This window comes from Xyrauchen texanus, chromosome 33 (genome assembly GCF_025860055.1).
Source record: "Xyrauchen texanus isolate HMW12.3.18 chromosome 33, RBS_HiC_50CHRs, whole genome shotgun sequence".
NCBI lineage: Eukaryota > Metazoa > Chordata > Actinopteri > Cypriniformes > Catostomidae > Xyrauchen > Xyrauchen texanus.
This window is the reverse complement of record NC_068308.1, coordinates 17,481,551-17,553,639: the sequence shown is the minus strand read 5'-3', so window position 1 is coordinate 17,553,639 and position 72,089 is coordinate 17,481,551. Positions and strand designations below refer to the sequence as shown.

At 35.4% G+C, this 72,089-nt stretch overlaps 4 protein-coding genes across 4 annotated transcripts in view; 2 read left to right on the top strand and 2 right to left on the bottom strand.

The window, feature by feature from the left end:
• Nucleotides 1-14,155: 14,155 nt before the first annotated feature.
• Nucleotides 14,156-35,114, bottom strand: kif20bb (kinesin family member 20Bb). Its single transcript, XM_052103230.1, has 31 exons — nucleotides 35,050-35,114; nucleotides 34,708-34,816; nucleotides 34,517-34,606; nucleotides 34,238-34,357; nucleotides 34,001-34,139; nucleotides 32,846-33,030; nucleotides 32,689-32,746; nucleotides 32,382-32,579; nucleotides 32,123-32,234; nucleotides 31,952-32,023; nucleotides 31,722-31,871; nucleotides 31,083-31,245; nucleotides 30,697-30,963; nucleotides 27,202-27,338; nucleotides 26,982-27,111; nucleotides 25,745-25,946; nucleotides 24,980-25,041; nucleotides 24,742-24,861; nucleotides 22,859-23,913; nucleotides 22,570-22,708; nucleotides 21,730-21,843; nucleotides 21,580-21,640; nucleotides 21,350-21,472; nucleotides 20,248-20,351; nucleotides 20,010-20,153; nucleotides 16,286-16,459; nucleotides 15,995-16,186; nucleotides 15,395-15,469; nucleotides 15,134-15,272; nucleotides 14,896-15,032; nucleotides 14,156-14,462 (listed from the first exon to the last, which is right to left on the bottom strand). The coding sequence occupies exons 2-31, from the start codon at nucleotides 34,813-34,815 to the stop codon at nucleotides 14,379-14,381; spliced, it is 4,854 nt and encodes a 1,617-aa protein (XP_051959190.1). The 5' UTR covers nucleotide 34,816; nucleotides 35,050-35,114; the 3' UTR covers nucleotides 14,156-14,378.
• A 193-nt stretch (nucleotides 35,115-35,307) lies between these two features.
• On the top strand, nucleotides 35,308-43,088 carry LOC127626963 (ribonuclease P protein subunit p30-like). Its single transcript, XM_052103130.1, has 11 exons — nucleotides 35,308-35,492; nucleotides 35,630-35,685; nucleotides 35,767-35,823; nucleotides 39,422-39,487; nucleotides 39,571-39,639; nucleotides 39,779-39,868; nucleotides 40,040-40,156; nucleotides 40,245-40,274; nucleotides 40,365-40,402; nucleotides 42,065-42,144; nucleotides 42,356-43,088. Exons 1-11 carry the CDS (start codon nucleotides 35,411-35,413, stop codon nucleotides 42,466-42,468), a joined length of 798 nt encoding a protein of 265 aa, XP_051959090.1. The 5' UTR covers nucleotides 35,308-35,410; the 3' UTR covers nucleotides 42,469-43,088.
• An 11-nt stretch (nucleotides 43,089-43,099) lies between these two features.
• LOC127626964 (ankyrin repeat domain-containing protein 1-like) lies at nucleotides 43,100-47,591 on the bottom strand. The gene is made up of 9 exons (XM_052103131.1): nucleotides 47,565-47,591; nucleotides 46,645-46,806; nucleotides 46,438-46,536; nucleotides 46,215-46,322; nucleotides 46,016-46,112; nucleotides 44,417-44,517; nucleotides 44,220-44,318; nucleotides 43,566-43,664; nucleotides 43,100-43,214 (listed from the first exon to the last, which is right to left on the bottom strand). The coding sequence occupies exons 1-9, from the start codon at nucleotides 47,589-47,591 to the stop codon at nucleotides 43,128-43,130; spliced, it is 879 nt and encodes a 292-aa protein (XP_051959091.1). The 3' UTR covers nucleotides 43,100-43,127.
• An 11,380-nt stretch (nucleotides 47,592-58,971) lies between these two features.
• The window catches only part of pcgf5b (polycomb group ring finger 5b), a 14,532-nt gene continuing 1,414 nt past the window's right edge, over nucleotides 58,972-72,089 (top strand). The window contains exons 1-9 of the mRNA XM_052103097.1: nucleotides 58,972-59,085; nucleotides 59,965-60,232; nucleotides 62,035-62,131; nucleotides 64,020-64,075; nucleotides 64,197-64,256; nucleotides 65,246-65,391; nucleotides 67,073-67,171; nucleotides 67,426-67,515; nucleotides 70,553-72,089. The exon at nucleotides 70,553-72,089 is cut by the window's right edge and continues 1,414 nt beyond it. Of these exons, the coding sequence (XP_051959057.1) occupies nucleotides 60,121-60,232; nucleotides 62,035-62,131; nucleotides 64,020-64,075; nucleotides 64,197-64,256; nucleotides 65,246-65,391; nucleotides 67,073-67,171; nucleotides 67,426-67,515; nucleotides 70,553-70,600 (708 nt within the window). The 5' untranslated portion in view covers nucleotides 58,972-59,085; nucleotides 59,965-60,120 and the 3' untranslated portion in view covers nucleotides 70,601-72,089. The remainder of the gene's footprint in view (nucleotides 59,086-59,964; nucleotides 60,233-62,034; nucleotides 62,132-64,019; nucleotides 64,076-64,196; nucleotides 64,257-65,245; nucleotides 65,392-67,072; nucleotides 67,172-67,425; nucleotides 67,516-70,552) is intronic.

Sequence of the window (72,089 nt, the reverse complement as noted above, 5' to 3'; positions counted from 1 at the left end):
CTGCGACCTTCATGGCCCGGGGACATCCATGCTTCAGGCTCAGACTGGATGAGCAGACCCGAAGGTGGCAGCCCAGTCGAGTCATCAGCATCAGACGCCGCTGTGACGCTCTCCAATGCAGCGGTGAAATCATCATCCAGCTTGCGGGGTCCGAGGGAGTAAACAGACTGGTCGTGAGGTGAGCCGCTCTCACCTTGAGCCCGGATGGAAGCAAATGAGCATGCTGGGGGCAGGTGATTCGTGGGGATTTAGCCAGCGAAACCGAGCCTGCTGCGCTCCCGAAATCGCCTTAATTTCAAGCTGCATAGGAAGGAGGCACGGCGCGGGGGTGGCTGAAGTGGCTTTCTCTCGGAGGAAAGAAAGCCGTGACCGCAACGTTGCCATGGATATTTTCCTGCACTGAGAACATGAACCATTCGTAAAACTCTGCCTGCGTGTGATCGCTGCCCAGGCACGCGAGGCAGCTCTTATGACCGTCAGAAGCAAAGAGACGTTCAACGGCAATGCGCCCAGTGGCAAAGCTGCACTGCCGTGCAGAGAAGGAGAAAGCCGCTGATATTCGCCGTAGATCCAACAGCAATGCTCTACAGAGGTGAGTGGAACAGTAGTGATCTCAGCTCGCTGATCACACAACCGCTCGACTCGAAGAAGAAATCTGAATGAACAGAGGCATGATTCCCTCCCTTTATACCCTTATGGATAGGGGAGGGACATGCAAATTCTGTCTGCCAAATTCTCATTGGACTTTTCTCAAGTTCAGATGTAACCGAGGCCTTCAAGAAAGTCCCCCTAGTGTCGCTTCACTCAACACAATATCGAAGTGAGCGACAGATGGGGAACGAAACTACTTTGCAAATGAATTTTCAAATAATGTTGCATTGTAAAACAGCCATACAGAAATATGTGTGTGGGATGATCTTTGTTCACTGAGGAGAGAAATTGGAAGAAGGAAGTTATCAGTTGCTACATTAATGTGATTAGATGGTGTTTGGAGATAAGACAATGCAACATAATGCATTCAGACAACCTCAGAGAAATCATAGCTGACTGCTCCAATTGCCATAAGATTCTGTACATGTATCAGATTGATGTGATGCAATTGGAAATTTGTCCCAAAACAGTGTAAAACAGAGTATACAATGACCTGTGAAAAATTCCTTCTAGATACAGAGGATAATGTTATGCATGCATATCATTAAACAGAATTACAGGCCTGGAGGAGAAGTGAAAATATGAGTGGTAAATGGAAATATGGCATTGGAAGTGAATCATTAAGATGCTGGGGGCACCAAAGAGGCACAGAGCAATGAAACCGTTCCAATCAACCAGCTGTCGTTTGGATTTATAGAAGATGCCAAATTATGCGAGAATGCCTGTATGTGAAATGTATGTGAAGCTCATTCACATTGGCATATGTAAGATGGCTATTGTAATAGAATTTAATAGAATCACTAACCTTAAGATTGCCCGTCAGTATTTTAAAATAATATTCTACATGAATTAACGTCCACATTCAACTTTTGTTACTGCCCTAATTTTCATTTTAAAAGGATTTGAGAGTAATGTTTTGTATGCATCCAATGGAGGTCATATATTGTCCTTTGTCAGAGAAACAGAAGGGAAAATAAGGTAAATGGGGATGTTATCAGCTGAATACGTCTAGCTTCCAAGAGCAATATGCTGAGGATGGGTCAGACTGCGTCACATTACAAAAAGCAAATAGAAAAGAAAGAAGAAAGCTTTGCATGGAGTCTCGACTGTTACATCTCAACTGAACATGAACAGCTGGACCATGAATTGTATCTCTTTTTGAATGCTGTGACACACTGCACCCTTAATGTGCTTTTTACATTTTATTTTCCTGATTTAGCCTTTATTGTGATGCAGAATACACATGTACTATTGTATATTAACAGAAAATAGCTGAAATATTTTATATTGTAAATTTTGAAGTTAAAGAGTTTAATCCTAATATAATGTAGATTAATTTTAGACATGTAGATGTAGACGGTGTGAAATTTAACATTTGACAGTGATCACATGAGAATGGACTTTGATTAACTTTATCCTTTTCTCCTGATACAGTTGTGTTTCAAATGCAAGTGCAGACTAAAGTAGCTTGACTAACTGTATAATTTCAATATGTAATCTGTTAATCTGTAGAAATGTATATATTGTTTTGCACAGTAAAGATGGTGTACTAAGTGTCATTTTGTGAGGAGATTGATAAATAATTTATCTTACTCCAGATTCACTCATGGTCACACATAGACAGGTATAGCAATTTTAAAAGTGGAGTATGTATTGTTTTCTCCATGTTCAAACACTTTATTCCAAGTAATATGCAAAACTAAAGTTTTCTGGTAACACAGTACAACAAGATTGTATATGTCAGCATTACTTAATGCTTTAGTTATATCATGTACTAACAATGAAAAATTGTTTGCGGCATTTATTCATTTTGATTCATTTTAGTTTATAAATATACTGCTGGTCATTGATAGTGCACATTAGTTCACACATTTTAAAGGAATATTCCAGGTTCAATACAAGTTAAGCTCAATTGATAGCATTTGTGGAGTAATGTTGATTACCACAAAAATTAATTTTGACTCCTCCCTCATTTTCTTAAATAAGAAAGAAAGAAAATCCGAGTTCCAGTGAGCTCCTTACAATGGAAATGAATGGAGGCCAATCCGTAAACGTTAAAATACTCACTGTTTCAAAAGTATAGCTACAAGTTGTAAACAATATTCATGTAAACATGATTTTAGTGTGATAATATCGATTACTAACCTTTTCCATGCAAAGTTACGGTCAATTTTACAATTTTGGTACTATGATGGCAGTAAAAACAATGTTTAAGCAACATTATGCCACAAATGTTGTTGATTGAGCTTAACTTGTATTGAATCTGGAATATCAAGGAGAATTTTTGTCATAATTAATGCACCCCTATGTTGGTGCAAAACCATATGACTTACTTTCTAGTATGCAACACAAAGGAGATGTTATGCAGAATGTTTTTAATTTTATGGAAAAACATATGCAGTGAAAGTGAATGGTGACTGAAACAAATATTCTGCTTCACATCTCTTTTAGTGTTCCATGGAAGAAATAAAGCATACAGGTTTGGAACAACATGAGTATGTGGCAATGATGACAGAATTTGCATTTTTTGGTTGAACTATGATGTATGAACTTTGATGTTAATAATATGTCTAAAAATGAACCAAGATTACTAAAAGGCTGTTTACGTATTGACAATTGTATGTTTAGGTTAATTAAAGCGTAAGTAATGTTATATATACAATCTTATTGTAAAGTGTCTTGATGAGACTTTACAATAAGGTTCTATTTGTTAACATAAGTTTACATCATTAGTTAACGTGAACAAGCAATGAACAATACTTTTACAGCATTTATTAATCTTGGTTAATGTTAATTTCAACATATAGTAATACGTTTTAAAAATACAAAGTTCTATATGTTAACATTAGTTATGCACTATGAACATGAACAAACAATGAACAATTGTTTTTTTTATCAACTGACATTAACAAAGATGAACAAATTCTGTAAAAATATATTGTTCATTGTTTGTTCGTCATACATAATGCATTAACTAATGTTAACGAAATGGACCTTATTGGAAAGTGTTACCAGTGTCTTATATAAAATACAACATCAGCAAAGCAGAATGTTCCATCAGACTGACGAAATGTCTTTTGAAGTTTAATGCCTCTAATTCCACTTGGCATCATTTTAATTGAAGCCTAAATTTACAAAGGAATGTTAAAATGACCCTGTCAGATGAGGACTAGAGTTTGAACCTCCCCTCAGTTGTTCTTTAGTACACTGAATTCTTAAATATGCCACTCCATGAGAACATGCTCTTCACCTTAGAAACAAAGAGGTCTCACGCCTAATAAATCATACAGTCCTGAAGGACAGTCCCTGAAAAAACACTGAAAGTGAGAGGAGAGGATATTATTAGCCTGACATCATCAGGGCTATGGCATACAACACTGGCTTGCAGGCTAACGAGGTATTCTCATTAAAGGGATAGTACACCAAAAAAAAAAAAATAATAAAAATAATTAACTCACCCTTATGCTGTTCTAAACAGTATGGAGAATGTCTTAGTCTCAGTCACTCTTCACAATCGTTGCAACTTTCTTTCCCACACTAATGAAAGTGAATGGTGACTGAGATAGAGTCACACAGGTTTTGAACCTCAGTTCTGTAAATGATGAGAAATGTTTAATTTTGGGATGAATTATCCCTTTAATAAACTATGCATCCTATTTAGGCCATTGTATTACATTTGGACATTACATTTAGCGCCTGACATAGGGGGGGCCTATTTCCAGGATCCTGAACTTTCTTGATGTGGAGCTGTAATTGGTTGGCTATTCTGGCCGTGGAAGTATTGTACTTTCATACAATCAGACTACATCAATATCTGAACCTCACAAGAGGACAAGAATAACACTTAAGATATTTCTCCACAGCAGGTTCCATTATTTATAAGAAGTCAGGCATTATTGGATGGCAGCAATTAGGAATAAGTGTGAAGGAGAGAGAGAACAACCTCTTCTTTTTTCAGTTAGACCAGACTTAGCTGTTGATGCTGATTGATTTGCTGAACGGTTTTACAGTTCATCATTAATACACTGGCCACTGTGAAATGCTTAAATGTCCCCAATGGTAATGAATTTGGAACTGGAATCCTTTGAACCAATCTAATGAGCTGTAATCTTTACAAAATGATGGTATATTGCATGTGGCTTTTATAGCTCTCCTCTGAGCAGGAGCAGAGGACCATCAATATTCTCTCATTCTTTGTTTTATAACAGCCCTTAGAAGGAGACTAAAAATATCATATTTTATAAAAAGACATTTCAGTTGTACAGTCTGACAAATTTGAATAAAACTGAATAAAGTAATCTTGAAATATTGTACACATTATGAATTCATGACGCATGTAATGTATTCATTTAAAAGGAGTAATGTATGTACTTAGTATGTACTTTAAAAACTTAGTAAACATGTTGTATAGGTTTTAAATTATACAGTCTGATAAATGGCAAACCAGCTACACTTTTTTGGCATTTCTTGAACTCGTTTGATATAGTTAAGTATATTTAAATAAATCAAATTTCTGCCAGGAATAATTTATTTTAGTGTATCAAATGTATAATAAATAAATAAAAAAACACAAAAACAAAACATAAACACATTTTTATAAGAATAAACAACCAAACAAATATCTTAATATGTTGAATAAATAATAATAATAATAATAATAATAAATGTTTTATATTGTATTCTAGTAAAATTTGTAAACATGTTTGAAACAAAATAATTCCACACTTGAGAAGAAAAATATATTCTGAATTAAATGTATTATTGTTTTATGCATAAACCAGTTAGACCGTAAACTGTTAATTTATGCTTATAACTAAAAATATATGCAGCAGTGTGCAAAAGTCTGAGGCACATGATAGTTATCTTCGGTTTCAGTGTGTTCCTGACTCCTCCACCACATGACCCGTGACCTTACCAACGAGCTTACGTCATCTCTCTCATGAGCGCACATCACAGAGATGTATGGAAGCGAAAATTTGTAGTTAAAAGGTGTATAAGTATTGCTTTGTTTCTAAAAAAAGAAAATCAAACGTTTAGGTTCAGTCAAACTTTATTTGTCGACTGGAGTCGACTGTATTATTTTGATGCACCCTAAATATGCATTTTGGACTGTCAAAAAATGGAGTACATTCACTTGCATTGTTTAAAGGAGGAGGCCTGAAATGAAATCCTAAATATCTTAAAATTCTGTTTTGATGAAGAAAGATACATCTTGGATGGCCTAAGATTGAGTAAATTATCAACTCATTTTCATTTTTGGGTGAACTATTGCTTTAACAAAGACATTTTAAGAAGTGGAAAATGTATATGATGTTGTATCTTAATGTTGCACTTGATAAGCTCGAGATGCTAACAGAGTTGAGATGTTTATTTAAAATATTGCTTTATCCTTGTGCCTCTTGGATAATCAGTCTTACGAATATTTTTTATATTATACAGATTAATCCGTTATTCATTTTGAAGATATTATTCGTGCCTTTACAAAGAAGGTATTCGACTTTGGGCACATCCCTAATTTATACCATGGTTTGGAACATCATTAGGGTGAGTATATGATGACCGAATGTTAATGTTTGGTGAACAATAATTTAAGAGGCATTTTGGAACTAGACGAGGAACCATATAACTCCTAGTTTATTCTTGCAGGTCTTCTGTGTGTGAGTGTGAGATTGATGATTGAAGTGAGAATGTGTGGGTTGGCTGCCAGAAACACAGTGTGCAAATTGCAATCAAATGTGACACATTTGACTTTCATGAAGTCTTTTCAAGGTAATGCCACATTCAGTAGCAGTTCTAGCTTGTTTGGCACCCTGAGCGAAACCCACTTCAACACGCCCCCAAAAACACGCCGCCTCCTCGTAAGTTTTTAGAATATTTATTAGAATAAAGTCATAGAATTTATAGATTATAGTAATAATATTTTGAGAATATAGTAGGGGGCGAGCCAGCAGCTTAATTAATGCAAGAGATGGATGTGGAGGATGTAGTTAAATCTTAGGCCTACTTTACTTTAAGATTTAACAATAAAGAAATCCTTTGGTCTTTTGGCTCATCAGCACTGAGTTATTAGTATCCGAACTCTGCAGTGGTGATGTAGGAAATTTTAATTTATTCAGGAGAAAGAAGAGCCAGACAGATTTGGGCAGTCCTGCTTGGCATTGTTGTTGGGTTTTCCTCTCTGAACAATTCTGTAACTGAGGGGGGATGTCACCACATACAATATCTTGAAATGGATAAGATGTAATTCACAGCAGTTCCAATTATTTTGCTTCACTTGAGTGTTAGCCTAAATCTCATGCCTCCCTTGACAGGTGCCCATATTGAAAACTGATGCACACCTTATTCATGAACAGAGAGCTTGAAAAAACTTCCCACAAATTCAGCTCAGTTGCATAGACATGTTATCTCCTTGGTTAGTGGTGTTGCATGTAAAGACCCAGATGCTCCACTTCACTGCTGTCCACCACATCACTTTCCTTTCGATTAGTTCTCAAAATATTCCGACTTCAATCTCATACTGCTTTGAATTTCTTCTTGTAATTTTTACTTTATTCTCAAAATATTATGATAAATGATAATTGCAAATTTAAATGGTTAAACTACTTTGATTTTGTTGTTAACGTTAGTTTCTGCACAATTAACAAATGCGCCGACAAGTTATAGTTTTCGCTTTGATCCGCAATTTAAATTAAAAGCATGTTTGATCTGTTTATTTTGTGCCTGACATTTGCTCATATAAACTTCAGAATAGGTGTCAGTGTTGTGCGCTTAATATAGGACCTAATTGCTATTTGACAGGTAGGGTGGACATTGGAAGGAAGTCATGGAAGGAAGGATTCTTCTTATTTTTATATTTTTATATGCCCTGTGGGATAAGCTCCGGGTATCACTGAAGTCTAGTAACGCCCCTGAAAGACACTCTCAAAATCACTCTCAGGATTTTCTTGTTAGCAATCTGCAAAATATTTCTTCTTGTTTCAAGCAGGACAGATGTACCCTTTGGACCAATTAAATGTCCTGACTGAGGCTTTGGGTCACAAAATCCTCTCTCGCTGTACATTACATTTTAATGGAATAGAAGAAGCACCGTCATGTACTGTGATGCTCAAAAATTATTCATAGATGCTTATGTAAGTCAGTCTTCATACTAGCAAAGGAAGACTCAAAGTTCTAGGAAATAAATTAAAAGTTCTAGGAAATAAATTAAGTGTTTCCAGATATAACATTTTTTTATATTCATACATTTTATTTGTGTTTATTTGTATATATTTGTGTCATGATTTGTAAAAAGCTCTGCTTTTTCTTAGGCTTTATTACAGGTTTTTAATTGAATAATTTCTATGAGTAACTAAAAGGAAGAAAATGGGTTAATATCAGTTCACTGACCTTGCAGAGACAGCAATGGAGATTAATGTAGAACTGAACCAAAATGGTTTCTATTCAAATCAACTAAATGTGCAGAGACCCCTTTTTACAAATGATCTGAATAGAATACATAATGAAACTGCTGAAACTTGGGGTGAATTTGGATAATCTGGGACATTGTGAGACATATAAACTCTGATTTGTTCATTTCTTGATATATCACAAGCAGGTCTATGTAAACATCAGCTTAGTTGCCATGTGATTAAGATGATGAGAGTTAATGTTTCCTTTCCTTTAAAAAGGAATTCAATGGTCAATGACAAAAGACTTTCAAAGGTAATAAAGACACAAATCTGTCAAAAAGAAAACGATGTTCCAAACTTTAATCAGACAATGTTTGTGATGTATTATGGTTTGGCTATTTGTCTGTCATCTCCTTTTGTGTGACATCATTTTCATTTACGGGTGAAGTATCCCTTTAGTAAGTGTCCCAGATTTCAAAGTGTACTGTCCCAAAATATGAAAAGCAAACAAATTGGTTTTGCACATTAAAAGTGGTGACAAAGTAGTGGCATGATGTTCCTACTTTTTATATTTTCCTTTCTAATTAGAAAGAAAAATATCTGACCTATTACCATCAGTAAGAAACTATCTTTATTCCCACAATATCTCATTTGATGGTTTGAAATGTTGGGTGACATCACTGTAAATAACAGAAGTTGAAAGTACAAAATACATCCCAGATTATCCTTATTTATCCTATTTCTTTGCAGAGAGCTTTGTGTGTTAGAATAATAAAAAGAAGCATCCCTGTGGCTTGCCGGCTTGTCTTTTTTTTAATTATGTGCTGACACTAACTCACAATTCACCATCTCAAAATGTACTTATGTTCATGCACAAGAAAAGTGTGGTATGCAGCCACAGACTAATTCAGTCTCCTCATCTAATGGAATCAGTTTGGCGCTGTTCCAAAGAATTAAAATACAAGTGAACAAATTAACAAGAACAAAGAATGCATTATCAGCATACAGCAAAGCCTGTTCTGTCTGTTTCTATTTTTATACTTAAAAAGTAATTATTTTTAAAGGCCGTCACTGAGAAAATCAACCAAGAACTTAATGTGACAGACATGTTATGAACCAAACGTACTTTCTCCTTGAGGTTTATAATGTACATGTGCAGTATGATTACAGAACCAAGCCATTGAAAGTTTCTTTTAAAGCAGAGGTCTACAACAGCCCCTCACAGATGACATTGACATTCATAAGACATTTCGAGCCCCCCTGTGCTCATCTATACCTTTGTAAATAACAGTAAAGTCAACCACGTCACAATATTTTCACCATGTTTTATTTGACTTTTCACAGCACTAAAACAGGTCAAATGTCTTTAAATTCTCTCCATTTTAAATGTTAAAGAACTAGAAAGAATTGTTATTGGTATTTTTTAATGTCTTGAAAAGATAAATAGATATCTGTTGTAGAAATAAAAGGTTCTGGATTGAGATTGCATTGTGAATACAACATCTGAAAATGTATATTCAATAAAACATTGAAAGTCTGGGATTTTCTTTTCATTTAAATTGACAATGTTTAAGAAATGTTAAGAAGCTAAATTAAGAAGAAATATTAAAGATTCTGCACTTTTTGTTGGTCATTGTTTAAATGTGTGCATATTTGCGACTTTGATATTTGTACAAAAGGTCAGATTTCCTTGCTTCCATTGAAGCACACAAGATGCTCTTTAGAAGATTGTCAAATAATGAGTCCATGCCAGCTCCAGTGCATGCTGTCACTGAAGCAAAAGTGGGACATAATATATAAGAAATCCAAAATTCATATACATTTTTCATTTCAACGTGACACTCAATTGTTTATGCTCATAGTATCATTTTTAATACTAAAAACATTTTTAAATAAGAAAAACACAAAACATATAAACAATTCACAAGTCTCACTAGCAACGATGCTCAACATGCAGTTGCATTAAAAAAGCTATTTCTAACAAGAGAGATGAGTTGCTTGTTTTGCAGAGGATTCCGCTGGTATAAGGTAATTGATGAGTGCAGCTGTTGGGCGGTGCAGTGACCCTTCTGATAAGGGAGCAATGAAGCTCAATATGACACTCCTGAAAAATGTCAGAAGGCGGCTGAGGAGGATTTTCACTCTAAAACAAATGAAGTAGAAAATGAAAACAGACATGCTTTCTCTGATTTCAATATTTAATGCCACTTTCACAAGTCATATTGCTCTCTGCAGTCTGTAAAACCAGCCATCTTGACAGTGTTTACATTAGGCCTCCATAGTGCTTTGTGAATGAAAGCGCTGTGAGCACACTTTGGTTTCACCCAAGTCATGCTTATATAGATGCAGAGGAGCTTTCCCAATAATCAAAAGCATTTCTCTTAATTAATAGCCATATGTTTTGTACCTAATCCTTGTCACCCACAGATAATCAAAGACATTAAAGGGATAGTTCACCCAAAAATGAAAATTCTCTCATTTACTCACCCTTATGCCATCCCACATGTGTATGACTTTCTTTCTTCTTCTGAATACAAATGAAGATTTTTAGAAGAATTCTTTTTCAGCTCTGTAGGTCCATACAATGCAAGTGAATGGTGACTAGACCTTTGAAGCTAAAAAAAATATCACATAAAGGCAGCATAAAAGTAATCCATAAACCCCCGTTCACACCACCAGCGACTTTGGGATTAGGTGTTGCTAGATTACCTGAATATTGTAATGGCTAATTGTTATGATATTATTGTAATTGTAATTAATCGACTGTTCATTAGTAGTTACTCAATAGTTATTTCTCCTGAAGCTGAATTAGTAGATAATTAAAAGTAGTTCATCAGGAGGCATGACTGAATTCAATAGTTATTGATTAGCTAATTGTTACTTAACACAACTATAAAATGCTATTACATACTGATTAGTTAACACATCTTCCTTAGTAGTTAATAGTAGTGACTTAAGTGTTAATGAAGAATTACCTATTAGTTCTGCAGTAATTCCTTATTAGTTAAGCATTAAGTAAGATACAGTATTCTAAAGTGTTACCCATCATTCTTTTATTAATCCATGCATGTGGTCAAAGACAAATGATATTGAACAGTAAAAATCCCTCACAACGCTGAAACTTCTCCTCTGTCTTGCCTGCACTTGTCTCCAGTCTGCCAGGAGACTGATGGAGTAAGCTACACTGTCTTCACTCTCGTTGGTAGTCGCTCATGAATGTCGCTTGTCATTTGCATAAAGTGGAGATTTTCTCAACTTGTCTTGTTGCTCTCCAGAGTGATCCACAATGTTGCCAATGGCCGCGACAGCTCGTGTTGCTGGAAGTTGCTGTGCTCTCATTAAAAATGAATGGGATCATGTTGCTGATGTCGCTGGCGGTGTGAACGGAGCTTAAGACTCCAGTGGTTTCCATGTCTTCTGAAGCAATGTGATAGGTGTGGGTGAGAAACAGATAAATATTTAAATCCTTTTTTACCACAAATCTCGACTTTCACTTTCATGAAAGTGCACCTTTAACTGTGTGGACCTACAGAGCTGAGATATTCTTCTAAAAATCTTTGTTTATGTTCTGCAGATAAAAGTCACACACATCTGGGACGGCATGTGGGTGAATAAATGATGAGAGAATTTTCCTTTTTGGGTGAACTATCCCTTTAAAATATAGCCACTGTTGCCTGAAATAATTATCTTTGGTTAATAGAAATGCATTCATTTAAAACAAGAAAAATACAATCTGCCAGTAGAGTAATATTAAATATTAATTCAAGATACATTCGATAATCTTGTTTTAAGGATATTTTTACTGTAAAACAAGACACGAAAATGTTTGCAGTGTACTGATTTGTCTGCAACTAAAATAAAACAAAATTAGGTCAGATTGCATCTAAATGAGCCAGCTGTCACCAAATGTATCCCTCAACCTTCAAACGACCATATTAGCAAACGGCTCCATGCAGCGTTGTCCATTCTCACTTCAGCAATCCGGACAAGCAGTGGTCAAAAATACAAGCACTTTCAGTTTTGGACCTCTTGCTGCCTAGAGACTGCGCTGATGAAAGGCCACGACAGAGAAGTTGTCAATCAGTTCATCACACTGTGGCGGATGGAGACCAAAGACAGCACTTTCCGCACTCCTCAGAATGGCCAATTATAAAGCACTTCCAGGTTATTTTAAGACTGTTAAAACTACGATGATATCATGGAGCACTATAATGCAATTTTAACACATTAAAGCTCACATCACACATTGATAACCAGATTTAATGGAACATTATAATCTAACTGTTATTGAATGTGAAAAGGACAGCACACTTTCAAAGACAGATCCCACATCTTCAACTCTGGGGCAGCAGGGATGCAAATGCAAACAATACACACATTTTTATAGTGCAACAGTATAGACATTTGCAAATAAACACAAAAAGGGGGTTTGTTTTCAATGCCACATTTATTTAACCGCATGTGTGACCTGTCTTAGTGTATAGAGATCAAGAGGTGTTGGTAAAATATATTACTTACTCTTCTCTGATGACCGGTACCCTCCATTTACTGAAAGTGGCCAAAAAACAAGTTGACCCCAAACTTTCATCTGGAACATTCTGACTTTGTTCTGAAAACACACAAAATGTACCATTTTCCATACATTTTGTTCCTGCATGGTCAAAAATGACCAGCCATTGGAAATTAATGGATTAAACTACAACATAAAGACATATTCAATCCCAATCCTTTAGATGAGCACATATGTGGATGTGTTGCACACACAAACACATACACATGTTGGTACTCTTATACGAGGACACTCCATAGGCATACTGAGTTTTCAATCTATACATTCTATCCCCCAACCTTACCCCTAAACATCACAGAAACATTTTATTACATTTTCAAAAAACATTGTTTAGGATCTTTTTTTAAGCAGTTTGAATTACAGGGACACTAGTGGTGTCCTCATAAACCACATTTATAGCATAATACCCTCGTTATTACAAAATGTCCTCAAACCACAAAAAACAACTCGCACACACGTTGTGTGCCCTTTTGTGCAATTTTTTCATGAACACTCTGAGGAATATTTCAAGATCTAATCATCATATTATGCTGTGTTTGGGCTCATTTGAATCAAGATAGTCTGCTGTAAGTTACAATATGTCATTGTCTATGTTATATGTTTCAGGAAGTAATAAGGAAAATATGTAAAAAAGACACTTCTGTTTATTATGTGTCAGTGGGAATTTCATACACTAACTAACTGCAGTTTGGCCTGAGTGAAACAAATTGGCTCATTTTACTAATTGAGACCTTTCCAAATATATATAAAACATAAAGCTATCTCATCTTTTTCTATGGTTTTACCAACTCTAAATATTATTGTTGTGATAACAAAACAGTTCTAATTAGTCAGCAAATTAAAAAGCATTCATTTAAGAATTGGTAGGATCAGCTGCATTGTATCGTCCAGATTCTAAGCTTTAAAATTTCACCAATTTTGTTTAGATAAAAAAAATGTAAAATAATAATTATGTAATAAATTAATAACCACTTGTGGTTATTAATTTATTACATAATTATATATATTTTTTTAATTCTGCAGGGAGAGCCCCCACTAGCCCAGTTCAATTAATAATTGTATCAATAAAAATATACAGTATATTAAAATACGTTTAAAAACGAGGTACAAAACTGGTCATAATTACTGAAAAAGAAGTTGACAAAAATATCTAATGCAATATCCTGGGATAATATATGCAATATATTTTTTTAACACTAATTGGGAGATTTATTAACACTAATCTTAGTTGACCGGTCATTTTTTACCAGGAACACAAAAGGTACAAACGAACACAGGACAAGTGTTAATAAACATTTATACAATTACAATCACTTACTGTTAGTTCATGTCAGTTCTTAATGCATAAGCTGTAACGTATACATGTTTTAATGCAAATAATCTACTTATATGGTAAAATTAACAAACAGAATGAATAAATGCTGTAAAAGTATTGTTTATTGTTAGTTCATGTTAACTAATTCCAAATAACCAATATATATATATATATTTTTTCAAGAAATGCAACCCAAATGAAATCTCTTTAAGTATTTTTAATGAGCAGCTTTTTGTCATATTTTGTTCAGTAATCACAGGAAATCAAAATCTGAATTTAAGTCAAAACAAAAATTACAAAACCTGCTGTAAATAACATTTAAATGATTTACAAACATGTTGCACTGTTATTACAAACAAAAATAAAATTCAACAAAAATAATTCCAAAGAATAAAAATAATAATAATAAAAAAAAAAAAAAAATTACTCTTGACCATCAAAATAAAGGGTTGCATCATCTCTTAACAGTTCTTGTTCTGAGTTTTCTCTTGATAATCAGATGATCACTCTCTTTATCATCTTCACTGCCTCCAATGATCTGTAAAACAATTTACTGAAATTAAAACAACCTCCTTAAAAAGTCATTTACTCACCCCCATGTTATGCCAAACCCATATGACTTTCTTAGATGATAGGCAGAATAATAAGTCTTAGTTACCATCCACTATTAATATTTTGGAACAAAGATACCATTGAACGATGACTGATGCTATTATTCCCTACCATTCTGCCAAAAATCTCCTATTGTGTTCAATGAAAGGCTGTAAGTCATACGGTTTTGGAACAACATCAAGGTGAGTAAATGATGTCAGAGTTTCATATTATGTGAACCTTCCCTTTAAAACAAATTGATTATGAACCTGATTTGTCAAGTTGTCATAATCTTCTAACATTCTTCTCATTCCTTCATACATGACTAATCCTTTTCTAACGCACTCTTTCATTATTAATGCACAGGAAACATTACTTACAGGATGAGAGGGGATGTCTAGAGGGGAGGAAATCTGGGTTTTGAAGAGCTTTCGTTTGGATCTCTTGGGTTTGTTGTTCTCACAAGGATTTTGTGGTTGGGGGGATTTAACATTCACCATGCTCATGATCTTCTTGGCTGAGGAGAGTTAAAATTTCAGTCATGCTGAAATACAGTATGAAACACTTTTGGCAGAGAGCTGCAATCAATCGAGTCTAAAATGAAGAGGCAGCACTGACCTTTGCTCCCAAAGAGGGTTGGAGAGCTCTGGATAAAGTCCCCAATCTTTTGCAGGGCTCCATCTTTTTTACCTTTCAGGCTGGCTGGAGAGTCTTGCTGTTTTAATTCACTCGTCTTTTTGCCTTTCACTGTGGGAGTCTGGTAAGGTGTAAAAAATATAGAACACAACTAACTCAGTGTATTATCGAATACACATTACCGAGAAAGGCTTTTAATGTCACAGGCACATTAATGGGCAGTAAAAGTCATACGCTTCGCACCTCATCAAACTGCATGTTCTCCCCGTTGTTCACCTTGAGCCGTCTGTTTTTTCGATTTTCTGACTCCACAGAGTTCTAAAACAATAAACACTCATGAAAGTACAAGTTCTATGTTTATGTAATATATTATGAGTATTGTAATGTAATGTACAGTTAAGAAATAATATGAGAACTTGTATCTCAAACATAGATATAACTTTAGTTTCTAACAATTTTCTTGTTTTCACTTGTTCAGGAAACCGGCCAATAAGGATTTTCTTAAGAGCGACAGAGGATTACAACATTGTTTTTAAACAATTAATTTCCAGGACTTTTCCCGTCATTTATGCTAAAATATTTTGCTAATAAGGATTTGCTAATGAATCATTTAGACAATTTTTTAACAGGTTTGACTGATTCATTGACAAGAACAGTTTGAGAGAAGAATTTGCTCACATATTAAACATCAAATAGCTTGGAGGCAAGTTTTACTCTACACAGGAGCAATATCTAGCCAGTAAAATTTTAAGATTAGAGCAAATCTATTCAATATAGACATTTTAAATTACATTTACGACTGTGGGAACCCTTAAACATTTCTGTATGAAGGTTTCTGTATACCTCTATCCCTGGGCCTTTTCTCTTTCTAGCTGTACGTCTGAGTTTGATTGTGACAGACTCTTCCTCTCCTGGTCTTCTGACATTCACTCGGTCAGGTTTAAGTGGTGTGAAACTGATTTCCAGCTCAGGTTTGGGGAAACGCACTTCTGTTAGACTCTTCGTGGAGAGGACAGATGAGTCTTGTACTGCCACCTGCTTACAGTAATCACCAACAAGTATAGAATGCACAGTAACTGATTACCACAGACATCTATTCATGCACTTTGCATTGATTAATATCACTCTACTGACCTCTTGTGTTGGACAAAAAGAGTCGCCTTCATTCTCTGTCTTCACATTTGTAGTCTGTTTAGGACTGTCGTTTTTCTGGCTTTCAGATTTAAGAATAGCAGCCAAATCATCTTTTTCCCTTTGTAATTTTAGAATGGATTCTTGCTTCTCAGCCAGCTGTTGCTTTAAGATTCCCTGCAATAAACATGTATAAGGAAGTGAGAAATATAGGAAGTATTAAATATAACACTTTAATATTATTCTACAGTATACAAACCGTTTCAAAAACATGTTAACCTGAATCATTCATCATTCCAAATGGCAGCTTGGGTAAATTTCATTTTAATATTTTAACTCTATTTTTTTGGGCTTCTTTAGTTAATCCTGCTGGATTTTTCAGATTCTCTCACCATGACTAGCCACTGGTAAACTACATTATTCTTGGCAATGGCCTAATAAAAAAGCTAATTTGTGCTAGACTGATACATACGTTACAGTGGATTTTGCAGATACCAATAACTAAGGTGGAGGAAAAGGCAGATCACCAATTAATCAGCCGATAGTTTTTATAGTTGATTTGTAGAATGTTAAAATAATTTTTTTTTTAGTCTTTCCTTACTACAATGGGCACAGACATAGATGCTACAAGAGTCCAAAATGAATAAAATTCCAGATGCAGTTTATTGTTCGACCAAAATCCCAATAATAAACAGAAAAGGATTTGATGCAAAACACGGGACTTATAACTATAAGCAAAACTGAAAATGAGGGCACCGTTACAAGGCTCTATAGTTAAGTAGGCTATTTACCAAATTATGATTTTATAACCTATACATTTCACCAGATGAGGTTTAATGAGGAAAAAGGTTTATTATTTTTTGTTTTTATTTCACTTCTAAAGTAGGGATGCACCAATACCAATTTTTCTCTTCCGATCCGATTCTGATATTGGAAATCTCAGTATCGGACGATCCCGATCCGATACCAGTGTTGTTTTTTGCATAATCAGTTTATAATATCTTTACATTATTGTGTGGAACTAATTGAGAGTACTATCAATATGTAAAGAAACACAAACCTCAAACTACACATTATTTCAATATAAATGTATATCTTATTAAGAAAAACTTTATTATTAACTAGTATACTGGATAATTTAGCAGCAAAATTAACAATAATTCCAGTATAAGTCATCAGTAGAAAATAATAAAAAAACAATTTCAGCTTGTATCTGCACTTTAAAGGATTCAGATCTCTTTTTTGTTCAGGTTAGTTGTAAGATATCAGCTCACTTTTCATTCACAGTTAATTTTTGGAAGCCATTCAACTTAAATATTATAATTTGTAAAAATGTTTTTTATAATAATATATTCAAATGGTAATATATCTCAATCATGCACTTTTTGTCATGGATCCACCAGTCTCTCTCTTGCTTCCTCACTGCTATCCACACTCACTCGCCACTGAGTACACGCACCATCATCTCATTAATGGCTGAATATATGTTGAATATATATTGAATATATGTTTTTTATAATAATATATTCAAATGGTAATATATCTCAATCATGCACTTTTTGTCATGGATCCACCAGTCTCTCTCTCTCTTACTTCCTCACTGCTATCCGCACTCACTCGCCACTGAGTACACGCACCATCATCTCATTAATGGCTAATCAAGGACTGCATATATAACTGCTTTCACACATACTCTTTGCCAGTTCTCATCGATAGTATCTCTGAAACTCCACAACTTTCTACTATGACAAACATATCTGTGTCTTCATTATTGCCTGCAAGTGTCATAAGACTGTTGGGAGTTAATTGTTCATCGTGTCTATACATTGTCTGGATATTATTTACCTGCTGTTTGCACTCTGCTCAACTGGATTTACTCACAATGTTTACATCACTGTTTCAATCATCTGTTCAATAATCCCTGCTACGGAGTTCATATCTCTGCCTCTGTGAGTCTCTCCGTGACACCTTTAACTTTTAAACAGTCACGCTACTTATATTGTGTTTTTATGGTTCTTTTATGTCATTTTTGGAGCTTGACAATAACGAACATGACTAACATGGTATCGGATTTGGATCGGGCTCGTCGGACCGATACCCGGTCCGTTTAAAAACATCAGTATCGGAGCCGATACCAATCCAGGTATCTGATCGGTGCATCCCTACTCTAAAGGACACTGTTATACTGTAGAACCAAGCTGTTCTAACTGTAGAATCCTCTAGTGCTGGCTGACGAGGAACACTGAAGAAAAAATAAATAATAATAAAAAACTATAGATTTTTGCCAAATAGTTCCAAAATGTAACTCCCTGCACAGACTAATCGGTAAAACCGATATATCGGTCTACCTCAATTATACTGTATACTTAGGTGGGTCTTGCTCTACTAACTCCAGTGCATGGTTAAAAGTGGCTGTTTGCTTGAGTGCTAAGCTAATCCAAAGTTTAGCGCAAGGATCGTTGAAAATGGCTCTTATAAACTTTGGGCATTTTTTCTTGAGAAAGAAAGTATGCACGCAGGCCATTGAAAATGTGTAATATTCTTTCAAGAGCTGGACCAAGAGAGATGAAACGTGTGTTGGCATGCTGCAGTAATTTCTGATAGTCCAGCTGCACAAAAATGAATACGCTGCATAATGACAGCTTCAGATTTGGTGCAGGCAGAAGAAAATTTCAGATCATACAATTTCTTGATCAATTTTGCAGTGCAGTTAGCTGACCAAAAACTATGGCTGTGCACAACAGAATGATGAGCAAAAAGTCCTTCACTTGCGTGCACATTGTCAGATTCTGAAATTTGCTTCACCAAAAAAAAAAATATTAAAATTCCTAACACTTGGTGTGGCACACTTAATTTTAGCAGCATCCATATGCTTTTTTGTATGAACATGCTGTGTGATGGTGGTGCGGCCTATATGGGCGATGGATAAGCAAGATCCTCAAATCCCACACCTCACTTTGCTAGGCTCCTTCTGTGACTCCTTTTTTAGAAATGTAAACTATTATTGAAGATCCTCGATAAATTTACATGCACGCTTCCATGACATTTTTCCAGCCGCAATTTCATCTGTGTGCTCTTTGCAACTGACTCTTCAATCAATTCACTAACTGAACGTCTATTGATAGGGGATTGTGATTGGATAGTTTAATCCAATCATGTACTTCAAATAACAAGGTGTGATTTTATTGGTTTTACAAGACGTATCCTTGGCTACATTTGATTAGAATACATATGAGAGAGGAAATACAAGACAAAATATGATTTTTCCAGAATAAGTCAGGACCCTAGATAAAGGGCTTAAATAAGGAACTGTCCTGGGAAAAACGGGATGTCTGGCCACCCTATGTACACTGGGATAATATTGGCCACCCTGCTCTCTGGATATCGATATCCGCCCATAAAACATATCGGTTGACCACTAATTTTAACCACAGTCTGGCTAATGTCCAGAAAGAACAGAGTGTTTATTAACTGAGCTGATCACTTTCAAAAGCCGACAACTATTTAACAGGCTTGCTTAGGTCAGTTAAAACCTCTTTCTGTCCAGCTATTCTCTGCTGCAGTCGTGTCAATTCTATTGATTGCAGGTCACTTGAAAAACATGTATGATATTAATCCAGGAACCTGCAGTGCAAATAAATGACTACTCTGGGGTAAATCCTCCCCTCTAGCTTGCGATAAAGAAAATAACAAGGCGGGGAAGAGATGAAAAGGCTGATCCTATTACCAGCTCCAGATGCAGCCTGCCTTGCTGGTCTCCCTCTAGTCGCCCTGTTGTCTGGGCCACTTTCTCCTCTTCACCCATGGCTCCATCTAGCCCCTTACCCTGCCTCATTTCTTGCTTATCATCTGCCTGCACCTCATTTGGCAGCTGAAACATCAAACGAAACCATTTGCTATTACTGCCGGCAGATCCCACACAGTTATGGAGAAGTCAGAGGGATTAAAGATGTCTAGGTTCTTACCTTTGTGCTTTCCACAGGTCTGCATGCTTTCTGCTCCTCCTGAAGGGGTTCATCATGGACACAAACACTTCCTTTCTGACACATCTCCTGCAGTTTTACAAGATCTGAGAAGAACGTTGAGATGTTTGTGTTGTTAAGCTTCAGTTACAGGTGAGCAGGTTTTTGCCTATTAGAGCTGTCTCTAGTTCACAAGACACAATGCATAATCAAATATTTGAAAGAGGTCAACTGAGGAAGTGCTGGTAATTAGATGTAGACCGATATATCGCTTTTATCGATTAATTGGTGCCAATAGTTGCTTTTGAAACTATCAGTTATCTGCAAAAATATTTTCAGATAAATGTTATTTGTTCCTCTGATAATGAAGCTTTTTAAATTGAAGCGTGGGCATGCAAAGAAAAACGCGACTATATGGAAACGTCCCTCATCAGCACATACATCGTGTCTCCAACTTCATATATCGTGAATAATAATATATAGGCTATAAAAAGCTGAATTTGGTACATATTATAAATAGAGCATTATAACAGAGCCAAGTCTCTGTCATTTCAAAATAAGAGTCCTCGGTGTGTTTCAGGCTTGTTTACTATTAAAAGTCCCACATTATGCATACAATCTTCTTTTTTTGTCTGATAATTATTAGGATTTAGGTTGAAAAATAAACTGCATCTGAGATTCCATGAATCCATTTAAAAAACTATAGGCAGATTAATTGTTTATCGGCCTTTTCCACCACTTTAGTTATCGTATCGGTAAAATCTACTATCGGTTGACCTCTACTGGTAATACACGTCAACTCATCACTTTCGGAGCATCCAAAGAACAAGGAAGCCAATTGCGGTCCGATTAACGTGAATACATGCTGAACGAAGCTGAGCTACATTTGCATTTTCTAAGTATGCTAATTAGCATTTACACTACATAAAAAAAAAAAAGACTTTAGTTTTAGACTAAAATCTTACTTTTAATTTGCATGTAAATTTGAGTGTATTATAAATGCATTGTATTGTCTAGCAGAGGTAAGTGATGGGGAAACCTTTAGTTATTTACTCCCCAACACTGGCAGATTTACATAAAGTAGAAATAAAACAGACTCAGTCACCTTCAGTTATAGATTCGATCTCACTCAGTTTGGCCTCCAGCAAGTCCTCTTGATCTCTCTGTGAACACTCTTTATTTAAGTCTGCACATATCTGCTCAGTCAGTTTCTGCTCTGGCACAATATCTGAAAACAAAATCAATCTTACTTAAGACAAAACATAAGCCGATTTTAATAATACCAAATGGTACTGTGAGAAAAAAAGGGTTTCAATTAAAAGACATATTGGTTACCTTCATGGGTTTTTTGGCAAAGCTGTATATTCTCTTTTTCTTTCACATGGTTGGATTGTGCCTGTGAGTGAAAAGAAACAGAATAATCCAGCTGTCTAATACCTGATACCATCACACATAGAGAAAGGTTGAGGGAAAAGGGGCACTCACAGTCTGCTGTGGATCAATAGTTTGCTCTTTACAGCTCAAATGGTGAAGAGCCATCTCCTCTGCTTTACATAGTCTCTGCTGAAACAACTTGCTTTCTTCACTCAAGCTCAAAATCTTGAGAATAAAAAAAGCACTGTTTGAAAATCTAATAATGGTGACCTTGAGTCCAAATATGCAAAAAGCATTACAAAAATTAATAATAAGTTCACATACAACGCGAAGAGAATTTTTGCCTCGCATTGCTCGTAACGTGAACCCACGAGTATTCCCCCTTCTCATCCAGAAAAGGACAGGAGGGGCTTCTATGACTTGGTTCATAGTAAAGTACAACCAATAGCTGGAATCAAGTAGATGCACATATTTTCAGAACTTACCAGGTAGTCCAACTTCCTTGCTCACTTTCCTCCAAGCGATGTCTTTTTCGTCCGGTCTCTGTACATGTATGACATTGTGTCATACAATCGCAGGTGCCTACACACCACTACAACAATTTTTTTCAAATTTCTTCTGCTACTACGTCAGTGACATCCGGACAATTTCAATGCTGATAGGCTTTCACGTCAACGCGTCATGCAGATTTTTCACTCGAGTTGAAAAATGTAAACTCGCGCAATTTCGTGTGTTCGAGCCGTGCCATTCGCTTCATTTGCGTATATTCGCATCTTTGCATTGACTTTGTATGTAATCTCGCCTCGCGAAACGCTCGCTTCACATTGTATGTGAACGCACCATAAGTATTCATGATACAGTAAGCGAGATGTATTATGTCCAGAAGTTTTATTCATTGAGTTTCGTACTTCATTGAGTTCAGTATGAAAGTACGGTAATATTTTTACAAACCTGTTTCTGTAGCTGTTCATTCTGCACTTTAGCCTCACATAATTGATCTCTGACACTTGATCGTTCTCTCTCCACTTGTTGCAAATCACAACTCAATGTATTGATTTTATTGAGTCCATCATTAACAAGTTCGGTTGACCTGTAAAAACACCAAAATAGTCAGTAATTCAGACTAATTTCTTGATTTTCATCCTACAATTGTTGATTTAATTAATTATGACTTATAGTAATTACAAAACCAAACTGGCTTTACTTTACCAGAAAGTCTAAATAAGAAATGAGGACCTACTTCAAAAGTTCTTGAGATTTATTCTCAAGATCTGCATCTTTACGAGTGAGATCCTTCTCCATCTCACTTATTCTCCCCTCAGCTTTACCTCTTGCCTTAGAGATCTCATTCTCTACAATCGATTTTACTACATTCAGAACCTCCTCATGCTGGTTCAGTTGTCTCAGAGTTTGCATGAGTTTGTCAAGCAGAGTTTTCCAGCAATCCTCTCTGGAGTCCTGCTCCTGTTCTTCCAGCCTCCCTTGCTGTTGTTTCAGTGCAGTCAGCTCTTCCAACAGCTCAGAGTCACTTCTTATTTGGGCCATGGCGAGCTTCTCAGCTTCATAACAGATCAGTAGGTTCTGGTACTCATTCACCTGGGCATCTCGTTCACGTCTAAGCTCACTGCAGAATTCTTCCAGCTGGCACATTTTCTCTCTAGTCTGGCTGACCTCCTGTGCTAGGTCATTGATCTGTCTGTTCTTCTCCTGAGATAACTCCACCATCATCTGGTAATCATGATGGTGAGCCTCTGATTGGTCATATGAGAGCTGGTGGGCACTGATGTCCTGGCGTAAGGATTCAATAGTTTTGGACTGACTGCAAGACTCCTCTTGAAGTTCCTTAATCAGAGTTTTGGCTGCATCAAGTTCTTCTGAAAGGTCATTGGCCATTTTGGTCTGACTGTTCAATTCCATCTGAACAGACTTGAGCTTTGAGCTCGTCTTATCGGCTGCTTGCTGAAGTAGATGCAGCTCACTGGCAAGAGCCTTGTTCTCATTTGTGACTTTGGTGACCTCTGCTCTCTCCATCACCAGAGAGGAAACAACAGTTTCATGTGTTTGCATCTGCTTTGCCAGTCTATCAGAGAGTTCACACACTTTTTTCTCAAGTGAACACTGTTCAATTTTAAGTTTATTCAGCAGGTCATCTTTCATTTTCAGCTCTTGCTGGAGCTTTTTAATTTCTTGGGATTTAATTTCCTCCTCTCTAGGAACACCATCAACAATCAGCATACACTTACAGTTGTTTCTGAAATGTAGGATTTCCTCTTTGATACTGTTAATCAAGGCCCTCTATAAATGTTAAAAGAAAAGAAAAACTGGGTCATTACCGTCAAAAATAAATAAATAAAATATATATTTGGACACTTTTGTTACACTAAAAATGTCTAAATGTAAATTGCATTACATGCCTAATAATGAACCAAGTGGTATTTGCAAACATATGTGTGACCTTTTCTTAGAAATTTTATTTTCTTAGCTATTAGCATGTATTTTTAACAAACTGTTCTCGAGAGGATTTTTATTGGATGTCTAATGTCAGTTCGCTTCACACTGGTGCCCTAGCAGATTAACCACAAGTGTAGCTCACCAGGGTTGTTCCTGAATGAAAATCTTTTTGGCCGCTGAAACAAATGTAATGATATTCCTTTAGTATTTAGTGATAAATATGCTTCTCATCTGAGCAACTAGATTGAAGCCTAGTTTCGCAGGGATAAAATTATCATCACCCTTACTAATATTAAAATATTTGATTGTAGTAACAGTAACTGGGATATTTTGACAAAAAATGTACTACTTTCAAACTTGGGTACTGTCAGAATATTACAACTAATCCTATAGATAATAATGTGTTAAATTAAATTAGTTTAGTTATATTCCACATACCAACTCTAAGCAAATGACACCAGAAAGTGTCAAAATACTTTTTGTTCTAATTCTGAACAAGATATCTATTGCTGTATCATATGAAACCTAATAAACTTAGTTGTATTAAATGTTTTGCTTGAAAAGTATCGCTGTGTGGCTTTAGTGTCCAAGTACTATTTGGGGCCACACATCTCCTTTTAAGAAGTTATTAATAAAGCTACTCAGAGATTCTACTATGAAGACTAAACTTACATCTTTAGTAGCTGCCTCAACATTTTGGTCCAAAGCAGTTTGCAGCTTGGAGATCATGTCATCTTTCTCCTGACAGATTGACATGAGTTCTTGACATCTCACTTTTTGGTTTTCAGAATTCTAAAAGGAACGAAAACAAACATTACCTCACTCAAGAAACCATTCAGTACATGTAAACAAACATCAATTAGCAATAACTTCTGTAGATGTTAAAAAGTAAACTTTAATTCATTTTTACCCTATTTGCCTCCAGAAGCTGTTCATTTGATTTCTGTGTCTGAACACACATTGCTTCGATCTCTGAAAAGAGAAAAAATAAATAGTTCATAAGATCATAGAGGCCCTTTACGGTCAAGTCTTAAAGGAGAAGCAGGACCAAAACTGAGCGTTTTTGACAGAGGGCCAGAATGAGGGTGGAAAATGATGTTTTACAAATATATCTGTGCAAAAATGTTTTACTATTATAAATGAACCTCAAGGAACATATTAAAATAATATAAAAATAAAGGCATATCATGACCCCTTTGAAAAAAATAATTTTGTATTATCTGTCAGTTTCGTAAATTTTAAAAGATAAAAAAATAAGAAAAAATAGAAACATTCCTACAGTAAAAGGATGCTAATAGGGATTAGAAGTGAAGAAATGGGAAGAAAATAAAGTTTTATAGCACCCTCGTGAAAATAGATTGGGACAGAGATGTGAGAATCCTGGGAGAAAAATGAATTGGACAAGACAGCAGTCTTTTTTTTTCACATTGCAAGAGCAAAATAAAAAGCCATTAATTTGCAACAAAGTGCTTGTTAAAACTAAAACAGCTCTTGCCACAGAAATTCTTGTGATAACTGAATACTGAAAATACCCAGTGTTACAATATTTTATTGATGAATAACAATCGACCATAACAGACAATTTACAACCTAGTCTGTCAAATTGATTGATTATGATTATTTGTGGGGGGAAAAAATGATCTGAGTTTGTCCCCTTTAAGGCAACTGAACACACCCTTAGTTTTAAGACTGAGAAGTTGTTGGCTTTTGTGAAGCTCCTCAGTCATCTCCTCTAGCTGTGTCCTCAGATGACTGACTGTGAGTGAGTCAGGGACATTTGTCAGGCATGTCTGTACAGCCTCTGCATCTCCCTTTATCTTCAGCAGATCATCTCGCATTGCCTCAATCATGCTGTCCAAAAGCTCAATCTTAGACTCCTAGAAGCATGAAAGGGAGAAGAAACAATATTTTCTATTATTAGTCTTTTCTGCTTTAAATAGCTCCAGTATATCTGTTGTCTCCCAACACCCACATTTTTCTGTCTATTGCATGCTGATGAAGACGTAACAGCCTATATGTTGTTGCACATTATTGCACTCCAAGATCTCAGCCATTTCTTTTCATTCATTAATCATAACGTTGGCTGCTTGCCATGATTAAAAACACTGCACAGATTGCAGCATTCTCAAGACATTCATTCATGGCCATCAAGATAAGCATAATTGGGTGGAGGCATTAGCTTGAACGGTAGCATGTCAACGAAGCAAGCGAGAGCAAATAGGATCTAATGCTAAATTCTCCACAACAAAGCCTTCCAATTCAGAGAGCAATCAAGTAAATATATTAAGGTCTTTCTATAATCATAAAGTCCTGTAAATGACTACAAAACACTCCCTTAGAACCATCAGAACGCTTTAAGCGGTGTTTGCACATTGCAGCGACAAAGCGACCAGAAGTCAATAATTTTCAGTGAGAGTTGGCCTCATGAGAGCTAGAGACCAAAATTTAGAAGTTTAATTTTATACAAATGAGTAGTGGTGTGAGGCACCAACCACCGATAAGAGTGAAGACGTTGGAGCACACAAGATATGTCTCAAGTAACATACTATAGTCAATTGCAGGGCAGGTGAACAAAAAGTTAATGTTACTGTGAGCGATTTCACTGGTCTATATGATTAATATATGCCCACATGCAATGATGCAATTATAAAATGATGAATGGAAACTGTCAAGCATTCTAAGTGAGTTTCATTCATGCACTGAGGATCGCTGATCTAGTATATATGATGCATAATGCCCTGCTGTGATTTATATTCAAATGCTTTCTCCTTTATAATGAACATTTTAGTGGCAATAAAACGTATTCCTTGTCAAATAAGAATGACATCATATGATTACCAAGAATCGTTGTGTAGGTTTTCAAAATGCACTTGATTTGGTCCACATTCTTTTATGCAACCATTTGCACTCACCTTTTCTGCGTTCTCATCAGCGCTTTCAGCAGATATTTCTCGGACAGTCCTGTTGACCAGATTCTTCAGTATCTCCAGCCTCCTTTCTGCTCTTTCCTCCACTATTTCCTTCTCTCTTTGGAGACGTTCACTGAAACATTGAAAAGCAGCAACGGAACTGAGTGCATCTTTAATCAAAACTTACTGACTGTTATGTTGTAAAATGTAGTGTTAGCTTTACTTGTAATCTTTTTCCATGTTCGAGAACAGCTCCATAAACTCTGCAGTGACTTCTTCACGAATTCGAGATTCTAGAGTCAGTTTTTCAGATTCTTCTTTGGACAACTTCTCTTTGAGCTCTTCAATTTTCAGCTGAAGCTGTTGAAGATACATTAAAGTTCAAAATAATATTGAAAATTAAAAAACTCAAAACAAAACTAAGGCCATGTCCTTAAACATCTTTTTCTCTACGTTATGGCCTTCCATCCATTCTGAGGCATTTTTGACAGTGAAAACTGAGCTTTTCGAAAATGCTCTCCCAAGTGGATACATTTGAAAATGGCGTCTTCACGTTGTAGTGTGGACATGGAAAACTGAGATATCTGAAAACAATGACATATTTATTGTCATGTGATGTAGTGATTTGATCCATTCAAATCAATCAAAAACAATCAAGATGGCAGCCCATGTTGTAGCAGGGATGTTGTGCCAGCTATTCACTTTGATAGCATTGTTAAATATAAATGTTACTCTGTACAACCGTCACAATGCATTCCTTCTAATGCGATGGGAATTTACTCAGAGTTGCTGTCAGGTGACAGAACACAAGGACAATTGCATAGTAAGGGAAATTAAAAGTTTTCATATGTTTCAGTGTGGATGAGAACTTTTAAAAAACACTTGAAAACGGCAGTGTGGATGGAGAGGCATTTTCAAATGTATTCGGATTAATGTGGACGTATTTTAAAAGGACATTTATTGAGCTGGGTGATATATTTAATATTTATGATATATTCATAATAATTTTAGATGTAAAATTAAGCAACATCGTGATCATTTTAATGCCAATTTTATTTGGTCATTAAGGGTCCTAAAGCTTATTAGACTAGTTTAGGGATCCTTCCTTGTCTTGTGATGTCTGTAGAGAAAATATGTTAAGTCTGACTGAGGGATGCACCAATCCGATACCTGGATCGATATCGGCTCCGATACTGAAGCTTTTAGATGAATCGTGTATCGGTCCGATGAGCCCGATCCAAATCTGATACTGTATGTTAGTCATGTTCGTTACTGTCAAGCACAAAAAATTACATAAAAACACAATTAAAGTAGTTCATATGACTCGTGCATTTTATTCAAAGCCACTTGAAGACATGCGATTAGTGTTGTCACGGTACCAAAATTTCAGTAGTCGGTACCAATACCATTGAAATTTCACGGTACTCGATACCATTTTCGGTACAAAAACAAAAACAGGTTACTAAACAACACTCTTTTATTAACAAAGTCTACAAAACATTAGCAGCAGAACTAAGAACAGAAATATGCCATTGAGCAACACTTTAATTTAAATATATTATTTTTGAATTATAACAAAACTGTACAATGTATACTTAAAGTATTTTTGAACACTTATCTAAGATTTGCTTCAACTTTTACTTTTTACCAAGTAATAAAAAAACCCTAAATAAACAAGCATACAATAGAATGAATAAAAACCTATTTCCAAACTAATGTGCAAAGTGCTCTCGTATTAATAAAGCTGCATATTGCCATTTTTCTTCACGATAAGAAATGCACAGTGACATATAATATGATTAAATAAGTAGCGAGCCATCGCGTTCTAATCTAGCTGCATTAAGCGTCTGCGCTCAAGGGATGAGCGTCCCCGAGGCAGTGTTTCTCTCAGCCAAGTGCAGTTTCAATCTCCCCCTTAGATCGGGACATTCACGCAACTCATAGAAGAGGGACTTACCACACAGAGAAATGCCAGTTTCTGTGTTTAAAGTTATTAACATGAACCGCTTCTGTATTATTTGAACTTTAATAAAGCTATAACACATTAAATATAACTGCATTTGTAACGCCGGGATGTTTCCTTTAAAGAGCTCCGGCTCCGGTTATTCCACAACGAGACTGCTTCTGAATTTATTATTATTATTTTTATAATTCCCTAATACTTTTGGATCTACATAAAATGAAGCTGTGAAAGTTTAGAGTGCATCTGGACTGATCTGTGTAATTATTCCTCTCCTCCGTCAGGCGTGAACTGCAGTGCTGCTCTCGCGCGTCATTACAGTTTAATATGATTTCATTTTACGTTAAATGAGATCAAACGTCTATTCGACAATGAACATTTTTCTCGTCAGTTTTTTTTATTTTCGACGTTGTCGATAATGTTGACTAATCGTTTCAGCCCTAATGCAAATGATAATATGCTTTTAAACTCACCTGCTTTATTTGCTTGAATTAATCCGGGTGTCTTGTCTTTCAGGTGCTTTATTAAGTTTGATGTATTTCCTCTTGTCAGAAAATTGTGAAAGCACCGTTTACAAATCTTACAGATCTATGATGTTTCCCTTTTCATCAGCCTCAAATACAAAGAATTGCCAAACCTGGCTTTTTCCACTTTTCTTTTCGACAAGATTAGGTGGAGACTCCACAGCAGCTTTGCTTATCGTCATCTTTTGCTTGTTGTGAGCGTTCAAAAGTTCCCGACTCTGCATGGGTACCTTCAGAAATTCTGGTATCGCGAAAAATTTTTTGTTTCAGTACCGACGTACCAGTATTTTTGACAACACTACATGCGATAGCTCTGTGAATCACAAAAGGCTGTATTTAATAAGTAAATATACAAAATAGACGCGTATATCCAGCGTGTCAGTGAATGGCGCTGCTCTGTTTACACACACACACCAAAAAAAAATAACCATGTGAATGAAAAGTGAGCTGATATCTTACAACTAAATTGAACAAAAAGGAGATCTGAATCATTTAAAATCCAGCTTCAAGTTGAAAAATGTTTGCAAAAATTTTTTTTAAATACATTTTAATAAAATAAAAAAATGCTTCTTTTCTACTGATGACTTGTACTGGAATTATTAAATTTTGCTGCTGCATTATCCTGTATACTAGTAAATAATAGTGTTTTATTATTAATAAGCTATACATTTACATTGAAATAATGTGTAGTTCAAGGTTTGTGTTTCTTTATATATTAAAGAGTACTCTAAATTTGTTCCACAAAATAAAGATATTCTAAACTGATTATGCAAATAACAACACTGGTATCGGATCGGCCGATACCGAGGTTTTCGGAATCGGAAGAGAAAAAGTGGTATCGGTGCATTCCTAGTCTGACTACGGTTCATTTCAACAAATTGATTCACAACTCTGATTCAAAATTTTGACTGCATCATCACTCATAACTGTTAATCTGTGGGGTGTTTTTCACATATTAAAATGTCTTCGGTAACATACAAGTTGTTAAATATTGCGGTTTATTATGTTTTTATAATAGTGCATAAAAGTGAAGATGATAACAAATAATTCTTCGATCATGTGTAAAACATGCCTTGATTATTTTCAACTACATTTGTTACTACCAATTTCAAAACAAATAAATAAACTTTGCAATTTCATATATTTCGAAAATCTGAAAATATTGATATAAATAAAAATGCCCAAGCAGTCATGCAAAATATGCATAAATGAAAGAAAATGAAATATTGAACACCTCTTGCAGCTCTTGTTCTTCTTCTGCAGCATCTAGTACAGTGTTTTCCTCCATGCTCTCATCATCAGTCTCCACCTCTTCCTCATCTATTTCCTCCTCATCATCATCTTCATCCTCCTGCACGTCCTCTAGGCTCATCTCCCAGCCCATCACCGAGCTTCTCCTGGTCCAGTCTTTCTTGTCTGCATTATTGATGATCATGGACACATCCCTGGCAGATCTTTTGAGCACAATGCTTGGTGCCGGTTTTGGATTGAGGACCACTACCTATGGCAGTGAAGGAAAAAAGCAAAATAAATGGCAAAAAAAAATCACAATATGCCTTGGATAAGTGGTTCTGTTTATAGATCATTTGTAGTTGTCAAGTCTAAAAGGTTCCTACTGACCTTCTGAGCCAGCGCTGAGAATTTTAGAACATTCAGGGTTTCATCGTACATGGAAGCACACTGGTTTATATTAATGATCATGCAGGCTTTTCCACGGCCACAGAAGAAACCCTGCAAATAATGTGTGAGCTTACTCTCTCTGAAGGGGATATGCTGATGAAACCTGTTTGAAATTAAATATCAGGTTAGCTGACAAATACAATTTGAACTGAAATCTTTAATGACTGATGGAACAGAAAACAATTACAAATTAGGTAGCTTTTTAGACAAGTTCATTGTTGGTTTAGAAGTAGACATACAGATGGATTCAAGTCTGACTCCACATTGAAAATATGTTTTTTTTCCTTCTCATATAAACCAGTAAATTAAACAAATATTTTAGGACTTTGATATTTTAAGATTTCATTGCTTCTATTGAAGAACACAAGGAGCTCTTTGGAACATTTTCAAATCATACTGGATAACATGGATCATCAGGTTTTGCACAAACTTGTGGAGTCTATGCCAGCTTGAGTGTATGCTGTCATTAAAAGGAGGACATACCCGATTGTAAAAAAAATTGAAATTTCAGTCTAATTGCTATGCTGATAATGCAAATAATTTTCAGATTTTTTTGACTCCACTGTATTTCAGACTCACTTTGATTGCGTTTGGTTGAGTCTCAGAGCGTTGACACATTTCCCAAGAGTTAACAAGGAAGTGTTGATGTTTCCAGCTTCTTTTAAGCGTTCTCCTCTGTTCTGAGTCTTTGCACATCGCTCAGATCCGGCCAAATCACATAATGAAAGCCTATAAAATTACAATGTAAAATAAACCAATTCATCCATGTAAAACTTAGAGTGTACTATGTAGAGATTGAGGTCACTTACTCGCTTATTGTCTGAACTCGAGGAACACCCACGTCTTCAATCCGCAAGATTCGAATGGAAAATATACTATGACTATGAAGAAAATACACATTATTAGATAATTTAGAAAGGTAAGTAAATATTGAAGTTAAATGTAGAATTATTCATGCTGAAAATATTTAAATGAGGTACCTTCTGCTTGAGATGTTGTTGAGCTTAGTGGAGGAGAAACTTTGATTTTTCCTTCCAATTTTCATAACTTTCAGTGCCTCATCTGCACTATTCACTTGAAACCATTTCAGATCTGAAAAATAAATAAATTAATATTTAGAAAGATAATAATATGCTAATAAAGAAATTATAGACAAAAGTGTATTTACTATTTAATATAACCATCACCGTGTGACTAAATTTAGGCTAATAATATCTGCAACTGTTATTTTTAGGTTACCTTTAACAAAAGCATTGCCTTTGATATCTTGGGCTAGCCGCAAAACACTTCTTCTGTGAGATCCATTTGAAATAAGATCAAGCAGGTCATGGATGTTTTCATTGTAGATTTCACAAAAGGAGACCCACACTGAGAATTTACCATAAGAGGCCTCATCCAAACAGATACTGTCACCATCAATGTCACTAGAGGTGGAGCCTGGAATGACAAAATAAATGTACATTAAATGAGGAAACTCACATTGGCTGATTCTTTACATTGCTGAAATGCTACAAAAAATGACATACAATCGTGTGTTAATTCTTACTTTCAAGTAATGAGTAACTGGTGCTGGACATACTGGACAGGGTTTTCTGGGAGTCACTCTGATAAAGAAAAAGAAACAACAATGATGGGAGTACTAGTAAAATTCTTCTAATAACTAGAAAACCATGATTATACAAAAAAAGTTTAAAAAAAATTACATCTTTAAATCTGCGAAGAAGGTTTCTCTTATTTGTAGCCTCCTCATCCTGCTGCTCTTTAGTTAGTCTTGTAAAGTCGACACATCGATGTGGCTTTATGTTGTTTTGAGAATATATTCTGCCCTCTATGCTGTTAAAAATCACATTTAGGGACCGGGGCAGAATTCCTCCATCTGACTCAGGGCCTTTAACATAGCAGTAGCAACATCAAACATAAATGAGCAAATAGACAACTATACATACATACGGTGCAGTTAAACAGTGTTTTGGACAGTGCAAAACATCTCGGTGCAACAAGTATATAACATAAGTGAGAGGCCGCTATACCGGCCAGGTCGATATTATGCCACTTTGCGATTTCCAGCATTAGCTGACAAACGTGTTCTCTTTGCCGACTTTCACTTGGGTCAGTTTTAAAATCTACTAATAGATTTGCCAATGGATAGTCAACACTTTCCGTTTTCAAGATTTGCACTTTTCAAGTTTAAGCAAATTTGAAGAAATTTTCTATAGAATAAGTGATAGTTTTCGAATTTTTTTGTACATCTGATTTGCTGTTGTTAAATTATATTATGTTTATCTGCATTTATTTTGGCCATCGTCCATCCTGCTCTCTAGATATTGGTGTTGGTCATTGAAAAACCCATATCGGTTGACCACTAATAGTGATAGGCCAATATATCAGCCAAGCTGATTAATCTGACAACTTTTGACCATTTTGTGATTATCTGCATCAGCCAATAGCCGTGAACGCTTGGCCAATTTGTGTCAGCTCAAATAAGCGTTTCAGAAATTGTGTACATCTGATTTGCTGTTGTTTAATTGCATTATGTTTATTGACATTTATATCGGCCATCCTACACTCTAGATATCGGTGCTGGCATCATCCATTGAAAAACCCACATTGGTTGATGACCACTATATAACATACATTTAATATTGCAATAGTTAGAATATAATGGGGTGAAGAAAGGCAAGAAAAACTGTACAGGTGCAATGCTGTAACCGCACAATGCAAATTAGTTTACAAATACTTCTGACAAATTGTACGGATTCTCTCCCATTCATCTCCTATTTTTTTGCAAAACTTTTTTTTTTTGCAATTTGTCAACTTAAATGTTAAGTCAATACAAACATCTCATACAAAATTCTTACCAAGAAATGTAAATGTCTTCCCAGCATTGGTAACTCCATAAGTAAAGATCAAGGAATTCCCTCCCTCCAAGACTCCTTTCACAAGGCTTTTTGTTGTCCCATCAAATATCTTTCTTTGAGATGTTTCTGGACCATACACCTAAAAAAATGACAAAAAAACAAACACAAATGACAACATTACAGAGACCTGTTCACAATCAATGGTGATGCCAGAGATGGCTGCGGCTATAGTCATACCTGTGAGAACTGGAATCGCTGTGCCAGCTGTGGTCCGAGTCTCTCGCTGTGTCTGGCTGTCACAGATGTTCTTGGTGCCTTCAGAATCACTGTATCTGGTGGCTCAATTGAGATGCACTCCTGTATGTAGAATATGGTTAAAACAATTGAAGTACATTGAAACATACAGGCTGCCTAAAAACAAGACACCATCACTGTATCATGTTACTGCCACATTTCTCTTGTGTGGGAGTCACACCATAAATGTGACATTCACAACAGAATAAACTTTGCAAGCACCTGCGATTCTCCTTCTGCTCTCTCTGAAGCAGTGAATGGACGTACACGTAGATAGACCTGCAAATGTTCTTTCTCCGGTAATACCGAGTCCTGTAGAGAACAGAAAAATATTGCAGCAGCATTAAAGATGGATTACAACCTACATCAGATTAAATGGCTGTTATCATGAGATAGGTCTAGAAATAATATACCCTTGATTCGGACAATTTGGAGAACTCTGAGAAAAGATCCTTCCTGAGGTCTTCAACCGTTATTGAGCCAACTTTCTCAGGCTTGTATGCTAAACACGATTCCATCATTCTAAGGAAAATATAAGAACGAGCAATGTTAAGTTAACAGCAGAAATAACGAACGATGTAACAATATTATTACATGCTAATACCGTTTTGTTTACGAAGCTTCAAAGGAAAATAAAACAAACATTGCTCATGGCCTATTTCAAATATGAGCCATTTACTAACATAGCAATCGCATTCAAAATAAGGAACACTTATTAATTAAATGTAAAATTATCGTTGCGTAATTTTGCTTACTTTCTGCTTTACTATTATTATTTTCTTTTGTTTCTACGGTTAGGCATCGCCATGCGTCGTTCGTGCTGTCGCGGTTTTCTGTTCAAATCGGACCAATCGGATCATTCGCTACATGCGTAGCCCCGCCTCTAAAACGGAAGTAAACGCATTGTAGTTCTTGTTGGCTTGCAGAAGTTAGAAACTGTAGAAAGTAAAATTATAGTTGAACTACAAAACCCACAAACCTCTAAAACTCCTACGGTCAATCCATGCTTCAGGATATGGTCGTGTGTGTTTGTACATGGCATGCGGCTCTCAGTGAATTAGTTTAAGTTTATGTGAGATAATAAGTGAACGCCCTGGTATGTCTTGCAGATGAAAGATGTCTGTGTTTATGGATTTGAACATCTCCAGCAGTCATGATACAAACAGACTCAGGAGAATCATAGAGACAGCTGCTCACCGTAAGTCGTGTCTCTGTTAGTATTTAAGTGATTCATTATCCATGTGGTGTTCCTAATTATTCACCCTTGATTGTGAATGTTTTACCTGCACCTGATAAGACGACTAAATGCTGTACTTTCATTAAAACGCTTTTCAGTTGGCTACTCCACAGTCGCAGTAAACTATATTGCTGAACCACAGCAGAAGAAACAGGTATGATATTAATGAGTTACACGAACCTATCAACTTTGAGAGAAACTTCACTTGCTGATGGTCTTATTTCATGTATTTCAGGAGATTCCTAAGCCATTGAGTGTATCAGACACATTTGAGAAATTGCCAATAGTTCAGGTAAATTACTTGCTTGGCATCTTTCCAGAGCATACATTCCCAAATGGACTTCTCTATCCACAATTTTCTCAGCGAGTCCACTGTATAGATCTTTTTCATGGATTGTGGTGACGCGTTTCCGCCTTAGTTATGAGCGTAAATCTTTATTTGATATATTTTTTTAAATATTGAGTGTAAATTTAAAACATTTGTTATATTACCATGGAATTAGTTAAAATAAAATAATTACCACAGCTGTAGGGGGGTTTCGATTACAGCTGCTGAGAGAGTGATAGTGAATTTGGCATCTTCTCACACTTTACTGTCTTAATCCACTGCTCTCTATTTTTTCCTCTTCTGGAAAGTCATTCAAATGTAAGAGAGGATTTTTTTTCTTTTGGTCTTGGAGCAAATGGGTAAGTGAAAATAATAATTTGCTGTGATCTCCCATTCACCACTGTCGAAGTTTACCTTGCAAACGTTTACTTCTGCTTTCCAAAACCCAGAGTGTCAAAAAAGTCTATTTAGGACCTGTTTCTCAAGGTGGTCTGAATTTCCGGTTGGCTAGCAGAAGTGCGATTGGTTGGCGTTTTGTCTGGAGCAGGTTACTGCTTGGTTGCTTGTCATGCGGTTAGATTAAATGTTGTAAAATATCTTAAATTCCCTGACAATGTGTGCAATTAATGGTTATCCTGTTAATCAAGCGAATCTAAAGTTTTGTCTAAAACAGCGATGTTATGATCAGAAACCATTCGCAAAGCACTCCAGTCCCAGATTCTGCTTCTTCCATCGGCTGCCTACAGAAGGAACATCTGTTTGAAAAAGCTTTGAATAATTTTTTTTCATGGTAAGAAGTCAGCAGCGGGGGTTACTTATATTATCCACCATTATGGCTCTGCTTCCACAAACGGTACACAATGAATTACAGTTGAAATCAGAAGTTTATATACACCTTAGCCAAATACACTTGAACAGAGTTTTTCACAATTCCTGACTTTTAATCATAGAAAACATTCCCTGTCTTAGGTCAGTTAGGATCACTACTTTATTTTAAGAATGTGACATGTCAGAATAATTGTAGAGAGAATTATTTAAATATTTACAATTTCATCACATTCCCAGTGGGTCAGATGTTTACATACACTTTTATTGTATTTGGTAGCTTTGACAGTTGTTTGTACTTGGGTCAACACGCTTTGGATAGTCTTCCACAAGCTTCTCACAATAAGTTGCTGGAATTTTAGCCCATTCCTCCAGACAGAACTGGTGTAACTGAGTCTGGCTTGTAGTCCTCCTTGCTCGCACACACTTTAATTTCTGCCCACAAATTTTCTATCAGATTGAGGTCAGGGCTTTGTGATGGCCAATCCGATACCTTGACTTTGTTGTGCTTAAGGCAATTTGCCACAACTTTGAGGTATGCTTGGGATCATTGTCCATTTGAAAGACCCATTTGCGAACAAGCTTTAACTTCCTGGCTGATGTCTAGAGATTTTGCTTCAATATATCCACATTATTTTCCTTCCTCGTGATGCCATCTATTTTGTGAAGTGCACCAGTCCCTCCTGCAGCAAAGCACCCCCACAACATGATGTTGCCACCACTATTCTTCATGGTTGGGATGGTGTTCTTCGGCTTGCAAGCCTCACCCTTTTTCCTGCAAACATAACAATGGTCATGATGGCCAAACAGTTCCATTTCATCAGAGCAGAGGACATTTCTCCAAAAAGTACGATCTTTGTCCCCATGTGAACTTCCAAACTGTAGTCTGGCTTTTGGCAGATTGGAGAAGTGGCAGCTTCCTTTCTGAGCAGCTTTTCAGATTATGTAGACATTGGACTCGTTTTACTGTGTATAATAGATACTTGTTTCTACTTGTTTCCTCCAGCATCCTCAAAAGGTCCTTTGCTGTTGTTCTTGGGTTGATTTTCACTTTTTGCACCAAACTACATTAATCTGTAGGAGACAGAATGCGTCTCCTTGAGCGGTATGATGGCTGCTTGGTCCCATGGTGTTTTACTTTGTGTACTATTGTTTGTACAGATGAACGTGGCACCTTCAGGCATTTGGAAATTGCTCTTAAGGATGAACCAGACTTGTGGAGGTCCACAATTTTGTTTTTCTGAGTTCTTGGCTGATTTCTTTTGATTTTCCCATGATGTCAAGCAAAGAGACTCTAAGTTAGAAGGTTTCCTTAACATATATTCACAAGTACACCTCCAATTCAGTACACCTATCAGAAGCCAATTGTCTCAAGGCTTGGCATTATTTTCTGGAATTTTCCAAGCTGCTTAAAGGCACAGTTAACTTGGTGTATGTAAACTTCTGACCCACTGAAATTGTGATATAGTCAATTAAAATTAAAGCTGTCTGTAAACAATTTCTGAAAAAATTACTTGTCATGCACAAAGTAGATGTCCTAAACTACTTGCCAAAACTATATTTTGCTAATATTAAATCTGTGGAGTGGTTAAAACATTAGTTTTAATTACTTAAACTTAGGTTTATGTTAAAAACTACTTGCCAAAACTATATTTTGCTAATATTAAATCTGTGGAGTGGTTAAAACATTAGTTTTAATTACTTACACTTAGGTATGTTAACTTCTGCTCAACTGTACATAAACGATTATTGTGCTAACAGGTGTGTTAATGTGCTGGAAATTAATTAGAAATTTTGAGTTCATTTCTATTTAGCATCTTTTTCATGTGAATGCTTCACATGAAATGGACATTTATTCAGTATCAAATACATTTATTTGTACAGTACTTTTAATAATACATAGTGTTTTATAGTTGATTAACGGAGAATGTTGAATATTTGTGTACAATTTTTATAATGTATGTCCAAATAAATATGTTTATTTTTATTTCATGTAGTTCTTTTGGTACGATACAGTTAATTGTGTGGATGCTAATACATCATTATTTCACACAAGAACAATAAATTCAATCTATCAACAGGATCAGTTGTTCAGTCAACACTAAAACATTTCATATTGGTTATAGCATTTAGATGCGGAGATTAACAATTATAAAGCTAGATTGAGTTTACTACACATTCATCTCCCACAAAGTAATTGTATTTTATCCCCCAATTTTTTTTTTTTTAAATGCAGCATTACAGTCTAATTTCTGAGCCCTGTAATACATGAGCAACCTGCTGTCTGAAGGTTGTATCTGCAATAATTTTGGTACAACAAACTCTTCAATTTCTGACTAGATTCAATATATGCTTTAAAATAAACAATTACTACAGGTCTCAAAACATGTCCAAATTTACAGCTGTGCAGGCGCTAATAGGCTACAAAACATTTTAGGTTAGTCAGGTTCTTCCATTGATGGATAAAGTACAAAATAGCTAAAATTATTCTATTTGCGATATTTGGCCATCATCTTCAAACCCATAATCATTAACAGATAGGTTGGAAAGAAAAATATCACCTCGCTATAATTCTGTGATCATTTGTTCCCAAGTTTCTGCCATTTTTAATGCTGCTTGTACATAACGTTTGTTTATGCTTAACCGGAAGTTCTGCCCACATCACCTGCAAAGCTTCATGGAACTCCGGAATATTGTGGATTGAAATGAATTAATACTCCCTGCTTTCTTTTCATAGGGCAAATCTACACCTATCAAAATATTGAATCGCTTGACCATTGTGGCCTCTGATGCATCTCATTTTGTAAGTTTACAATGAAGTATCTTTAAGCACATTTATGTACAGTATTATTTATATACTGAAAATGTATTTGTTATTTCCTGCAGAGACCAAACAATGAATACAAAAACTTTGACCTTGTGGCTGTGTACCCCAAGACAGAAAAACTATTTCATGTAAGCAAAACTGGATTTCTGAATTGGTTGCAGTTTATTTTCTGTACATATTGATGACCACCAACAGTTGTGATGTAAAAATGTGTGTGTGTGTGTGTGTGTGTGTGTGTGTGCTTTTCCCTGCTCGCATCTGATCTAGGCAGCATGCATGACATTTGATGTTGATATTATCTGCATTGCAGTGGCTGAAAAACAGCCCTTCCATTTTAAAAGGCCTTCAGTTTATGGGGTGAGTTAGTAGCATTTTACGTCCATATCCAAGTTTGATGGCGGCACTAAAGCCTGTCATTAATTTTTTTAGAGAACAACTTGGTTGTTAAATAACTAGTTATATACAGGGTATATATTTAAGTTGCTATGTGTCATTATTGATATCATTATTCAATGTTGGTCACTGCAGGCTATTGACAGGGGAGTGTTCTTTGAGATAACTTATGCAGCAGCCATTAGAGACTGCACCATGAGGAGATACACCATTGCCAATGCTATCAGCCTCATGGAAGTCTGCAAAGGAAAAGTATGTCATCCCTTTTTACACACAAATAAAAATCCATGCAATGTGTTAATGCAATTGTTGAATTGGCTTTTCTTCTTGCATTTCATAGAATATCATATTGTCCAGTGGAGCCGAGAGGGTAAAAAAACATTTATTTGTATTATCTTTTTGATTTTAAACTGAAGTTGTGTGGCCATTATGACATGTCATCTCTTCCTCTTTTCTATAGCCTCTTGAGATGAGAGGCCCATATGACATTGCCAATTGGTATCCTTTTTAAAATTAAAAGAAATTGTAATTTTAAAGTTGAAGTGTGTACATTTTAGATGTTAAAATATTTTATCCTATTCCATCTTAAAGGAATATTCCAGGTTCAATACAAGTTAAGCTCAATCAACAGCATCTATGGTAAAATGTTAGGTATATGTAAGAGTGCCTGTTTTTTTTTTTTTTTTTTTTTTTCTGCACTTCCAAAAATTATATTTGTATGATATCAGATATAATTAGTGATTTGTAATCCTTAATTTTCTTTAAAAAATCTGCCTGACTGTAAATCTAAAATTTAGATTACATTCAGGCACTTACATTGGAAGTGAATGGTGACAATTTTTGGAGGGATTAAAGACAGAAATGTGAAGTTTATAGTTTTATAAAAGCACTTGCATTAATTATTTTAAAACTCACGTATTATTTGTGCTGTACAGTTGTTTAACCCTTAAATGCATGGCAATTAAACCAAACACTCATACATATTCAGGTCTTTAGAGATCCAGCACTTAAATATATCACAAATGGATCTACAAAATGCCCAGATGGTGTCAAATTTTCAAGACAATTATAAAATAAAGTATATTTTGACATCTAGATTAATTATTTTTTACATTGAAATTTCATGATGTAACTGGCTATCTAACTCATATTGAGCTACACATGACACATAAGCTACACATAAGTATGTTCTCAGGCACTTATTTAGTCTAAATAGTTTTAGACTAATTTTTTCAGTTGTACACCCAAATGACGAGTCATATCATACTGTTTGTGTTAAACATGCTATAGTTTACTTCCATGTTGTTTCTTCATCAAATAGCAATGTCAAATGTAAATCAAGTTTATCACGGAAACAACAGCGCCACCTTGATGTATAGCACATGTATATTATATGTGTACATGCATATTGAATACTGATAAATCGCCATGATTTTCTGTGAAACAAATGCGATATAGTATTTATTTGTATGAATAAAGTAATCAGTTCCATTTTAATAAACAAATAAATAGATATCATGTAATAATAAACTTATAGATATTAAATAATCATACACATAATTTTTGAAAGTGCAAAAAAATAAAAAATCTCTAATGACCCCAAACACTTTAGGTACTTAAACCATACACAATAAGAGAGTGGTTGAGGGATACTAAAGAGGTGTGGGCACAACCCCAAAGAATGGATGAGGTACAAGGGGTGGAATTAGGTCCTGTATCACTAATGACCCAATGTATGAATTAAAGGTGCTGTAAGTGATTTTATTCATGGAAAGTTATGCTCCCTGAAAGATATATTTGAAATGAGCGTCATGAGATATCTTATCGGTCTCTGTGACAGATCTAGACTTTGTAAATGGCAAATAAAAATGTGTCTGCGGGCCGCGGTCCCTGATGCTTTCTGCCTGTCAATCATTTTGTGTGTTCTCATTGTGAATTGTTTGTCTTGTGGCTATACTTTTGAATTTGTATTTTTTATTTAAATGGATTCCCCCCATTCACTTCCATTGAATGTGCCTCACTAGAACCCAGATTTTTGCTTTATTGAACGTGAAAATTATTATTTTTGCAATTCCATTTGGTTGTGGCACAGTATTTACTCACTTTATCTTAAGGCACTGTCTGCACGTGTGTTGGTATGCTCCTTAATTGAGATCACAGGGGGCTTGTGTTCAGCCTGTCTGAGGGAGATGCTAAAGCTGCAGTTTCTACCAACTGCCGATCTGTCTCTCTGCATGGAGGTAAATAACTGGCTACACTATTTTACCAATTCACATGTGCATAGGCAAATCTATGAGACATGGTGTTGTTTTCAGTCAGGCTGATTGTTTTCAGATGGGTATGCGTTTACTGTGAGATGTGTAGTATTTCATTTTCAGTCTTTCTTAAGGATATATGATGTGGATATAGGTTTAAAATGATGTCATGCTTTTCTGGTTTCCTTAATAACAGAGACGAGAGCCACTGCATCTCGTGTTGTTCACACCTTGAAGAAACCACAAATAACCAAGGAGCATGAAGAAGAATGCCCAGCACCTAAAAAGGCCAAAACAGAAATAGCATAGACAATATTCTACAGTAGAAAGGGGTTTTAAATATACATGTATTAACCATTGTGTTGTTTCATAGAAGGGGTTTCTTTTCTCTTTTTTTTTTTTTTGCAGATCCAGTCTTTTGTTTCATTCTCAAAGTCTTGCTATCCACTTTAAATTGAAAGAAAATACAGATGTGGTAAAAATGCCATTTATTTAGTTAACCTTTGAAAGGGTTGCAAGCAAAATTAACAGATAAATTAAACAAAGTACAAAATTACTCATGCCTCACTAAGTACATTCTAACATAAAATTATCATAAAGACTATAAAAAGAAAACCCATCAAATCATCATCATGATCAGAAACCAAGCTAAACGTATTCTTGGCTTTGGAGCCATTTTGTGCATTTTCATGTGAAAAGACGAAGACAAAATTCAATTAAGTTTTTCATTCCTTTCTGCTTTATCTATGATTTAATAAAAAGCTGTACTATGCTTCATATGTCTGAAACTCATAAAACTTTCATATAACTTTTCTTTTTATAAAGGTGTAGTCATGCAGAGTGCCATAATATACCTTCATACATATCAGATTCAAATATGTAGGCAATCTAAAAATTCTGGTCTTTATATGTATTATGCTCAAAACTGTTTTATAAATAGGTGTGGTTGTCAAGTGTGTCTTGTTCTGCTATTTGTTACCATCCTTAAAGTTGTCAAAGAGGGATTTAGCTCCATTCTGCCACTCACAAACACTATCCATTGGGGACTTTCCCTCCTTGAGAAGACAAAGCAACAGTGAGTGTGATAAACAATATATATATATAAAAATACTATCCCGATCCTTTGCTGAAATGTTGTGGAATATCTTAACTGCTACTACAAATGACTTTGGAGAGTTGTTGCCTAATTACATTAAAAGTATATAGCAAAATGAATATGTGTATATAGGCACCAGAAGATGGCACTGTGCACACCTTAGCTGGGGTTAACCAAGACACTTATTTAAGCATGAATGCTCTGGATTGATAAAGCTCTTGTGAAAGTACCAGCTGTATTAATGTCTATATAATACTGTGCATCTGCAACTTGATAAAAGTATGACCGCATTACATTTTAGAGTACTTACGTAATTCTTGAGTTTTAAGTCAGCTCCATGCAGAAGAAGCAGCTGGATGAATTTGAAGCGATTCTGCCTGACCGCATCATGCAGTGGTGTGTCATTCTCCTGATACAAAATAACGTTTAGAGTAACCATTAAAGTGTTCATTAATACAAGTTTACCCACAAATCTGTGTGAGATGGGATTCAAAAACCATCTGACTTGCTTTTATATGGCACAGAAAAGGAGTTATTTAAAGCAGAATGTCTTAAGCTTCTCTTTTCCATACAGTGAAAGTGAATGGTGACCACAGCGGTCAAACCAAACTTCCATTTAATAATGACTCAAGTTAACACAAAGCTTGAAATTTAGTCCACAATCTGAATGGACTACTTTTATGATGCTTTTAAAGTGCCTTTTGTGTCTGTTTTGAAGATTGACAGCCCTTGGCCCCCATCCACTTTCATTGTATGGAAGAGAGCAGCTCGGACATTCTGCTAAACTTCTCCTTTGGTGTTCCACATTAGAAAGTTATACAGGTTTGAAACGATATCAGGGTGAGTACACAATGATCATTTGTATTTTTGGGTGAGCATTCCTTTCATATGATAATGTGACACTGACTTTGAATCGTTTAAACACTGTTTAAACTGTTTATTTAATGAATGGCACATTTCTTACTATGTCTTTTGCATTGATGTCTACGCCACTGTGTATGAGATATTCAGCACATTCATAGTGTCCCATCCTCACTGCCACATGGAGGGGAGTGCTGTGAAGCTGAGGTTATCATGTAACCAGAAGAGATGTCAGAATTAAAATGGTCTTTTAGATGTTATAAAGGCTTGCTGTCAAATAAGTTAAATAATCGCATTTACCTTGTCTCTGGAATCCAGTTTTGCCCCATGGTTAAGTAGTACTTTTAGCACAGGCAAGCTTCCACCACGACAAGCCCAGTGAACTTCAGTTGCTTGAAGTTAGGAGTTAAACACAACCATGAGAATAATGTGGCCCATTGATATTTGACAATAATATGTGACTATTCAATGCGTCAATCGTTCAAAATTAGAATCTACAGAATAGATGTATGAAGGCTGTGTGTTCACATGGCATGCACTCATTTCGGTGTTCGTGTACAATAAAAAACTAAATAAAAAATGCAGATGTACAGTGGCCCCAAAATAGTTTGGACACTTAAAGGGATAGTTCACACAAAAATGAAACATTTCTCATCATTTACTCACCATCATTTCATCCCAGATATGTATGACTTTTTTCCTTATGCAGAACCCAAATTAAGATTTTTAGAAGAATGTCTCGGTTCTGTGTGGGCCATATAATGCAATTTAGTGTTGGCTAGAACTTTGAAGATCCAAAAAAGCAGCATGAAATTAGTCCATATGACTCAAGTGGTTAAATCCATGTCTTTAGAAGTGATATGATCGGTGGGGGTGAAAAAACATCAATATTTAAGTCGTTTTTTGCTATAAATCTCTACATGCATTCTTTGTGCATATCGCCACATACTGGGCAGGGAGGAGAATATAAGGTAATTCAATATTTATCTTTTTCTTACCCACACCTATCATATTGCTTCAGAAGATATTGATTGAACCACGGGAGTCTTATGGATTACTTTTATGCTGCCTTTATGTGCTTTCTGGCCACTGTTCAATTGCATTGTGTGGACCTAAAGAGCTGAGATATTCTTCTAAAAAATCTTTGTGTTCAGCAGAAGAAAGTCATACACATTGTCATACACTGGGATGGCATGAGAGTGAGTAAATAGTCATTTAAATTTTTAGGTGAACAATCCCTATAAATTACATTTAGTATGAATTCCATTGCTTACAAGTAAATGCCAAATGCAGTGACTCTTCAAAAATTATGCTACATGCTTCTTTCAGAACTAACTTGTGTGAAGTCAGTTCCCCTCAAGTTCACACTTGCGTCCTAGCAGAGTAACCACAGATGTACTTTTTATCACATTAACTCTGGACATGTTCGACAACCAGAAAGATCCAAATACTCTGAACAATAAATGTATTGCTTTATCATTTCAAATCTAATAAGGTTTTTATATTTTGATGAAATGTTTTGCTTAAAAATGTGTTTTATTTCAAATAAATGGGACCATTTTACAATAAGGTTGCACTTGTTAACATTTAATGCATTGAACAATAAATAATATATATATATATATATATATATATATATATATATATATATATAGTTTACAATCTAAGTTGATGTTAGTTAATAAAAATACAGTTGTTAACATATACACCTTTTGATTAAAAAAATTTATTACTATATGATGAAATTAACATTAACCAAGATTAATAAATGTAAAAGTACTGTTCATTGTAAGTTAATGTTGAACTAACAACTAATGTTGTTAGCAAATGTTAAATGGAATATTATAGTAAAGTGTTACCTATATTTTTGAAATAATAGGTAGACATTATCCAATACCTTGTCCTTATTTTCTATTGAAGCGCCAGCCTCCAACAGCGTTTTCGCAATCTCTACATTGCCTTGTGAGCAAGCTCTGTGTAAAGCTGTACGGTTAAACTAGAAAGAAAAAAGCATTTTTGCCTTTTAGTCCTTTCAGATTTAAAGTGCTGTCAAGTGAAAAGCTTTGACTTGTGTTCAGTGTGTTGGATAAACACTCACATTATCACATGCATTTGGGTCTGCACCCCTGGCGAGGTAACATTTGATCATGGGCAATTTGTTATCCAGTGCAGCCTTCAGGAAGTCATCCTCATCGACAAAATCATTCTGTAAAAAGATGAGATACAGTTTGATTATTGAGAGTTTGCAATCTCTTATTAATAATGATTGTTTTGAAACCCAATACAGTGTGGACGCTTGCAGAAACATGACAGTTGTTTACCACTATCTCTTGTTCTGGCTGTGTTTTGTAGTCTGGTGTCGTTTTTGTCTTCGGACTCTCCTGTAGAATCTCTTGAACGTCATCAGTGCTGTTTTCAGTCTAATGGCAAAACCATTGCAATAAACAAAAGAAAATATACTTAAACATACACTGTGGATGAGGAATGCAAATGCAGTATACAGTATGTTTGACCAATCTATATCTTACATTACATCCAGTGGGAATAACATCATTGTCGCACTGAAGGTCATTAAAGGTTTTCAGATGATCTTGTTTCCTGTAGTCCAAAGAGTTCTTGCATTCTTCAGCTGGGCATGTCTGTGTGAGAGTGTCGCCCTGCTTTTTATTTTCATTTGTAATGCCTGTATCCTAATAGAATAAAACAAATAATTATAAGCAGAAATAAATATGATTATTGACTTGTTAGATTGAAATGATAAAACAATACATTTAAAATCACCACTCATATTTTTGAATTGACAGAAAAAAAAGGTAAAATCCAACTCTCTTTGAGTTTAAAAAAAATCTGAGCAAAAATAAACAGGTAACACAAGTGATATGGACCTAAATGTCTAAATCTAAGACGTAACCAAGATGAAATGTTCACAAAAAGGCAAAATATTCAATCTGCATCAGTGTTGGGTAAATTACTCTAAAAAATTAATTACGAACTACTAATTATGTCTTATACAGCATAATTAGATTACTGTACTAATTACTCTGTCTGAAATGTAATCACATTACTTATTACTAAGTACTTTCTAAAACACTTATCAACCTCGACCAGATGAACAATACAAAGATAAACATGAAACTGTTCTTATACTTCTTTCAAATAAATCACATCAAATCAAATAAAATACTCTTAAACTGGCTAAATAGTTTATAAAACATAGTTATGAACATTAGACAGTCAATTTTGATTTGAAATTCACTATTGTTTCATATAGAATTGTTCTGTTGTCTATACAATATTTAACGCAATTACATCAGAAGTGATTGTAATTAAATTACTGAAAAATTAAGAGTAATTCCTTTATTTAATATTGCATTACACCCAACACTGATCTGCATGTTGAAAGTCAAAAATATAAATGCCTTTTCAAATAGACATTTGAAGTACCTACCAGCTCATCAACCTGTAGGATTCCCATGACTTTACTAAAATCTGTATGATAGTCCTTGTCCTTAGAAATCTGAAGCATCTTAGCCAAGCATCCCTTATATATGTTCTGGCGACAGTTGAAAGATTAGATCATGCTCCAGCCCTGATGTTAAGGCTGCCCCTCCCACATCTGAGCAACGATTGGAGTCATGCTGCATGTGTCAATCTGCATAGTCCAATGTCAGGTGCATTTTGGAGGGGGCTGATAGATAAAAAAAAGAACCATTTTCAGAGGTGATATACCTCAGGTGTTGGGAGGAATGGAGCTGAAACCTGAGTGGACATGAATGAAGACCTTCTTGTACTCACAGTACATGCAACAGCTGACTCCGGGGGCCAAAGATACAGAACACCACATGTACATGAGGACATACATAACATCATAATTAGCTTTGATGGTCTCATATATTAAGGGTGATGTCTTCGTTTATTTCTTCTTGGATTTCATCTCTTGCATTACTTCTATTACGAGTGCAGGTAAAATTGTTACACCCTGTGACTATTTCCACTGAGGTGGCCATAAATCACTCAAAGTAATGAGTCACATGGGTGGTCGTCTTGCATGACAGCTGTCATTTTACCAGCATGTCCACATGACCGAGTCCTGTAAAACTGCTAAATGATGCAGAAGGAATTTATCCTTTAAAAAATTATATTGGCCAATATATACATTGTACCGTGTCTAACTGAGTGTCATTTTCAAAGCTCTGTGGGAGGCAACATGAGGCATCTTTTTAATTAGCAAAATTTCCCACAGGTATTAGACACAGGAATGCCACAGGGCCATTTCTAGCTATAAACATTATAAGCAGCAGTTTAGGACCCCCGAGCCACCAGGGGCCCCTGCGAAGCAAGGTTTTTTAAAATTAATTTATTTATTTTCTACATACACTAAAAAAATGTAAGGCTCCAAGTAAGATTTTGCTTAGAAAATATGCTCAGAAACGGCTCTGAGATGCCTTAATACCTAATATTTGTTTGTTGTCTCAGCACTAACAAGTAAAAAATATTACAGTGGAGACATCTGTAATGCAACATAAGGGTTCAAGTGTGCTGCTTCTGCAATAAATATACTGTGTCTAAAAGCTAACGTGTTTTCAAAGTGATTTTGAGTAGGCTGTCTCTGCAGGGTTCCACTCGGTCAGTGCACAACACAGACGTTGCATTGTTGCCCTCTTTTTATTCAACACTACAAAGATAAAAAAAAAAAACAAGGTAAAACAAGGTTTTTGTTTTACCTTGGAGCAAACTAGTCTAAATACATTTTGTCAACCAAGACAAACTGTGTGTCATAGACCTTATTTACAGTAGCACTGTATTTTTGACAGGAATAAAAATGAGGCTGAAAGGCATTGACCTTTTCACTTGGAGTAGTTTTTCTAATGAAAATTATCAGCAGCCGAACACAACTTTAAACAACTGTTCAACCTATTGAAAAGACTGGAAGTCTATCCCTCACATCCTTGTTTTCATTCCAGACAAAAAAAAAAAACTAATATACGTGATACTACTGTGAATACGGTATATTCAGCAATGCTGTGCAGAGTTAATATAGTCATATTATTGAACAATGTCTCATTGGCTTGCTTCTGTTTAAATAACCGTATTAAGGTTGGGCATGAAATGAAAGGGCTCGTCTCTACTGTATGACCTGATGGCCTGTTGGGCCAGTGCAGCACTGTTACTTCTTACATTTGTTAATCATGTATATGCTTTTTTGTCTTTGCAATGCAAACATATTTAGCTTTGTGTAATTGGTTGTGAAATCTGCTGATTTTAATACTTCACTAAATTGTGTAAGTTTCGAAATTGCAAGAATTGTTTGTGACAGTCTTGAAGGCACCAGTTAGAAAGTCATGAACAAACCATATGCCGTAGTTTTCCAGTAAAAGTGTGTTTACAGCTCTCATTATAGTGGTTTAATTTCCAGCTATTATTGATTTCAAACCAAATAAATCATTGTACATTTGTAAAAAAAAAATAAAAAATAAAATAAAATACATTTTTTGTATCATAAATATTTGTGTACTGTATATTTCTGATGGACCTGTTTTTAGGACAAAATATTGGCAAGGTAAGGACAGATTTAAACAGCTAGCCTGACTAGGCAAGCAGAAAAAAAAATATTATTGTTGAGCCATGAATTATATTATTAATAGGGTATAAAAGGGTTAAAGGTCCTTTTGATTTAGTTTGATCCATAAGCCTTAATAACAACAAACACTGCAAAACACTTGCACCTGTTTTTCTCTAAGCACTGTATAATTGATTGTTTTAGGTTGATCTATTATAATTATTTTTAAATGGTTGAACATGTATGTAGCTAACAATAAAAATACATTTACAGCCTTTTGTTTATTACAAATGATTGAATAATATAGAAGTTGTAATAAAATACTTGAGATATTATGAAATGCTAAAAATGATTTAAATAAACTAGAAATGGTACATCCTTTAATGAACAGCTTATTTTGAGGATTTTTCATTGATTCGGTTTTTACTCATATATATATCTTGCTATTTCAAAAGTAGCTATTTGTAGAAATGGTGACAAATTTAGCTCCATCACTATTGCCTATATCACATCACTACTGTGTATTTACGTAATACAGTACACATACACCACTTTAAGATTTAAATTATTTTTAATCAAACGAACTTTACCACTTCAAAAATCCCCTTGATTGTCACACTCTAGGATCAGAAAGAAAGAAATCGTTAGGGGGTGCCTTCAGTCAATGTAAAATTCCACAGTAATATAAATATAATGAGTTTAATTAGCATTACTAAAATATGTTTAAAATGAATTCAATTTGAATTAGGTAATACTTTACAATAAGGTTCCATTTGTGAACATTAATTAACAATACAAATTGTTAACGTTCACTATCCAAAAACAATATGTTTACAGAATTTATTCATCTTCATGTTAATTCAACATATATTAATGTACAAAAGTTGTATATGTTAATGCACTAACAATGAACAATTGTATATTTGTTAACGAACATTAACAAAGATTAATAAATTCTGTAAACAATATATTGTTAATTGTTTGTTCATGATAGTGAATGCATTAACTAATGTTAACAAATGGAACCTTTTTGTAAAGTGTTACCTTGAATTGAACTGAACAAAGATTCATGAGAAAAGTGTTTATCATGCAATTTTCCTAAACAGATTATCTTATAGATATAAAAGAGTACTTGAAACAAAAATTAAAATATAATATCTATTGAGGGATATAATATATAATGAGCATTTACAATTATTATTTACTTTTGCAGAAATGCTACTTGCTTACACTGTCCGATTACAGAGCTCCTTTTTTTATTTATTTATGTCAAAAACTGACTGAAATGATGTGCTTGTCCCATCGAAATGCTTTGACATGTCTAATCCCATAAACACAAGGTATAGGATCTCAGCTATAAGATTCAGGAGCCAGACAACAAATTCTCATATTGTAAAGATCAAAAGCTTTGATGGCACCATAAAGATCATTTCTTAATATCAAGCTTTTAATCGGAATGCTTTAAAATGTTGTATCATTAAGAGGGGCCTGAAAAATAAAGTGTTTTTACAACTTTTTTCACCCTCAGCTTAGTTCAAACATTATTTAAGATTGTATGTTAAACAATTGAATCTTATTGCATGTATCTCGCAGAACAAGTCAAATAAAGTAAATCAATTCAATCCGATAAAATAAAGACTTTTTCATCGACACTAAGGTACGTCATAATCTAAAGTTCATGTATTTTGGGCACAGGTCTGTAGGATATCTGATAGATGGGGTGAAGCTTGTGTTTTTATCTGTCTTCATTCTCAGAGTGTTCTGAAAATGGTTGTAAAACATGAGCTGTAACTCAACACACTGCCTGAATACCTATCCACCATTTCTGGACCAGTTTCTCATAAAAGCCTACCTGCTTTTTTATGACCTAATGTCTGACATCCTATTTTGCCATGGGCAATGCTGTAAACCACTTTTTATTATATATGTGGCTTTACAAGAGAATTTTAGTCACTTTACCTGGAACTGTGAATCGACACTGCAAGATCAAACCCATGTCCATATTTTTTGTTACCTTTTTCCAATGATCTTACGATATTTTTGTGTTGTTTTCCAGTAAAATATATGTCTCATCCCTTTGGAAAATTGTTAAATCTATCATTTTTGTTAGAATATTGTAAGATGTATGCTTAAAGCAAGATTAAGCAATTTGCAAATGATGTGAGACAATAAATGTAACAAGAATATGCCATTTCTTTTATATTAAAATTAATATAGGCCTATAAAATAAACTTAACTCATATCTTCAAAAACATTGAGTTTTGCTGCTTGTTTGGTTTTCTTAATTAAAATGAACAAAAGCAAAACAATTCAAGACCATTTTGTCACAATGTGATTTCATTTCGTTATATCCATTTCAATTTGTAAAATGGAAGTTTACTTAATCCAGTCCGAGTTGGGACAACATGAATACTTTTTGTGGTGTTAATGTAACATTGCTGAAACTAGGCAAGCAATTTCCATTTTTCCAGCATGCTTTGCATGGGACACAATAGGGAGATGAATTGTTTAAATTAAGTGTTATTTTGTGTGTTTTGGTGCAAGATGAATGTAAAGGGGATTCTTGATAGTGTTTAATGTATTATGTTGAAATTTAGAAGAGTTTCTGTTATGTTGGTGTTTTGGAAGTTACCATTATGGTGAAGAGTGGAGCTTAAGCTAAAGATGTCAAACCTGAAATTGATTGTTTGCTTCATTGAATAAATGCTGTGCTAATCACATTATAATTACTAAACTGCAGTCTGTAGTGCTAACATTTACATTCACTAGTTAGTACATAATAGAGATGGGCGATACCACTTATTTTCTTTTCGATCCAATACCAAGTCATTTTAGGCCAGTGTCGCCGATAACATCGATACCAATACCGATACCTCTAATACATTTATTTTTTATGAATACTTTGGATAAAATTAGTAACTTAAATATTTTATATATTTATAGGCCTAAGCAGAAAATTATTAGACTACTTTGTTTACCCTTTAAAAATTTGTAAGTATAAGTATTACTAAAGCCAAGTTACAATATGGACACTACAGCAATGCTGTAACAAAACCATGGTTATTTGTATTAAAACCTTGGTTACTGCCAAAAACATGGTTACTACAGTTGTGGTTACTAGTCATGGTTAATACAATGTTACTACAGTAAATCCATGGGTAGTTTTCATAAGAGTATCATTTATTAACGAGGATTAAATATCATTGTCATTGTAAAAATGGTCACACAAGCCCATTATAATGCATGTCATGTTTAGGTTTGTCATTGTGAATAACTCCAAATGCTGTTTTTCTGTCATTACCTCAGGAAAGTACTGCTCCATGTTTGAACGATTGATGTGACTGAAGGTGTGAGCGCTGTCTGTCTGCTAATGTATTTTAGCATTTCTGCGCATCAAGATGAGCGGAAGAATTATTATTCCGGTGCCTGTGCAACTAATCGCTCATATAATTATTCTTTTCCACTTCAAAGCTTATGAGATGCATTAATCTTCATGTTATCTAAATAATAAGATCACTAGTTAAAAAAACTTCAGAATCAATATTTTTATGTGAGGATCGATATTCTTGATACCACATCAGTATTGGAAGTATCGATACTTTAGTATCGATCCGCCCATCCCTAACATAAAGAAACAAAAGGGTTTATTTGAGTTATACAGACGCATCTAATTTTGTTGGGTTTACCCAATTCAGCTAGGTTATTTCTACACAAAATGTTAATAATAATAATATGGAAAATGAAATATGAACCTATAGCACTGACACATTTCTTATAAGATGTCAGAGACAGCTTTTCATCAAGCCCTCTATTACATTAAGTCCTTATGTGATATAAAAAGTTCATACACAGCTGTATATTATAGAAATGTTTAGCGTTGGAGTGTGTAGCAGAGCTTCCTCTCAAAGTGCAAGAGCTTTGAAGACATGAGAGCGCAGAGAGCAATCATGATAGAAGCTTTTGTAGAGAGCTGATCTTTTTCTAAAGAGGTGCAACAGGAGATCTCAACTGGCTTTGCTTTGGGATCCATGTGGATACTTGACAATATGCAAAATGATTGACATGATTAGGAAATTTGATCATTTTAGTTTCTAAATGTCTATTGATTTTCAATGGTTTCATCCTCAAGGCGAGTGGACCTGCATTTAATGCAGTCTGGTTCATGGTTTTGTTCATGGTTTTGAGGATAAGGGACACAACCTGTCCATGTTGGCACCTGTCTAATACCTAACCTGTCTACCTCCCTTTTAAAAAGTTGCTAAGCCAGTTATTTTGCAATCCTAACCATGCATGTTTACAATATGGTTAGCTGCTTTTTATTTTCACATATAAGGGCATTACTTTTCCCCTGCTGTGCGCAGTCATGAACATACCTGTAACTCTTCCTCTGAGTGTCTGTTAGTGCTAGTGCTTATCCTGTTGTATGTTAGTATGGATTAACAAGCATGTTGCTATTTCTTTGAATGGCTGGTCTATGTTCAGTGTGTTAACTGCAGACATGCAAAGAATAACTGATCTATATAAAGTTTATGAGCAAACATGAGATGTTTTGGGAGGCACCCTTGCACACTTGCACAAGTCAGTTTGTAAATGAACTCAATAAAATCATGTTCCACACCACATTCAGTACTATGAATAACTACAGTATATTTATGATATCCAGTGTTGGGTAAGTTACTTAAAAATAGTATTATTGTTAGTAATATTACATTTGAATTGTTTCTCTATAATTGTAATCAGATTACTTTACTAATTACTTCATTGAAATGTAACACTACTAATAACTTTACTATTAAGTTACTTGCAAAAACACTTTTCCGCTCAAACAATTCAAAATAATGTCTATATTTCATTGTTGTAACACAAGTCATACACTCAGCACCTCACATTTCTCCTTCACAATGACTTGTTACAGGGCTATAATTCTTTTTTCTACATAAATAATATTAGAAATAAGAATAACCCTAAAATGTACTTAAAAGTAATCAAATTAATTGAAAGTATCCATTAATCTGTTTTTTAATGGATTTTAAATGGAATGCATTACACTGTTTTTTTTTTTACTATAAAGTAATTAGATTACAGTAACTAATTACGTTGTAATTGGATTACACCCAACACTAATTATAGCCTACTGTACCATTGTGAAATCCAGCTCGTTCTCTTTTCTCGGAAGACAAGTCCATGTTATGTGTCTCCAAAGGAAGTGTGAGTCACACAACAGTGAGTTAGACCAAATCTGCATGCATTAAATGAAAGTTTAGACTTTCTGATAATTTAGTTTTAATGTCCCTGAACAGAACCACATTGTTCCCCAAGCTGATGGCTCATAGTCATCACTCTGCTCACAGCATGCTTTAGATATCTCAGGTTGGCTAGCTTATCACAATTTACAACTGTAATGGAAATGTTCATATTTTTTTGCTATCTACAGTAAATGGTTGTAATAGTATTTGCACAGTCTGATCATTGTGACTGATGTAAGGTACTGAGTGAGCAGACAGCAGTGGGACTGGAATGTGTGGTATGCTTCCTAATGTGGTGAGCTGCTGAGAGGGATTCAGAACAGAACAGAACAGAACCTTCTCTGCATGACACTGGCAAAAAGTAGTTCAAAGTGATCAAAAGTTACTTTTAGTTAACTTACATTCATTTTCACAGCAGTTTTAACAGTTCAAGTTTATGCATCATTAAATTATAGTAGTTATTGTTTAAAAAATAATTAGACATACAATATTTGATTTGCAATAGGCTAATTCAAGTAGAATTGATCTTTCATGAGTACACCTATTTGATTAAGGTCTTTAAGTTTGCATTGTGCATATTCTGCTCGTCATATTTAATTTCTATATGAATTTAATTTCTATAAATCCTAGTGCATTTTGTGTCATATTATATGTTGTTTGAATTGTATTTGCTCTTTGCAGCTCCATTATGGGTGGTTTTATATTTTAAGCAGCCGTGTTGAGTCATGTCCTTCTTGTATAGTTCTTGTAAACTCTTTTCTGTTGGTCACCAACCGTGGGAAAATTACAACAGTCAGATTTGGGTGGTTCCTTTTGGTCCATGTGTCAGAATCTGTCCCACACACCACTTGTCTTGAACTTTTCAAAGATGCCAAACACAGGAGTCATTAGCTTACGACACTATTTGTCCACTGATATTCTATATATAAATCCCACATTTTAAACTATTTTGCTTGAATAATTAATGTGTTTGCATAGCTTCACTGTTAGCAAGTTGATATACACAGTTTTTATTGTTATTTTGCTGTTACATTTGGTAACTTCTTGTTTTGTGAAGTCTTGTTTGTGATAATGAAAATTACACTTCGATTGTTACCGTCATCATGTTTTGCACACCAAATGTTGACGTCTGCATGTGCAGCCCTGCATCTTATTTTCATTGCCTGTAATGCTGGTTGATGTTGTCCAATTGACTCCATAGTATGCATTAAACTTCCCTGTGAAAGACTTCTGTATGTCATGTGGTACATTATTAAACATGTTTATAAGGACAGTCCAAAATGTGAAATATTCCAATAAAATGCTCATTTAATTTTTGTCTAAATGTAGATCAGATTTGTAAGTAAAATTAAATGTTTAAAGGAATATTCCTTGGTTCAAAACAAGTTAAGCTCAATCGACAGCATTTGTGGCAAAATATTGATTACCACAAACATTTATTTTTACTTATCCCTCATTTTCTTTAAAGAGGCTTTATTATGTTTTTTGGGATTTTATCTTTCCTTTAGTGTGTAACATAGCTCTTTGTGCATGTAAAATTTCTTCAAAGTTACAAAGCACACGCAAAAGGGATTTATTCTCTCCCACAGACAACACTGCTCAAGAACTACAAGAGACATGCTGTTTGTAGTCCAGCCATTTCTTGCGTAAAGTATCTACGTCACTATGTAACACATTTGCATAATGCTGCTTTGGGCCGCAGTCAAACAAACGTAGTTGTAGCAGAGGCCAGGATGAGTTGAGTTAGCGCTTCCGCCATGTCGAGAAGATGCTGTTTTCTTCACTGCGAAAGCGAAACCTCTTTGTTTGGACTTCCAAAGGCTCCAAACGAATTTAGGTATCAATGGTTAAAATTCATTTTTACCACTATTCCTCAGCAGTACAACCAAAGCCAGATTTTCAAGATGGTTACTCGTGAAAGACAGTGCAGTACCCACTTTGTTTGGACAATCTGGTGCTTCAGGTTCACAACCTGTAAGTATGCTTGATTATTTGTGGATTTATCTGCTACCGAGAGTTCATATGCAGAGTTTTGTGTTGTAGCTATGGTGTACACCCACTGCACAGCTGTAGGCCTCTGCTAACCTGATAGCTAATGTTATTGTGGTGGAATAGTTTTACTAATCAGTTGCGGCCCACTTATACCTACAATTGTGTAGAATTACACAGATTGTTTGTCATTCTTACGATCATGAATAGTGATCAAGTGTGATGGATTTATTTTTTACAAAATAATCCATGGTGGTGCTCAGCTGACCTGCTATGTAATGTTATTGTTTTGGTAAGGGTTAACTATTCAGCTGTGGGCTTTTACCTAAAACTGTTTAACAAAATGGTCGATCTCAAGAGTCTTATATAATGATATAATTACAAGCTGTAATAGTACGGCCGCTATCCACGGTAGTCCATGGCTAACTTGCTCACTAACTCTCTAAAATCCACGGTAATGTCCAACGGGAGTAAGCCTCTGTTCTCTGTTCATATCTCAGGCGAAAAAAGTTCGGCTACACCCATTCCAATGAAAGATTACTAACTTTTACTTGAAACTTTGTGAGATTCACAATAATCAATAGTGTACCTGTAAAAAAGCTACCAAATTAAAACTTGCTCCTTTTTAAACTCCTGCTCAAGTCCTGCTTGTGAATGTGGTTCAGGTCGATCAGCTTTTTCTTCCAAATTTTTATTATTTCATTCATTATCGGACTTGGTCTAGAGCTGGTATGGCAAAAACCACTGTTACCATAGTTACAGTAGTATTTACAAAGCTGCCCTGGAAGACGTTACATTTCCAACACACGATCTACTTGGTTGACCAATCACAACAGACTAGGCCAGTTGACCAATCAGAGCAGACTTGGCTTTTCGGAAAGGGGGCTTTAAAGAGACAGGAGATAAATCAGAGCGTTTGAGCCAGAGTATGAAGAGCGGGGAGAAGAAATGTACTGTATGAGAAACATTATATGTTTTTTGAACATTAAAGCATGTTAACCTCTTCTAGTAGACCCCCAAAATAAAATGATGATCCTGTAAATTAGCATAATATGGGCTCTTTAAAAAAAAAGTTACAGGCACTTACAACGGAAGTGAATAGAGCAAATCTTTCGCGGGTTTAAAATCTTCATTATTTACGGTCATTTTAGAATTTATACATTATATCGTCATGGCAACAAAGTTGTAAAATTGGCTATAACTTTACACAGAAAAAGGTTAGTACTTGATTTTATCACACAAAAATAATTTTAACACACATTTTGTTTACATCTTCTGACTATACTTTTGAAACAATGAGTATTTTAACTTTAACAGATTGGCCCCCATTCACTCCCTGTAAGTGCCTCACTGTATCCTCGAATTGTAATTTTGATGAAACAGAGGGACAAGCCCAAATAATTTTTTGTGGTAATCAACATTATGCCACAAAAGCTATCGATTGAGCTTAACTTGTATTGAATGAGGGAATATTCCTTTAAGTTACATTTCCTCACATACATGAAGTAGATTTTACTTAATGTTATACCAAATTGACTTTAAAAAAAACTGTGTGCAGAAACTCGCAAAATAAAATTTTTTTTGTCATAAAAATTCAGTTGTAAGTCTTATGTAAATGAATTTGTGCAGCATTAAACTGTCTGCGTTGATGCCCCTTATTATGGTATATGGTTTAGCCTCTATATTGCTTCCGATGCAGCTGTGCAAGAAATTCATCAGATATGCCAGTTGTACCTACTCTACTTTTTTCATGATTCAAGAAATTCTCTCATAAGTGCAACTCTGTCTGCAATTGTGCTACTGGAAAGTCTCATGTTCATAGCAGGCACCCAAATTCAAAAACTGAACCGGTCATAATCATATTAATTGAACCAGAGCTGGCTCATGAATGTGTCTTCATTGATCAAATGGTTCTTCTGTGCTCCGTCATTCATATCTTAAAAACAACTGTTACTGGACTGGTTGGTAATTGAAGGCTGCACTCTAGTTTGTGTCCAATCAGAGACTATCTGCCATGGAATGAATAAAACAGCAATGCGTAAACAAGAACTGGAAGGACCTCCGCCCCCTTCCCCATATCACCTCAAATGAAACCAGTTCCGTATTCGTTCAACCCTCTGTTGTAAAAATCTATGCGCATCATCAACATGGAGCCATGACATGTAGCCTAGAAGGTAAGAGATGGTCGTTACTGTATAGAAGCCAGATCACGCTATGCAGCTGCGTATCGTTTTCACACTCTCCCTTCATCGTAAAGTTTCGGTGGGATGGGAATGCAGTCTTGTGTCATATATCAAGTTCGTCAGCATGTCTGTGTCTCTGCTGGATTCTAGTTGTCAGGGTTGTGTTGGTTATTTTGTGCACACCGGTGAGCGATATAAACGCTCGCGCTAAAGTGACACTACAAATGGCAGCAAGTTGTAACGAGTGCCTTACGATGCTTTACGCAACGCTATCTAGCTAAACGCAACGAAGTTTTTACAGGAAGATGTCGCATATAGATTGACGCTGACCATATAGGCAAGTGTGGATAAACCAGATAAATCCCCTTGCCCGGTACTTTCGGTTGTAGAATTAAAACATAATTATATTTCCTCGAGAACTTCATGATAAACGACGTAATGGGGATCCGTGGAGGCATTTATACAGTACAAAATGCCTCAGTTCCCCCACTTCTCACGTGACTTTTTATAAGTTGCTATGTAAGGATAAAATGAGTTATATAATTAGACATGCAATGAGTGAGTCAGAAAGGTCGTCTGAGAAGCGCCTCTGCACTTTAACCATCGCTTTCGATTTGATCAGGGGCGGGGCTTAATACTTACGCGTCATAATGCACCTGTACACCAACCAAATCCAAGTTCATGCAGTTTCTCCTACATTAAAAAGCAACCAAATTTAAGACACAAACATGTCCTGCTCAAAAAGCAATCTTATAAATTATTATTAAATTATTCAAATGTTTTATTAAAATAGAATATTTAGTAAATGCTATTATAAATTACATGAAATCATAATTGTTCAAATCATAATTGTTTAATCCTCACTGACAGGTCTGTCTTAAGGACACGCAGTGCTGATGATGTCATGAAGGAAGAGGAAGCCAGGGGCCTTTCAGCAGAGTTGAACATTGAGTCATAAAGTGCTTGAATCTGCATTCTACTTCATCCTTGCATCATCTGTTGCCCCACCATTGGCCCTTTGTGAAAATGACATCACAGAGGAAACACCTGGTGAGGGACTTCAACCATTTCATCACCTGTTTTGTCTGTAAAGGGTACCTGATCAAGCCCACCACCGTGACAGAGTGCCTGCACACCTGTGAGTACCTTGAGTTTTAATTAATGTTTGGTGTCAAAATGCAGAGCTGTAAGGATTTAAAGAACAGCATAGATTTGTACATTGAGATGTAAGTATTGATAGTAAGCCCTGTCATCAGTCACCATGACAACAGATATCTTCCTCTATGCAAAAGCTATTTGCGCTCAAACTATTTTCTTGATTAAGTCAGTTTCACATCTGTTTTTTTAATTCTTATGACATATCATGTGTGAATTAAATGTAAAATTGACCATGCATGAGTATTATGGCTTCTGAAATATATGATTTGGAGAATGTGGCTGGTAGCATTAGTGTAAATAATTGTTTTGTAGACAGACTTGCTACATATTACGGAGCTCTTAAAGGGATAGTTCACCCAAAAATGAAAATTCTCTTTTAATTTTCTCACCTTCATGCCATACCAGATGTGTATGACTTTCTTTCTTCTGCTGAACACAAACACAGATTTTTAGAAGAATGTCTCAGCTCTGCAGGTCCATACAATGCAAGTGAATGGTGGACAAGCCTTTGAAGCTCCAAAAAGCATATCAAGTAGGCAGAACAGTAATCCATACAACTCTAGTGGATTAACAAATGGCTTCTGAAGTGATCTAATTGATTTGGGGTAAGAACAGACCAAAATGTAACTAATTTACTGTACATCTTGCCATTGCAGTCTCTAGGCAAAATCATGATGTCAAGCTCAATTACTGTTCCTAGTGCTTGAGGCATGCGCAGATTGCTAGATGGAGCTATAGGATGTGCAATTGAGTATGAAATCATGATCGCCAAAGAGACTGCTGTTTTATAGTGAAAAAGGAGTTATATTTGGTCTGTTCTCACCCAAAACCAGAGTTGGGTAGAGTAGCCAAAAACTGTACTCAAGTAAAAGTACTAATGTTAATAATTACTTGAGTAAGAGTAAGAAAGTATCAAATTAAAAGATTATTCAAGTAGCGAGTAACTAGTTGCATTCAAAATTTCATTGAAAAGATCTTAAAATTAATTTGAATTAATTAAATTGCACTTTATCAGTGTCAGTGTGTAATGTGTATGTGTGATTGTGTGTGTGTAGGGAGGGTGGGGGGCACTTTCTGAGAAAACATGCTCTTTTTTACAGTTCACTCATAACAGCAGATCAGCCATGAGGTAAGGCAGTTGGACACAGTTTATGTGTGTTGACAGCTATGTGTGTGTGTGTGTGTGTGTGTGTGTGTGTGTGTGTGTGTATGCAGAGCAATAAGGTAATGTTCACTGCTGCAGTTTTGCTTGTAGACATTTGATAGCCGTTTCTCTGGCCAGACAGCATCAGCTAAAACTTTATCTAAATGCCAGTTTGCAGACTTTATTTTAATTGTAGTCTGTGGTTATTCTTGCAAAAAGTCTCAGTAACCTGCACAATGTAGGAGGGGATCAGAGAGATTGAGGGATAAAAAATATACCTTACCCTGGCAGTCATTCAAATGTCCATAAGGTTTGTGGTTACATTTACTTGTATTTACTGTATTTGGCAGGCACTTTTATTCAAAGCAGCTTACAGTGCAATAAAACTATACATAATATACATCACAATGTGAGTTCCCTGGGAACTGAACCCATGACCTTGCCGTTGCGAGCACCATGCTGTGCCATTTGAGCTACAGGTTGGGTTGGAGCCCATCAGTATGTAATTAAGGCATAGATACAGCTTGATAAGTTTCAAATAAATGTTAATTGAACAAGAAAGATTGTATCTTCCTTCACATCAATTTCTCCTTTTTTTGTCCTCTTGATCTCTGTCCCTCTCTCTCATTTCTGAACAGTTTGTAAAAGCTGTATAGTCCAGCATTTTGAGGACAGCAATGAGTGTCCAAAATGTGGTATCCAGGTTCATGAAACAAATCCTCTGGAGATGTTAAGGTAAACCACATTGATCCATTACAGCCGAGCCTAGTACCAAAACAATTCCTCTTCTACTGGTCTGAGATCAGATGCAGTGCTGCATTGCAGAACAGGTCTCAAAGATAAAGTAAAAACCAATCGACAGTTAATTAACAGGTTTAAATTTTGATAGTGAAGAGAAATAGAAGTGTAGGCCAGAACACAACTCTGCATACTTTGCATACAGTAGATGTGAACACTGCACAAATAACATTAAGTATTTTTGTCTTGTTTTCCTGTAAAAATATCTTAACATTCTTAAAACAAGATAAATTAACTTGAGAAGCAATATTGCATAAAATATGAGGATATTTTCAGAGAATAGGGACCCTATTTTAAGAGTGCTAAGCGCAGCTCAGTGCTATATGCTTAAGTAATAGATGCAAAGTCAGTGTGCATGGCTAGGTAGTTGCTTTAAACAAGAAAAAACATACTTTAAGATACAGTTTTGTGCAAAAACCTTTGCCACATAAGATGTTTCACAAAAACATTTGTCTTAAGATGGCCTAAACAGATTGAAGAACTGTGGCAAATTCTCCAAGTAGTTTGAAACAACCTATCTGCATAACAACCAAGAAAAACTGTGTCCAGGTGTACCAAGGAGAATTGGTGCTGTTTTAAAGACAAAATTGGTCACACCAAATATTAATTTAGCTTTTTATGTTTACTGGACTTTGTATGACATTATTTGATAAATGAAAACTATTTATGTCATTACATTTGAAGAGATTCTCACTATGCAACATTTTTCACAAGTGCCTAAAGTTTTGTACAGTATTCTACATTCTCTGAAAACATGTCTTATTATTTTACACAATTCTTTTAAAGTTGCACTCAGTAACATTTATCTTTGTGTATTCTTGACACACTGACACCTAGCGGCTTGGATGCAGCATAATGTAATATCAATAGTTTTCCATTTCAGATACCATTGTAGAAATTTAGAATTCACAGTCAGGCATGATTTTGAATCAATGAGTGAAAGTGTCAAATAACAGTATTCGGCTGGTCATGTGAATCTAACATGGCAGCCCCCATGTGCAGACCCTCACCATGTAGAATAAAACAGCTTTTATAAGATTACTGATATGACTGGAGTCTTTATTTTAATGTGAGTGGTCATGATATCCTACTGTGATGAAGAGTAGGGTGTGGCTGGCCCGTAACGAAGGATACCCGGCGCTGAATCAGCTCAATCAGTGGGAGAGGGATGAAGAGGAGCCAGGGACGCCAGTTCAAGAGAGAGAGAGAGAGAGAGAGAGATACACACATGGCTGCTGTATATGTGTTTGTGTTTGTTTAAATTAATTTATGTAATTACATTTTTGTTGACCACTCAGCTGGGTCCCGCCTCCTCCTTGCCCATTATCTACCATTACACCTAAATGTAATACAACATTACAATTAATTCATTTAGTAGTTACACTTTTTTAACTAGGAAAAACTTACTGAGTGCACCTTTAAGGATGTTTTGATAAGTCAAAAATAATGAACAGGAAAAGAGATTTTGACCCACAGTTACATGGTTTAGGGTAGTGTGGGGTCGTTAAGTGGCAGTGAATTTGATCCTGGTTGGGAAGTATTCCAGGCAACAGCCAGACTGTTTGCTGGAGCCAGAGTGTCAGCTGTGAGACTGACCCAGTGCAGTATTGCCTCTCCACACCTTTGATGCATCACCCAACACCAGACAGAATAATAACATGATAACAAGAGCATATAGCAGTATCTACCAAAAGTGACAGTTCTCAGTGTTGAAAGTATGTTAGTATGGCTCACATGTAAGGGCTTTGGTAGCTCACATTTCTGCACTCTGCTATGCTACCATATTTTCTTTCACTGTATACTTAATTTGACTTTTTCTTTAAAGGTTGGATAACACTTTAGAAGAAATCATTTTCAAACTTGTGCCTGGTCTTAGAGAAAGTAAGCATTTGCTTGATATGACACATTCTCTGTAAAGTAAACTTTGTCTCATACTTACATACCAAATATCCACAGACATTTGAATTAATAAAAATGTTTCTCTCATATTTCTTCTATCCAGAGGAACAGCAGCAAGAGATTGAATACTTGAGAAGAAACAAGTCAAAAGAAAATGCTGATGGCATGTGACAGACTAATCATTCTTCCTAATAAGCTGCTGTGCTATTTTTTAAATTTATTTTATTGTATTTTATTTATTGTTGCCTATGTAGAATCCTTCAGATAAGTCAGTTATCAGAGGAAACCACAGAGCTTTGACCAACTGTTTAGAGCTAGTTTTTATACCAGAACAAGAAGAGTCAAAAATGGTTTTGGTCCGCAGATATTTATTCAAGAACTGGGAGCTGGATGTAGTGTCCTCTTTTTTAAACAACTTCTTACTTGTGGTGTGTTGCAAATGGTAAGGAGTGTAAACTTCTTGATCTACAGCCCTTGTGCTCAATGCAAAAAACACGAAAAATCTCTTATCATTTACTCACCCTCAATCCATCAAATATGTCTATTACTTTCTTTTAGAAGAATATTTCAGCTCTGTAGGTCCATACAATACAAGTGAATGGTGAACAGAATTTTGAAGGTCCAAAAAGCACATAAAGGCAGCTTAAACATAATCCATACGACTCCAGTGGTTAAATCTTTATCTTCAAAAGGGATAATATAAGTGTAGGTGAGAAACAGATACATATTTAACTTATATATACTTTTAGCAATACCTCCTTCCCTACCTGGAGTACGCACTCCATCGGTTTCCTGCTGAGAACCATGCTTTGAATATCATCTATTTTGTATAAAAGAAAGAATGGGGAAAAATGCAGATGCTGCTTTGCATTAGCTTATCTATTCAGCTTTGTCTAAAATGTTTTGTTAGAAGAGCATGTATCAGATAAGTATTTTTTATGCAATTTTCACAGGAAGTCCAATTTATTTCTGTTGAGCTTTTTGTCAAGGAAACATTCTCTGTGCTTTTTAGATGATATTATCATGATGTGCTACACATTTATATTGCTCTGTTACAGAGATTTTTTACATAAAAATATATTATATGTAAAATCTACTATTTTTAAATTACATTTATTTCACTTTTGCACCACTGGTTTTGTCTTATTCCAGAGGATGGCCGTTTATGTAAGAGAGCCAAACTAGATGAAGAGGAGGATGATAAAGGTGATGGAGACTATCACAGGAGTGATCCGCAGATAGCCATCTGTCTAGACTGCTTGCGTAACAATGGCCAGATGGGAGAGAACATTGTTAAGGTCAGCCATGTTGAATTATAAATCTCCCCTCCTCCTGTCTGTCTTTCTGGGTGTCACTTCATGTCTTCTGTTATTTTATCTTCTCTCTGTTCCCATCTAAGTCAGAGGTGATCTGGGATCAGATGTTTCCAACAAAATCCTTGTCTTGACATTTTAAGATTAAAAGTGAGGCTGATACTTAGCCTTGTATCAATCAGTATAACTTCAAGTTCTTTTTTTTAATCCCCATTAATCATAAGCACTGTCTCAGAACAAGCCGTTCGCAGATTCTGTACAAAGTGATGTCACTTTGTACAGGCCCTGCCTATTACTGTTGACGGACACTGCCAACGGACATGTTTGTTTGTGTGTATTGTTTCGTTATAGCACATAGTGAACGTTGTAGCAGTATTTGTGTGTGTGTGTGTGTGTGTGTGTGTGTGTGTTGCTCATCCATCATTGCAAAACTGCTGAAAAAACTCTACAACAAATAAATTAATTTATCAAATAACCATTTCCTGGTTCATTCTCAAAGTTGTTACTTCTGATGGAGTCTCTCCCTCATCAGTGTCTGACTCAAACATATAGGGCTGAACACCACTATTTCAGCTTTCAGTCACATTGCTTATGATGTCTAGTTATCCCAAGCAGAGATGTCAAAACTCCTCCCTATTCTGAATACAGGGCGGGGAACCAGCTCATTTGCATTTAAAGACACACACAAAAACAGCTAATTTTTATTCCCACCCAAAAATGGCCATTTTCAACATGGTATAATAAATGATCTGTAGGGTATTTTGAGCTGAAACTTCACAGGCACATTCTGGGGACACCAAAGATTAAATGACATCTCGTGAAAAGGGGCATAACAGGTGCCCTTTAAGAATCTTTCTTTCTTTCTTTCTTTCTTTCTTTCTTTCTTTCTTTCTTTCTTTCTTCCTTCCTCCAGATCAAATTCAGCTTAATTTCACGGTTTTATCTTTTGTAATTAACCCATTGCTGGAAGCTTAGCGACACTACTAGTACACATTTATTTATAAATGACATCAAGATGGGACTAATGCTGTAAATGTAAAGTCAGTTGCACTTTTTGTATGGTTGAATATATTTATCATCAAAACTCAACAAGTGTGAGATTTAAGTTTAACACCATCAGAATCACATTATGTTTTCACTAATGAACTTGCTTGAAAATTTTAATACAGTTTTTTGTTTTAGTCATTTTGTTTTGGTTTTAATCTTTTGATCTTTTGAAAATAAAATTGGTCAATATTTCATCATGTCACAATAATTAATTAATAAATAAATAATTTTTGCTCTGACTAAAAAGTCATACAGTTTTAGTCAACGAAAATAATATCTTTGAATATGTAAAAGGGGCAGTAGTATTGAATTTCGGTAAGCACAGACTGATTTAAGAAGCAGAACTTTTGATCTACTATTTTCAAATTCACTGTGTGATCAGTCTGGTGTGTGCGTGCTGTCACAGAACATCATAAAACAATGTTATATGGTCAAATTAGGGAAATACATTGACTGCAAAGAACGTGTTGTCATTAAACATTTTTCATTAATCTAATTTAATATGAATACGTTTTAATAAATCTATGAATTCCATTAATTGTATGAAAAATGTTTGACTGCTGACTAATGTTTGAAAGTTGTTGACATCTGACAGTTTTTCTTTTGCTTTATTTTCCAGGGCTTAATGAAAAAATTTATTCGCTGCTCAACAAGAGTGACTGTTGGAACAATCAAAAAGTTCCTGAGTCTGAAGTTAAAGCTTCCGAGTTCTTATGAGGTAAGTAACAATTGAAAATCTTTTAAACGTCTATTTCAGTGACCACTATTCCTTTACTGCACATTAAAAGCATAGGCCTAATGTTACAAATGGGATGTCAGATGTTGATTTTTTATTTTGTTTAAATCTCTTTAGCTTACATGGGCATGTAGATTGTAGAGTTGGCATCGTGCTTACGTTTTGGTTGTATGAGCTTTAAATCTTAATCTTCTCTTCAGTTAAGTTGATCTGACAGTCATTAACTCTTTCTGCAGCTAGACGTTCTATGCAATGGTGAGATCATGGGCAAAGACCACACAATGGAGTTCATCTACATGACTCGCTGGAGGCTTCGGGGAGAAAATGTAAGCCATTAAAATACCAGTATCTCCTCCTCTCCACTCATGTGTGCAATCTAAAGCCTATCAGTGGTCTGTTACAGTGCTGTTGACTCTCAAGTGCAAAATCATTCTGTAATAGGCTGAACATCTATGGCCCTACCTCTGATACAACACTGAACACTCACTCAACACTGACCACCCCAAAAATACTATAGAAAGTCATTTTAAATTACGATAAAAACTGGCAAATGTGGTTGCCAGAAATTCACAAAATGTTTTTTTTTTAAATAATAATTATGGTGAAAATTATGTTGACTACTTAAATGAAAGAAGTACTGACGTTCCATACTGTAAATTTAGACAGTTGTCCCTCATGGCTTCCTAAGATACTTAGATAAACATCTGAATTACAAGAATAATTCACATAATCAACTTTGGTATTCATGTCCCCTAATAATGACAAAAATTATTTTTCTGACCTGCTCCTTTCAGTTATGAAGTTAGCTAGGTGAGGTTAAAATGATTTAATTGTGGAATGAAATGGCACAGAACTGGGTCAGAAAGAGCATGTACCTCATCTCAGGAGAGAAATCTCCTTCCCCTCCTTTTTAAAAATAAGTCTGTGATAGGGCCCAGTGTGCCTTGTGAGTGTACTTGTGAATAAGTATGTGTGTTTGTTCACGTGATTCACCTGGTACCGCTATGAAGATGTTCTCACTTTCTAAAAGAAAGAAATAGAAACAAGTTTTTTAACAAGGAGATGGGGACTGTCTTGCACAGTATTACCAATTTTCAGATTAGATGACAACTTTTTTAATTATCACCAGTTTACAATTTTCAATAAATAAATAACAATAACATCCCATTGTTTTTTTTATGATAAATATATAGAATATGGATGTGCACAAGTAATCAATTAATCGAATACTTATTCAGCTCTAAATATTTCACTTGTTAAAACACTACTCGAATATTGCAATTTGATTTTCCTTTTTGCTTGGCCTGCTGCGGGCAACATCGAAATTGTTTTTCTCAGCTAAATCTTGCTGTAAGTTCTCCCAAAAAGAAAATTTGGCCATTATTTAAAGTGTTTGTATCACTTCAGAAGACTTGGAATGTATATTTCTATGTGTGAGTGCAAACGTTTTTTAGATTTTTTTTTCTTGTTTTTACATTTACATTTATGCATTTGGCAGACCCTTTTATCCAAAGCAACTTACAGTGCACTTACTACAGGGACAATCCCCCCGGAGCAACTTGGATTAAGTGTCTTGCTCAAGGACACAATGGTGGTGGCTGTGGGGATCGAACCAGCGACCTTCTGATTACCAGTTATGTGCTTTAGTCCACTACGCCACCACCACACCTCTTTTTTCTTTATTTATCTAGATCTGGTTGTTAATGCATAGTGTTATGCAAAAAATAGGTCAAAATGTGAAGGTTGAACTTTAACATACACAAAATCAAGTAATCGATTACTTGAGATTTATATTCGAGTACTTGAATACAAAATTACTAGAAATGCCCATCCCTAATATAAAAACCTAGCACAATATGTCAGGTATCCCACATGGAAAACCCTTATAATGTAGGGAATAAAAAAATTGTGGTTTCCAGGCCTGAAAAACTAATGGAAATTAATAAAATCATGGAAAAGTTATGTATATAACACACACACACACACAGTATATATATATATATATATATATATATATATATATATATATATATATATATATATATATATATAAATATTCTAGTTATGTTAAATGTTTTAAAATTTTCACTGGGAACAAAATAATCTGTATATATCCAGTAAATATCCAGTAAAGTACTGTCAGCTGTTTTTGCCAGAAATTTCCCATTAAAAACACTGTGACCACATTTCAGGCTTTAAGAGATGTAATTTTGATGCCTGCATATTTTACGGTTCACTACCGTTTATATTATTAAGTGATACACTCTTGATATATTTACATTCTGGAACTATAAAAGTCTGGTTTTCACTTTAAAATGCATTGTAACTACAAAAGGCCACATGATGACTTAAAAGTTCATCAAGAGTGGCACTTCCAGTAGCAATCACGTGTACAGTAGAGACAGTTCACAGTGTTACTCACACAAACACAAAACACTATCAGGGTAACACATGTGACATTGAAATAATGCAATAAGCGTTAACTAAACTGCATAAAATAGAACACAGAACACCCCAAGGTACATAATGTAACAGATATTTGAAATAAGAAGGAACAAAACTATTTGCTATAAAATATAATGAAATGTCATGTGTCGCACAGGGACTTCTGGGAACGCTCGACTATTGTTTTTCACCACAATTTTAACAATAGTTTGCTATAGTTATTGCCACTTAAGATGCAGCTTCTGTGCCACCGTTGCTGTGTAAAGATGGCTTTAGTCTCCATAGGTTTAGGATTCTTTGCAATGGGCATTAAATCTCTTAACATGTCATCCTCCAAAATATTAATCTGCTAGTAGACTGTGACAATCTGCTGTGTTACAGCAATCGTGAAGCTGCATTCGTGATTTGCATCAAGAGCTTCAACACCAGCATCCAGATTGCTTTGAACTCAAGGGGAAAAGCAGAGTGATAGTTAAAACTTGGTGTGCTTCATTGGTACTTAAAATACTTGATTTCTATCACAAGTCCCATCTGGGCTTGTTTTGTACATCAAATAATAGCTGGAAGAGCTCCTTTCTCCATAATTTTATAATTGACAGGGAAGCGCTTTTGTGTGTGTGTATGTGTGTGTCAGTGTAATGACTCTGGGTAGACCCATTACAAATGTTCCACCCTCCCAACAAGTGTTTATGCTGGTTTATGCTGTATTGTTGGTAAATGCTTTAATCGCGATTAAGAAATCTTAATGTGTTGTACTTTTTAAATTAATGCATTCATTCTGACAGCTCTAGTTCCTGATTGTAAAATGTTAAATTGCAAACCATGTCATTACAGACTTTATATGTGCAATGATTCTCTGAATACTGTCATAAAGAAAAATGTCAATCTTAAACTCATTTTATATGTCCCTTTCTCCAGGCCTACCCAATGGTACTTGAATATCGACCACGCATTGACTTTGGCTAGGCTGAAATAGCCTGCACTAATTCCAGCCTATCAACAGACAGCAAAATGAATGGACATGTCCAGTTTTGAAGATGTACTCTTCCAGTTTCTTCTGTTCAATATCTTACAGTTGCTGTCTTTATTGGGATATCCAAAAACCTGTTCACTGTCCAACATTGAGACAAATACCTTTAGAAAGACATGTTAGCTTAATGCAGTCTGTGAAAAGATTGTCACTTACCACATGGATGTCAGTCTGTGATTCATGTCTTATTTCATGCTGTAGTTTATTTACCAAATTGTCACAACAGTCATGTTTAAGGGCCTTCATCAGTTTGCACATGACAGAAAAATAGGATTTGAAAATGGATACGATTGTGCCTTTTCCAGTACATACATTGTCTTATTAAGAGATAATTTATTTTTACAAAGGTTAGTTAAGAGAGACAGGAATTGAAGGGAAGATGGGGAGTTTGATCAGGGCATAACCCAGGCTGGATTTAACTCTGGGTTCCTGTGAGCCAGTGACTCTTATATGTCAAGAGCACTACCCATTTCACCACAGCTCTGAATTATTAAGAGCATTTGTTGACAGATTTTGAGCATACAAAGTGTTGTGCAATGGTGTCCTGTCATATAGGCTTCATTACTCAACGTAAGCTCTTTGCTTCCTCTTTTTCTTTTACTGGCTTACCTGTTTGGGAACAAAGTATGTTGTTATACTGTAGCTTCCCCTTGTCTAGATAGGAATTGTAACTGTGTGTTTTAGCTGTACTAAGATTGGCACAGATTTTTAAGAATACATGAAGTGATAAATGGTACACTACATAGGATATGTCATTTAATTTTCTGTTAGAAATAAACAAAATACCATTATAGAACCAGTACATTCTACAAGTACAAGATCTGTGTTCAAAACCTTGTTTTTAGGTTACACCGAGTCACTATGGTAAGGATCTAATCACAATGTTTGATTTGACAGGAAATTTCAGGCTTCAGTCATTTGTCCTTGCGTGTTCACGTCTTGTCTGTAAACAAAGAAATCAAGGTCTAGCTATGGCGGCAGATATGCTACTTGCTTGCCCAGACTAGGTATTTTTGTATATATGCGACTTGTAGGATGTCTCTTAGGTCTTAATATCAGTGACTGATGGACAATTGTATGCTTCAACCACAGATGTTGATAGAGAGCCCAGAATTCCAAGCATGTATAGCTGCAGGCCGTAGATCTCCAAATAGGGGGGAATCTCCAAAAGAGAGCATGGTTACTTCAGAAGGGGGCAGGGTTATTCCAAAATGGGTGGCTTCAACTCCAAAAAGGGGTGTCACTTCCACTCATGGTTAAGGTTATGGAAAGGGTTAGGTTGGGAAAAGGGTTGGGGTTAGGGAAAGGGTAATGTTAGGGGCTCACTACATGTTTGCTGTCGGTTTGGAGCTCCTGCCCCTTTTTGATGCTCTGCCTGCATCTATATCCTTCACCAGAATTCTGTAGTGTACCTTTAAGAATATT

Excerpts from the sequence above, each read along its gene's own strand:
- kif20bb (XM_052103230.1), bottom strand. The coding sequence starts at position 34,815 with ATGATGGAATCGTGTTTAGCATACAAGCCTGAGAAAGTTGGCTCAATA. Across the intron at positions 21,473-21,579 it reads TTGCCAAAAAACCCATGAAG|ATATTGTGCCAGAGCAGAAA; the intron begins GTAACCAATATG and ends TTTTGTTTTCAG. Across the intron at positions 20,352-21,349 it reads GATCGAATCTATAACTGAAG|ATCTTGTAAAACTGCAGGAG; the intron begins GTGACTGAGTCT and ends CGTTCTTCTCAG.
- LOC127626964 (XM_052103131.1), bottom strand. The coding sequence starts at position 47,591 with ATGGGAATCCTACAGGTTGATGAGCTG. Across the intron at positions 46,537-46,644 it reads TTATTCCCACTGGATGTAAT|ACTGAAAACAGCACTGATGA; the intron begins GTAAGATATAGA and ends TTTTGCCATTAG. Across the intron at positions 44,518-46,015 it reads TTCAATAGAAAATAAGGACA|AACTTCAAGCAACTGAAGTT; the intron begins AGGTATTGGATA and ends TGTTTAACTCCT.
- LOC127626963 (XM_052103130.1), top strand. The coding sequence starts at position 35,411 with ATGTCTGTGTTTATGGATTTGAACATCTCCAGCAGTCATGATACAAAC. Across the intron at positions 35,824-39,421 it reads AGAAATTGCCAATAGTTCAG|GGCAAATCTACACCTATCAA; the intron begins GTAAATTACTTG and ends TTCTTTTCATAG. Across the intron at positions 39,869-40,039 it reads AAAGGCCTTCAGTTTATGGG|GCTATTGACAGGGGAGTGTT; the intron begins GTGAGTTAGTAG and ends TGGTCACTGCAG.